The 72,089-nt window shown below is 40.1% G+C and overlaps 1 protein-coding gene across 1 annotated transcript; it reads right to left on the bottom strand.

Annotated features, from left to right (window-relative positions):
* Positions 1-25,590: 25,590 nt before the first annotated feature.
* Positions 25,591-46,257, bottom strand: LOC136877745 (uncharacterized). Its single transcript, XM_067151952.2, has 2 exons — positions 46,150-46,257; positions 25,591-27,041 (listed from the first exon to the last, which is right to left on the bottom strand). The coding sequence occupies exons 1-2, from the start codon at positions 46,171-46,173 to the stop codon at positions 25,863-25,865; spliced, it is 1,203 nt and encodes a 400-aa protein (XP_067008053.2). The 5' UTR covers positions 46,174-46,257; the 3' UTR covers positions 25,591-25,862.
* Positions 46,258-72,089: the final 25,832 nt, after the last annotated feature.

A 72,089-nucleotide genomic window follows, 5' to 3' on the forward strand; every position in this document is an offset into this window, starting at 1 on the left:
AGAATTTATTTAACTAGCTCACACGTTGGTAATGTAAATTTCTAAAAATCTGAAATACTTTAAGATTAATTTGAATAGAAATGAAATGCAAAGATTAAAGGTAGAAATTTGTCAGCCGCATGATTGCTTTGAAACATTGTGAAAATAAGTCATTAATAATTAATTAAAAATCATTACTCTGAAATGCTAATGATGAACATTAGGTAAATGATGCGGTGGAGAATTAATAAGAACACGATCGTGTGACAATGAAACAGGTTAATTGAATGATAAAATAATAATAATAATCAAGATAATAATTAATTAATTTTGAGAATTTTGGAAACAGTTCTTCTTTGCTACTGAAGTTCATGTTAGTGTCATTGATCAACATTAAATACTGTAAATGACTAATTCAGTTGTGTACATCGTAAAAAAAAACCACGTGTTGAGAATACTTTAAATTGGTGAAACTTTGAACACATGTTTATTTAATTCCTTCAGTCAAATGTTTGGTTTAAAAGGCAAGTGGCCTAATTACTTCTTTGGTTTCATTTACAGCACAGTAGAGCTGGAGATATGAACACGTGTCACTCTAAGTCGAGGAAGAAATCCGATATTATGAAAGCTCTGTTATGTAAAAAGGAAATATTAGCAAGAATATTTTGTTATTTGTCTGCTTATGTGAATAAATGTCAGAGTGTTGTTTTAATATTTCTTTTTATCCTGCTTGGTCATCAATCCTTAACAACCCTTAAATGCCTCTAGAAAGTGATAGCCAACGATCGAACGGTCCACCTTGGGATTCCTCGCTCGATAGCTGGGCTTAGCTCGGGAAAAATGGGGGCATTTAAGATGGCTTAATCCAAGCGTGGGGCTCGAGATTGGCTTATCCAAGCTCGAAAATGATCTTGTGCTGTCCAGTGTTTATGACATTGACAAGATCAGATGACCAAGTAAATTAGGCTGACTCTGACACACTTATTCGCCCAAATTCTTGTGGCTAACATAAGCACATGTTAAATGTAACTTGTATGAATATTGTTAAAAACAAATTCTTGCTGGTAATTAGAAATTTGAATTTGCTGCGATGATAATTAATTAAAGTTAGATTCATAATTGCGACCGATATTGGTGAAAATTTGGAACTTTCATGATATCGACAAATCGGTGCCTTCATAAATTTGATGGAGTTCGATTCCCAATATTTCAGTATTCCGATCAGAATCCTTCCAGTACCAGAATAGCCATTTAATGAATAATTGTAACTATGGAGGACTTAAGGCAGATGTTGTTGGCAATGGAGGAGAGGATCAATGCTAACTTAGAACAAAAACTTAGTGGAAATCAGACAAACTTAGAGAAAAAACTTAGTGAAAATCAGGCTCACTTAGAGGAAAAACTTAGTGAAAACCAGGTGAACTTAGAGAAAGGACTCTTTGAACTCAATAATAGTCAGGTGAACTTAGAAAAAAACTTAGAGAGGAAACTTAGTGACACTCAGGTACACTTAGAAAAAGGACTCAGTGATCTCAGTGACGCACAAATAAACCTCGAAAAATCTCTCGGGGAAGCTATTGAAGAAAAGTTGACGGACATTAAAAACCAAACTGAAGAAGGTTTAGGAAAAATATGTTCAGACATTAAACTTTTTAACGGCAAGCTAGCCTCAATGCAGAGCGAGCTCGTAATAGTCAAAAATGATTTCGCCACCATGAAAAAGGAGGTAAACGAAAACATTGCCAAGTCTATGGCGGGCATGTCCAATGAATTCAGTGAACGACTGGCGAACGTTCAGCAGGACATATTAACTGGAATCGACAAATATAAGGGCGAAGTTGAACAATCATTCCTGAATATTGAGGAAAAGATTGACACAAATGCAGAGGACCTTAAGGTTACGAAAACGGCTTGGGCGAAGAAATTCACTGGATTAAACGAAAAGCTACAACAAGTCGAAAAGGGCTTTCTCGACAAAATCGAGACATCCCAAGTCGATAGCTCAGAACGGATGGATTATATCCACGAGTCGCTTGAGGATAGTTGGGGCGAAATAAAAACGATCAAAACCACCCTGATGAATGCCATACACAAGGTCACGACCGAGTCAAAAACTGAAACCGAAGGGATTCGAAAGGAGTACACGGATGGAATTAAGGAGCTTGTACATGAAATGCATCTCCTGAAAATCCAGAACGAGAATACTAGCAAGGTCACCAACTCATTGTTAGAGAAGCAGGCGTTACTGGAGCAACGTGTAACCGGCACGTGTCAGACGTCAACTCCACTTGCAACTGCAGGGACAGGCGCTGCAAATACAATTGACATTTCTTCAGAGCCGACAGTAAACGCGTCTCAAATGAATACAACCGGCCAGACGCAAATAGTAAATATAATTCGTCTTCACGAAGACCAGCCCAAGAAATTCAATAACGTTAGAGGAAACGTGACTCCGAAAGGCTTTATTCGGGAACTGCAGGATTACTTCCGCGATGCGAAAATTCCACCAGAAAGGCAGATAAGAGTCACCGAAAAATTCCTGGAAGACTCAGTTCATACCTGGTTCGTCGCATTTCGATTTTCGTTTGACGATTTCGAAAGTTTCAAAAAAGCATTCCTGGAGAAGTACTGGAATAGCGACGTCCAATACAACCTTAGGACGGAGTTATACGCCAGGAAATATGCATCATCTACGCCCACGAGATATGCGGACTTCCTATCCAGTCAATTAAGAAAATTAAGGGAACTAGACTCACCACCATCAGAACCTGAGTTGGTTAAGTTGATCACACGACAGTTACCACCAGATGTGCAGAGGATCATGATAGCCTCAAATACACAATCTGCAATCCAGGCTGAGGCGTTATTAAGACAATTAGACATGACGTCCAAGGAACCAGTTCGTCAGGGACGAAACTCGGAACCTCAGATCCATCAGGTAACAACGAATAAGGAGGAAGAATCGAAATCAGTCAACCAAGGGAGAACGTGGAAACGTAACCCTGGAGGGCAAGATTCACCTCGTGATCGATCGCCCGTACGCAGAAACAGACCCACTAGAAACTGGGAATATTCCAGACGTAACGAGAGGAAGCGTCCATACTCAGATTACCGAAGGAGCTGGAAGCGAAACCAGGACTTCCGCCACTCAAGAGGAAGGAGAGACTGGCGAGAAGAAGAAAAGGAAAAATATCTAAAGGACCTTCAAAACTCGACGCAGGAAAACGAACGATGGCGGAGAGCAATCCAAACCCAGGATACCAACCCTGATATCGTGGGGGCGGAAAGCCTTCAATACCAAGAGGCCAAGGCTCGGGGAAGCCAACATAACAACTCGAGTCAGGAGCACAGCCAAGGTGCCATTAAGAAAAGACCTCATCTCCAATGAGAAGAGATAGAACGAATCCTGAAGGCAAAATCAGCAAACTTCAAGAAGGAAGTGCAATACAAAGTCTGGATAAATCTTACGAAGCTGTCCACAATGCCGCTAATTTAAGACTCTACCGAACACCTACACCACTAGCTGACACCGTGTAACCATTTGTTAAAAGGGAAAAATAAGTTACTGAAGATGGAAATAAAACTTGTGGAACACCCTGTATGGAGAGACTAGGCTACTGGATACCAGGAGCGGAACGAAGAACTCCGAGTCTCACACCTGTCGCGAGCTCAATTAAGTTATTACCAGGTGATTCAACAGCCAATTTTCCGGAACAATAGTAATGGACACTGTCATGTTATAATTTCATCTACAAACGAAATTATATTCCAACCAAGGGAGAGATGTCCCCGTGAAAATTGGCGATCTTACGAATATTTTAACAAGTGGAAAGCAAAAATTTTATTGTCTGCTTGAAGCCGCAACACATCACTTGGGAAGTCGTGGCGAGCCGAGAACGAGTTTTTTTTGTCATGCAGAGGGGTGCGATACGTCACCGGCAAGACTGTGCCAAGGTTATAGCAAACCACGTGACTGCCTTCGCACGCGCGACCCAGCTTGTTTCTGGAATAGTCTGCGCAAATTAAAGGAGATCATCAGCCAATTACCGTTCTCGCTGAAGAACACACCTCCCTGGGCTAATTAGATAAAAGGCTTTGCTTCGAGTGAATCGCTCTCTTAATGCTTAATGCTTAATGCTCTTTATGCTCTTCTTAATGCTTGTTCGCTGCGTGAGACATCACATTACCGGACCACGTGGAAGGAAAATTTTCAAGTCAAGTCGACGCCCGTTCTACCAGAATTTAGTCTGATAATTAGTGAATTCTGTGGAATAAAAACGCCTAGGAGCCAAGTTAAGTGTGACAGTGTAGACGAGCTGTTTATATTCTGCGTGTGCTTGTGTAAAATACTTAATTTTGTCATCTCAGTTACAGCTTGTGACCAGCAATCAACGGAAGACGTCTTGGAATTGGACATCTCAAGATGAAGAATTCCGCAATTACCAACATCATTTCATCGAGGGACATCCATCGCAGAGCCTCCATGGAGCTGTAAAAATGTAAGGCGTCTCTGGTAATGGGAAGGAGACTGGCCGGAGTATGCTGAAATAACTGACTGTCGACGGGAATCGAACTCTACAAAAACTTGAGTACCCTTCTAATTTAATTTATCTGTCTTATCTTTTGTACAACTAGAGGTCTTTCTTCTTAAGTCATAGATCTATCAGTTTGCTGTAGTTAGAAATGTTTCATTTTCCTACTTCTTAAGGTGTCATGGTAGACTAGGTACGTGTGAATGAAATTTTGGAATCTATTAGAGTAGACATGTAGGTTGTCTTTGAATGACTTCCCATGCTTAAGGAGCTTAAGTTTAATAATCACTGACCACACGATAAATCTACTTTCTTTGTAATATTGAAGGTTACCGGACGGAAAATTTGCGTGTACATTTTGAGTGAATAGGGTCGAACCTAGTGTCTTTTAAAATCACTTGTTGTTTTTATGATGAAGTCATCTAATTTTACGACATTCCAGGAGAATCAGTAGATGTAATAATCACTTAAATAATAATAATATTGACTAAAGATCGGGTAAAACAGATGTAAACGCTAGTGAGCCATAAAACTACTGTAGAGTTCCTAAATGTGAGATGGAATGTGCTCTGTTCATGAAGGGTCTGGAATATGGCCTATCCTGAGGGATATTTGTTGCATAATTGAGTAAATGATGAATTAGTGGTGATATTGATTTATTCTTGTGTACTTGGAGCGCAAGATAGATTATAATTTGTGGAGCACGTGTTTGCGAGTGTATTTCGCAGGTAGGAAGTAAAAATAATGCGAGTAAGGCTCACGCTTGCGGTAAATTCAACCTGTAGCCCACATGATGGTAGTGCTTATGGATTTTACTAGAATCTTCCATTATAATCTCATGAATTAGATGAACTTGCGCTGATATGTGAAATGTGTTTCTACCAAGTGATACTCATGACTTCGATCACTAGCCACCATAAATGTAAGAGAATTTCTGTACACGGATTATTTCTGCGAGACATTACGTGTCCCGACCATCGATGAAAAATCATAAATAAATTTGCCAAATCAGGATTCGATGTAAATAGTGTACATAAAAACGTGTTTCCCTAGTATGAATGTGTGTGTGTAAATGTGTATATTTCTCTTGTGCCATGTTGATTTCATTTAATTTTGATCTGGTCGCGCACTCGCTGTGACGCGGATCACATTCATCGTTGTGTGTTGCCTTAAGAAATAATTTCATGCCCTTAAGGGAAAGTTTAATTAAATTAAGTCAAGGAAGACTAGGAAGGAATTTAATTTATTTTTTTAATTAGCGAGATTTAAAAGGAAAGATCATCTCGTTACTTTGTGAAGGCACTCGATTTGTAAACAGAATTTATTTAACTAGCTCACACGTTGGTAATGTAAATTTCTAAAAATCTGAAATACTTTAAGATTAATTTGAATAGAAATGAAATGCAAAGATTAAAGGTAGAAATTTGTCAGCCGCATGATTGCTTTGAAACATTGTGAAAATAAGTCATTAATAATTAATTAAAAATCATTACTCTGAAATGCTAATGATGAACATTAGGTAAATGATGCGGTGGAGAATTAATAAGAACACGATCGTGTGACAATGAAACAGGTTAATTGAATGATAAAATAATAATAATAATCAAGATAATAATTAATTAATTTTGAGAATTTTGGAAACAGTTCTTCTTTGCTACTGAAGTTCATGTTAGTGTCATTGATCAACATTAAATACTGTAAATGACTAATTCAGTTGTGTACATCGTAAAAAAAAACCACGTGTTGAGAATACTTTAAATTGGTGAAACTTTGAACACATGTTTATTTAATTCCTTCAGTCAAATGTTTGGTTTAAAAGGCAAGTGGCCTAATTACTTCTTTGGTTTCATTTACAGCACAGTAGAGCTGGAGATATGAACACGTGTCACTCTAAGTCGAGGAAGAAATCCGATATTATGAAAGCTCTGTTATGTAAAAAGGAAATATTAGCAAGAATATTTTGTTATTTGTCTGCTTATGTGAATAAATGTCAGAGTGTTGTTTTAATATTTCTTTTTATCCTGCTTGGTCATCAATCCTTAACAACCCTTAAATGCCTCTAGAAAGTGATAGCCAACGATCGAACGGTCCACCTTGGGATTCCTCGCTCGATGGCTGGGCTTAGCTCGGGAAAAATGGGGGCAGTATGGCATTTAGTACCGGGAGTGTCCGAGGACATGTTCGGCTCGCCAGGTGAAGGTCTTTTTTATTTGACTCCCGTAGGAGACCTGCGCGTCTTGATGAGGATTGAATGATGATGACACAAACACCCAGCCCCATTGCCAGCGTAAGTAACCAATGATGGTTAAAATTCCCGACCCTACCAGAAATCGAACCCGGAACCCCTGTGACCAAAGACCAGCACGCTAGGCATTTAGCCATGGGGCCGGATGGTAAATTACTGTAAAGAACGGAATTAAAAATTAATTTGCAGTAAACTAAAAAGGATATAAACTGTCATAGAATGAAATTTTCAAGAAAGTAGAGTATTTGGGTATGAAATTAATTGTAAATGGTCAGATCAAATAAAAGGAGCTAAACTAAAGGGTGTATGTTCACTGTCAGCTATTAACCATTTTGGATAAAAAAAGATGCCTTACACTGTTTATGGTGTGTATAAAAAATTTTTTAATGCATTGGATATCCGCTTCCTTAGCGTAACTCTTAGTGTTATTGGCTGCCGTCCTTGGGGGCCCGAGTTCGATTCCCGGTACTGCCAGAAATTTAAGAATGGCAGAAGGACTGGTATGTGGTTAAAATGGCACATGGAGCTCACCTCCATTGCAGGTGTGCCTGAAAAGAGCTGCACCACCTCGGGATGAGGATACGAGATTACTTTAATGCATTTGATAAATCTAGAGTGTTATACGGAGCAGAAATCTGGTGAGTTGAAGGGAAGGATTGCACACTTGATGAAATTACGAGTAGATTTGCTAAAATAATTAATGTACGGCTAACTGTGGAGCGAGAATGATGTGCAATGATGTAAGTGTACAGGCATATATTGTTAAAAAAAGTTAATCAAATAGTGGATGAGACTAAAGTTGTGATCAGGTGGCGAAGTGTTACAGAATCCCAACAACACCAAATGAAATATCAGAACCAAGGATACTGTGTGAATGGGGTACGTAACATTTTGGAAACGATAGGAATGGGATATTACTGGGAAAGGGATTGTATAGAGCAGCTAAGAGTGTGTAAAACAAGTTCTAACAGTTAATAATATTGAAAAGAAACAAATTGCTTCACAGTGTAAAAATAAGAGGTCACTAGAGGAATTTTGTTATGTAAGTGGGAAAATGAGGAGCCTCCGTGGCTCAGACGGCAGCGCGTCGGCCTCTCACCACTGGATACCGTGGTTCAAATCCCGGTCACTCCATGTATGATTTGTGCTGCACAAAGCGGAGGCGGGACAGGTTTTTCTCCGGGAACTCCGGTTCTCCCTGTCATCTTTCATTCCAGCAACACTCTCAATTCTCATTTCATAGCATCCATCAGTCATTAATAAAATCACTTTGGGAGTGACGACCCCATCGTAGTAATAGCCTATATCTGCTTCATTCATTCCATCCCTGACCCGGTCAATGACTGGAAAACGGGTTGTAGGTTTTCAATTGGGAAAATGAGGATAACAAATAAGGAAATGAGGGGCATAATATGATTGTTAATGGAGGTACACAAAAATAAAATATACAGACAAAATAGAGATGAAAATAAATGTTTACAATATTTTGAAGAAATGGGATGGGCACATCTTATAAAATAATTTTAGAGACAAGAGAAATAAGGAAGAAATGTATAGATGAGGACGATATGAGAAAAATTGATAAAGAAAATCAGCTGTATACGATTGTAAAGTTATTAAACAGAGAGTGGATGCATCCGGGAAGAATTGCAAAATTATTCTCATCATTATTGGGACAATGTGAAGCAGTAAATTGGTGGAAGGAAAAGAAGTGATACATGCTAGTTAGTAAGAGTATTGTGCCTAAGGCAACCTAGAAAATGTAACACCGTTCAACTCTAAAGCAGATAGGTACGCAGATTATATAATTTAGTAGTTCTATTAGTTTGCATGTTTTTTGTTTTTCTTTCGATAGTCAATATAAATATTCATTTCAGGAGTGGGACATGATATGGAGGGACTGAGTATGACTGTTGTGTTGACCTCTTTGGAGGTCATGTTTCCGGGGTACCTGATGAACTTGGATAGCAAGTCCGAGAACTTTCATGTCTTACAATAATGTTTCTAACACACTTCTTAGACATTCTTTCTGTGTTCAATTTCTAAATCACCTACTAGTTTCAAATTTTGATTCATGATATTTTCCGGACACCTTATCCTTTATTTGTGTTTTTACTGCATGTGTTTCAGTTATGCTATATTCAATTTTGTAAACTGCATGTATCGAAAATTAAGATTGAAAATAATAATTAATACCCTCTCCCGGATCTCTGGTCTCCGAAATTATGAGAGATGGGTATTATTTCATCTTAAATCTCCTGCTACCGTTATGGTTGTGAGTTTTTCTATAACCCATCAGCTACGAGTAGTGCGGATAGTGTATACTGTATATATTTAGCCTTTGATATTTGATTGAATATTAAAGAATACTACAGTTAAGAACAGTGATGTTGAAATGAATTTATCGAATATCATAGGGATAGATAAAATTATCCATACATAGATTTTATGACCATCCATTGACACCAAAATTTACAATTGAAGCTCTTCACAGCAACTGAACATGCGCTTCTTCTGTCTTCTCAAGTAGTGGGTAGAACTTCTCCTAGATCCATCTGTCGCATCTGTAGTATGTGATAAATCCACCAAGAGCAGTAGCAGCAGCAGCAACAACACCTAGAGCAGAGAAAATCACTGAAGAATCATTTTACACAACACCTTTCAGCATATCAACCTGGAAGCTTTCAAAGAAAGGTACTCTGATATCCGTCTGCATTGTGAAGGTGGTACACGCCTTTACCCGTGGACCCACTCTTCTGTTACGTTAGCATACCACAGTACGAAGTTTGAGCCCAGTGCTATATACAATTATGCAAGCTTATTTTTCTTGAGGAACTACCTTTTTAAGGAACCCCTTATATCAGCCCATTATTACTGAAATTATGGCTACAATATCCTTGGACTACAGATATTAACTCAAAACGATTTCTAATGAAGAAATACGAGTAAAAAGGAACTCTTTGCCACTTGTACACATCATAAGACGACAAATACGTCGTAATTACCGACAAAGTGGAAATCGTACAATTTAAAATCATTTAACATTGAAGTTTAGATTTTTAATCTTTTTAATAACATGTCTTTCAAGTTGTAACTAGTAAAATGTAGTTAAATGACTATTAAGTCATACACTTGTAAATAACATTATTCATCTATTATATATACATTTCAAGTTAATTAGTATATTTTAACTATTTCAATAAAGGTCTAACATGTCAAATCACTTTATATGTCTTTATAAAACTCCCTATGGCTGATGATGGCAATTACTTTGCCGAAACTGGTACCATGAAATAAATGACTATGTGGTGATTTAAGAATCTCTCACACAATTTAGTATTGAATAGGTGGATCCTTTGCCTGCTGCCATTTCTTGATGGATACAGTACTTTTGTATCCATCTCTTGGCACAGGCCAGAGTAAAGTGTAGCTTTCACCGAAGTCCCAGTCTCATCCATGGCTGTGACAATATGGAAGCTGCTGGGGTATGGGTGGTGCTGAGTAATGACATTCAGAGCACGACTATTGCATCTGAGTGTTATGAAAGGTGTTGCTCATAGGGTCAGTCGTGCTGCAATAGCACTTTCTGACCCAGTGAGGAAAGCAATGGCAAACTACCTCGCTCCTCGTCTTGCCTAGTACGCCTCATTTTGGTGCTGCCATTAGTTTTTGTGGTTTCCTTATAACCGCATAACCTTTGGTGGTGCTATTTGATGATCCAACCAGCCCCTGGGCTGATGACCTAACAGACAGACAGGTGGATCCTTATTCCATTCCATTACTTTATGATCTCGAGATTCAGAGCAATCTTTACTTTTATTTTTTTTTTTGCCCCCAGAAAGTTTTCGAACGCCAATTTGGAAGTTAAGAGGAAGCTGGAAAATACCAGCGGTCTCGCAGCCAAAGGAAGTAGATTATGAAGACATAACCAATCAACCAAAGAGAATTCGTTGTCTTGACCTAATTGACTAATACAGCAAGTTGCAATGGTGGCTACCGTTCAGAGAGTATGACGTGGGGCTGGGGAGTGCGCTTTGTCTCCTTTCGGACACGCACAGTACCCAACACTTATTTGCTGATGCCGGCGAGGCTTCAGTCGTCTCCGCGACTCGGTCGCAGACGAATCCTCGAAACAGATAAACAGTCCTTGACCTCATCTGGAGTTCGGCTGCCACCCTAAGAACATCACCGAATACGATGAGGGTGTCTTTCTTCCTTGACATAAAGCAGGAAGTTTTCATAGAGGTGATGGCCCCTCCCCGCCATCACCCGTGGCGACCATCCAGTAAGTTCGATGCGCTTTGTCGCCCCCGGAATCCTTTCGGACGCGCATCTCATCCCACGTATTAGCTAATATCCCCGAAGTTTCAGTCGTTCCGGACACTCGGGACTGAATCCCCAAACAGAGAAGAAACCCTGTTCTGAGGAGCAGTGACCTCGTGTCGAATTCGGCTGTCACCCCGACGACATTAACAAGTACAGTGAGGGAGTACCAGCTGCGATCGCAGCAGGCTTCCCCGTAGTGATGGCTGCTCCCCGCCATCACCCGTGGCAACCATCCAGAGAGTCAGCACGCTTGATTGCCCCCAGAATCCTTACGGACGCGTGCTGGGTGAACGGGGAATTGCGAAAACCTTTCTTACCCTTCTTATATTAACTGAATGCGGACTGCACAGTAAGCGACCTGTTCAACAATAGTATGTTTCTGTCGTATCTTGGTGTTGACTGTTCACCGAATGTGTTCTGACTATAGAGCAGATGAAGGCTTCTCCCAATCCCATTATTTCCTACCAGATGTTAAAATTATGTTACACTAAGCAATAAGGACGTACGAAGAAGAAACTGAGTTTCACTCGCATATTACATTATTTCCTACCGGAGGATTGTTGAATTCGGCTGTGAAACTCCTGCTCTCAGATTCTATTCTGGACACATCTTTAAGGATATCAAATACTGTAGTAATGTTACTTCCTCAATCCTCTCAATCCTGTAGATGGTACATCACGCTCAATGAATAGTGATTACTGTGTATCGCGTGTATTACATGCTGCCATTTCCTCATACAGTAATACGTTTTGGTGGCAATAATAAGTTTGTACGTTTCCTTAGAAACAAGTCCGACATATCAAGCTTTCTAAAAATGGAACAGTAATATTATTTCCAGTTATTCAGAGCATTTCCTTCGTGATATACAGGCCGTATCGAGGCGTTCATCGACCCGAGAGTCAACATGCATGTCCCGTAAAATTTAAAATTCCCTTAAATACCCACCGTATATAAAATATTCCGCTTTCACTTTATTTGGGAAGCAATCATAAATGACATGTTCAGTTTAACGTAATTTTAACATAATATGTACAGTGTTGAGTTCTCGCTCATTATGTTTAGTTTCAATAGTCATTCAGTAGCCGTCAATTAATCCATTCCTTTCGGCAAAAGCCTGTGAAATTGTTATACAAGAACATGAAAGCCCCAGGAGCTCTGAAGTTGGGAGCGTGGGTTGGCTACCAAGGGGGCCCTTTTGTGTCCTGTCATTTTTTCCACTTGTGCCAGGCTCCTCACTATCATCTATCCTATCCGAACTCCCTTGGTCAACTCTTGATCACTTCCGACCCCAACGGTATTAGATTCCCAAGGCCTATGGAAACTTTCATTTTCACACCCGTCGTAGTCCTTGTCTTCCTTGGGCCGATATGTTCATTTTACGACGTGTCGGATCCCTTCCAATTTTTCTCTCTGATTAGAGTTATGTTGAGCATCGTTCTTTACTTGTACTTCCTCTTAAAACAATAGTCGGGGCTGATGACCTATATGTTAGGGCCCTTTAAACAACAAGCATTATCATCATCAAAATAATAGTCACCAGGACAAGAACATGAAAGTAATTAACGTCGTCACTTATTTGTTCCATTCCTTTGCTGGTAGACTTACAGCTATTCAAGATCTTCAGGAAAAGTTATATGTATGGTTGGTAACTTTTTTTTTTTTTGCTAGGGGCTTTACGTCGCACCGACACAGGTAGGTCTTATGGCGACGATGGGATAGGAAAGGCCTAGGAGTTGGAAGGAAGCGGCCGTGGCCTTAATTAAGGTACAGCCCCAGCATTTGCCTGGTGTGAAAATGGGAAACCACGGAAAACCATCTTCAGGGCTGCCGATAGTGGGATTCGAACCTACTATCTCCCGGATGCAAGCTCACAGCCGCGCGCCTCTACGCGCACGGCCAACTCGCCCGGTCGGCATTTTTTAGCGTTTATACATTTTTAATGAGCTTTCGATAGTGTTCTGGAGAAATAAAGAAAATGTGAGTTCGTTCATCAAAGGGTATAATATAAGCGTGAATTTAAAAATCGCATTTTTATAGAGCTAACAGTAAAATAGGAAAGAATAAAGTGTAGTAGAATTGTACAATCATTTTGAATTGATATAGACTAAAGCATAACACAGAAAAACAAATTTATAAATGACTAGCAAATGTACCCGTGTTTCGCTATGGTTTCTACATTGTATACGGATTTCTGAGTAAATTACTGTACACGCTGGGAGAAAGATTATATCAAACTGTATGTCTCTCAGTGTTATCCGTGAAAAACCACGACCGCATACGTTGCTTCCGATGTACTATGCGCGTTGGGAAATTGTGATTATAATGGCAGGCCACGTTTCCTACTGATTTTCGCAATCGATTTCGGGAATTTCTACTATAACAGCAGGCTTACTTGCCTAATAGCTGCCCCTGTGGATCAGCGGTAGAGTGTCGGCCTCCGGATCCCAAGATAGCGGGTTCAAACCGAGGTAGTCGGATTTTTGAAGGGCGGAAAAAAGTCCATTCGACACTCCATGTCGTACGATGTCGGCATGTAAAAAATCTCTGGTGACACATTTGGTGTTTACCCGACAAAATTAATTAAATCTCAGCCATAGACGCCCAAGAGAGTTTCGGTTTACTCGGTCTGCCATCTAGTGGGCCTAGAGTAAAACGGAACTTCGAAATTGACGAGCAGACAGCCAGATGGCGTCAAATCGAAATGTCTGCACACGGTAGCTGAGGCCATACGATTATTATTATTATTATTATTATTATTATTATTATTATTATTATTATTATTATTATTATTATTTGCCTAATGCCATTCACAATGGAGATGGGGAGTTTTCGTTATAAAGAGAGAAATACACCGCAGAATGGCATCTTGGCGTCTTCTCTTGATTTCTACCCAACGAAAAACCACGAGTTTACAGGAATGGCGACGAAAACGGCATTTCATTACTTCCCTGCTGGCAAGCAATCAGAGGTGTCGCCATGGTAACCGTTGTCGATCACTCAATGCCGACCATGAACCCCGCAGAAAATAATAATTTTCTCCGTCATTTGAAGAATAAGTGAAATTATGTACATAACAAAAGTAGTTTAAATCAAAGATTCGTTTCACATATATAGCCTACGAATTTTACATAAAATCAATAGTATAAGAGAAAACTGAAAAAAAATGTTCTGTTCTTCCTACCAACCCCACTCTGTGATATTTAAAACGTATGCATATTTAAACCTGCTCCTGGATGAGTATACTTCAAATATGAAATTTGGTTGAGATCTATCTACTCGTTTCATTATGATGGTAATACAGGCGGACAAACAGATGGACAGACACGAATGCAAAAAGCCACTGATACGGTCTTGAGTTGAACTAAAACGGATAAATATCTGAAAAATTGGCAGCATAAACGAAATTAGAGACAGCGGGTCCCCTACAATTTTATTTATATAGATAAGTATGGACACGTTTATAAGTTCAGACCTTCTTTTCGAGATGTACTGCTTTTAAACGGTACGTCATACCGACAAACTGATTACACCATCAGGCGCCACATTTAGTGTTCTACATGGCTGGTGCTACAACATTTTCGCGTACCCCCTATATTCATGAGCCAGATTGAGTTAGAAACATTGAATAGGGTGAAATTGGGGTACAGTTTTCACACACTCCTTTGTTTTTCGGTACTTAAGTGACTGATGGAATCATAACATTTGGCTAGCGGATGGCCACTAGTCGTGTCAGTTTGCGTGCCGAATTTGATTATTACTTTTTATAATTGTGTCACTCTATAAAATATGCATGAAACGTACAAAATTAATCTAAAATCGAGAAATTCAGCTCAATCTAACGTATAAGGGATAGAGATCCGACAAAAAGCCATAGGACCAAAGTTGTAGATCTCTCCAAATTGAACCGCGACTGCGCTATCTGTTTTGTGATACGACTTACCGTTGCCGTCGTGTTTCATCATAGACTCTTCAGGAACTCTCACAGGTTCTCACCGTTACGGGTGGGGGCGGTAGATTAACACCCACGGTATCCCCTGCCTATCGTAAGAGGCGACTGAGAAGGGCCCCAGGGGGTCTTAACTTTGGAGCGTGGTTTGGCGACCAGAGGACCCTTAACTGAGTCCTGGAATTCCTTCCACTTACTTGTACCAAGCTCCTCACTTCCATCTCTCCTATCCGACCTCCCTTAGTCAACTCTTGTTCTTTTGAGACCCAGACGCTATTAGGTTTGCGAGGGCTAGGGAGTCTTTCCTTTTGGCATGCCCTTCGTGGCCCTTGTCTTCCTTTGGCCGACATCTTCATTTTTCGAAGTGTCGGATCCCTTCCAAATTTTTCTCTCTGATTAGTGTTATATAGAGGATGGTTGCCTAGTTTGACTTCCCCCTAAAACAATAATCACCACCACCAATCACCTCACAGGTTCTCATTGAAGAATGTGAACAGATACCACACTTGTAGGTAGTATGCCACGTAGTTGTCAGGCTGTGATAGCATGCTTACGGAGGGCACATACGGTACTGAAGCTCCGAAACTCGGAAGAAAACCAGCCTGGCCATTCCATCAGTTGAATATGAAGCCATCTCAAGGTGTCCTCCGTGTCATCCGCTACATGCTTCCTGTCATTTTCATGCAAGAAAAGGATTTTAGAGCCAGCACCATATAAAGTATGCAGCAAACACCAAGATGTCCACTTGCTGTAGAATATTTGGCAAGTAACGCTCACCAGGGCCTCTCCACACACGTGCATGGCTATCACTTTGACTCAGGAGAAATATTGTAGTGACTCTCTTGTGAACAACACAGCTCTCCGATGGTGATTTTGCCAAATGACGTGGTTACGGGCGAAGAGAAGTCGAGCTGCTTGATGTTGCCTCCTTAAGTGAGGCACGCAAACAGGCCGTCTGTGTTGTATGTTCCTATCGTATAACCTGTTCCTTACACTCTAATCGCATATTATGACTACCGCGCCCTTCTGAGGTATTACTGAAATTCTTTGGCACTGGCGGTAAAACGCACAAATGACCAGATATTGGTCGCCATATTGGGGTGTGAACCCGCCTGGTGAACTGGTCCGTCTCATTGTATCAAATTCCGCTACCACGAATTGACAGACGGGAAGACATTGAAATTCTCGGCAACACGGCGAAGAGTCCAGCCTTCCTCGATGAAAGTGACTGCTCTTGCGACTTGCACATTGTAAAGATGTCTCATAGTACGAGATCGAAGGTATACGAACTGCGCAAATGATAACTTCGGTCGTTTCCCCCGCTATGACACACAGACACACTGGCATTCAATTTGTTTTGAGGGTCTCCAAGCACTGTTCTGCAGGGCTTATACTATAGAGATACTATGACTCAGATGTTTCCCGCTTTGAATGAACAAGGTCTCAGTCTATGCGCTAAGCCTATTGCTACCAACTGTCCCCTGAATGTTGCCATTTATTAAGGAACCAACTCCTGTATTTACAGACTGCCATTAAAACAAGGTAATGCATATCCAATTGTTTCTACACTTTGTTATTTAATAAAACCTCTAAAATATAATGTAAACAAATAAAAATGAACATATGGTTTTAGACCTGTTACTAGTGCGGTACTTCCGTGCTGTAAAGATGGTGTCTCAGGATCTTGGTGGAGCGTCGGAGGATGAGTGTCACGATTTCAGGGCTGCGCTTCATTGGAGATTTGAAGCGCTTTCACGTGGCGGTGAATTGGCGAGGTACGGTACCACGAGCTTCGGCCATTAACCCTATTACTTACATTTCCTGAAAGTGGCATTTAGATTTGTGGTCAGGGATAGTGAGTTCTTCTTTTCTCGTATTTTCTAGATTGACCTTCTCTGACTGACTGCTAGTTCACTGAAACCCGACAGTCGGATCTAAAATTAATTCCCGAAAACCATTTTCTTTAAAGGCTATGGTACCAGTTGTCTGCGAACGGCCGTGTCCTCTTCATGTACACAGAATTCCTTCTTTGTCAGTATTTCAGCGATGAAGGATCTGATCTGAGAGTGCAGCGAGTTCACTTGGACGGTACATTCACGTTCTCGTAGTTCTTGATGGATTTTCTTAAATATCGTACATTCTGTTCTGGGCGGTGATCTTTCGGGTATCTACATCTGCCAATTTGAGACGTTCTATACATTTCCTACTTCCCGTGTCGAAATCTCTCTAAGCAGAAGCGAGTCGTAAGTAAGATGTTGCAATCATTAATGCATAGTAGATAGACTTCCCATGATGTTTTGAAAAGAGTGAGCCCTTTGCACTTGAGGGGTTGCCGGCAAGAACCCTACTAGTCAAAAAAATCGAGAAACAAGTTATAGGCGCCGTCTTGTAGTGTTCAGCATTACGCACGTGATTACACAACCGATATCTGTCAAAAACACCTCGCTAAACATACGGTGATTCGGCAAAAAACCCACAAGTCTGGACTGTTGCTAGCGAGAGCACCACTACTCAGTGGTGCTTCAGGCAGGTGCTGCGAGAGCGGTCTGCTCACCTCCCGGTAAACCACTGATAAGCTACACTTTTGTTTACAACTGTCCGCGTTCCTCTAGGTTGTACTCCTGTTCTCCAAGGTTTTACGTTGATATAGACACAAATGGTCCAATGACGTTATATCAATGCTGCTAAATTTCATAAATAGCATTCCACACTCCGAGTTAACGGATGCGCTAGTTTTAATAAGTGACAGCTGTCCTGGGCAAAACATAAATAAAACAATGGTTTACTTCCTCTTCTGTGTAGTACACATTCTCAAAATTTTTAAAAGGGTTACATACTTTTTCCCCGTTTGTGGTCATAGCTACCTACCAAACGACCAGGAATTTCACTTATTTCTGCTCAACGCAGGAAGACTACCATCGCCGAACTTCCTGAAGACTGGGATGAAAGGATTCTGAAGGCCCGAACGCGTCCATCTCAATTTGGTTCGGAGATATTCACCCACCATGATTTCAAGGATTTTAAAAAGAACTGACAGTTTGTTTTGTAAAAAACCAAAGCCAGCATTCAAGCTTCAGTGTGTTCGATCTATGCGGTGTGACTTCAAATATAAAACATATTTGCGACAAACGTACCGTGGTCCTTGGAGCCGTCACATCATCACAGATCCGATGTTCAAAACTCCTGACACAATCAACTTACCAGGAGCTTTCCCATCCCCTCCTGAAGTGAAACCTGCGAAGGCTAAGGACATATTAAAACTTATCGAATACCTCGCAAATCCTGGAAGCAGAGTACTACTCAAGCCTCTTTGGCACAGCTGCATCAGTGGATGTACCTACAACCAGTTGTGACTATGTAACAGACAATTATGACAATAATGATGGATGTGAAGATTCATATTTTCAGTTGTCATTGTATGCTGTATATCACATTTTCTCCTCTTTATTTAATAAATAATCATTTACACTAATATGGTATATACATAGGATGTTATTAGGCATTATCTTAGTGGTGTTGCATTGAATTCTGCAAAAAACCCACTAGTCCAATCCAGTTTCCTTCTTCACGCCCGGAGAATATAATTTGGTATCACTCAATGAGTTCTGATAACATCCCTGATGCCTACAGAGTATTTAGACAAAACAAAATTATTAGCTATTTATGGGACGAAGATATGCAGTTTTTCTCGTGTTCCCCACAATTGTGATTTTCTGACTAGTGGGGTTCTTGCCGGCAACCCCTCATTTCTTTTCAGAGTACATCATGCCAACTGGAGTATCCGATGGCGGCTGTAATATCTCCTTTGTTGCACGTTTGATCATTTTATCGCTATCAGATAAGAATTGCATGTAAGGGACGGACATACGAGGGTGGGACACACTGAGGAATTCAGGACTGTAAGCGTTTGGTCTTCCTTAAGCAGTGGCGACGATGCCGGAAGTTGGAGTTTATGGAGAAGACCTTTCATAAACGCAGTCTCGTTGAACACTACTGTCTTCCCAAAGGTAGTTCCAAGATAACGAATTTGTTCGCTGTCTGCAATTACAGCAAATCAATCCCATAGTCTTCCTTCACGGTTAACGACCCTTCTTTCAACTCACCTCGGGTTACACACATCCCTGAACACTTCTGAGGATTGATATTAAGACCAATTTATTTAAACCTCCTGCAGGCTAGACAAGCAAGATCTAAGGCTGCTTCATTGTTTTTCCCAACGATGACGGTGTACTCAGTAAAGCCCATTGTGGTTATAAGTGGTAGGTCAAGTGTTAGAGATATCCAGTATTGTCGTGAGAGACCCTAACATACCACATGTTTTAAAAAACCTGTTCCGCTTATTCTTTCGGACAGTGTACTAATCTCTGTCAATCTGTTAGGTCATCAGCCCATGGGCTGGTTGGGTAATCATTAATAATAATAATAATAATAATAATAATAATAATAATAATAATAATAATAATAATAATAATAAGTGGCAGTACTGTCCTAGCCCTCCCCGGTGTTTCCTGGATGGGTGACCAATCCAGACCGGGGACCTCCCAGCCGGCCCGAGGACAGTCTGCGGCCTGTCCTCTATTGTTCTCTTCGTCTGGTTTCGTCGTGCGTCTTCTGGAAGGCTCAGCGAGAATGTTCCTTCCATAGCCGTGTCCCGAAGATACTAGTACTCCATCCTCAGGATAGAACAAGGAGGCTAGCGACGAAGAGTCTGTTCAGTAGTCGGATTGGGACAGCAGTAGTGCTGGTTGTCGCAGTGTCCCATCGGAGTTGGAGTATCGTCGTGTACTGAGTTGAGTACTGTCTGTGTACTGTCTTGGAGTGCTGTGTGTGTACTACCGTGGACTACAGACCGACTTGGAGTCTATGTGCAGAACAGTTGGTGTAAGTAGAGTGGTGCAGTTACGTTGTTGCGAGGAACATTGTAGTGTTGGTTAGCAGTGTTCCGTTGTTGCTGTGATGGGACCGTTGTTTTTAGTTGTTAGTGTTATGTAGTTCACTGTGTCCAGCGAGCACACGAATCGACTGTGTTGACTGGGTGAGTAGCAGACTTTATCTAGTCGGGCTAAGGAACAGTCGTCGTGTATTGTGGTGGTCAGAAGATCTGTCTTCGTATCTGTCAGCATGCAGGTGCTGTACGGGTTGACTGGACTGGCGAGACGAAGTGAAAGTAAGGCGAGCTGTCATTTTATTCTAATTAATTCATTCATTCATGTAGCCATTCAGTTACTCAGTTCATGCATAGTGTCTTTTGAATGTGGAGGGGAAGTCTATACAGACTTATGACAAATAAATATACTTTGCAGGCTGTCAGTCAAGATTTACAGAAGGTCACCCATTCCGATTAAGACTGCCCAGCTGGAGTCCTGCTGTGAGGGACTTGTAAATAGATAGCAATATTAGAGGCGTGTGGTCATTTAAGCCTGAATATAATTATTGTTGTTGTATCCACAAGGACGCACACAAAATGCTATCACTTGTGTACGCTGTTTTATTTACAAGTTATTTACATAAATTCACACGCATAAACTAATTACCTGCCACCATAAAACGAAACACTACCACGAAAGAATTAGAAGAGACTGCAACGTATGCATGACAACTACCAACCCAGCAAAACCAACTCACATACATGACTTAAAACACTCGTTAACACGACTTCCACACAAGTCTCATTAAAACAATTCAACTCCCACTCACAAGGCTGCCTCTTTATAGACGTTGCCTGGCCAAGCTTCTAGAAGAATATGACACAACATAATTACTTTCTCGTAGATTCGAAAGTCACCAATAGCCTACTTACAAATGTAAGGAAGTTTCTACTAAATCTAGTCACGCATTGCATTGTTCTGGACTTATTTTAGTGTGTTGCACAGCGTGACATTGGATTATACATCATATATACAGGTAATAATTAATTGTACATTAATTACGTGTTCGTACATTAAATAAACTCATATTATATATATATATATATATATATATATATATATATATATGCAGCAGATGTTCCATGGCATAACCTCACAAATAATATGATCGTGATTTATACGAAATAAAGTCCGGACATAACTACGTATATAATACTAATACTAAATGGATGCAAACACTTCATAGACATACCTCACAAGTAGTAATAATAATCATAAAAATAATATTAATACTGATTATAATCGGTATTTTCATTATTTACCCATGGGTTAAAACATATTGTTTCCAAGTTACATTAGTCCATCACACTTGCGTCATTGTGTATGTATGTATGATTGTATGTGAGTGTGTGTGAACTAATTGGGTCATTCTGAATTAAATTAAATCGATAAAACAGACAGTATTTTATTCGTAACAATAATAATAAAAATGAAGAATATTGTTTTTACACCCCATTAACTTCTCTTACTGTTTTGGAGACGCCGAGAGGCCGGAAATTTGACTCTCAGTTCTTTGACGTGCTGATAAATCTATCAGCATGCGGCTGACATATCTTTCCATCTTCAAAAGGTACCGGACTAAGTCAAATTGAACTTACCTCCTTGAGCTCAGGAGGTCAGCACTTTACAGCCTGAGCTATTCAGCCCTGCGGTTGGATAGTCAGATAGCACCTCCAAATGTTATGTAGTTGTACAGTAACCGCTAAAACCTATGGTTGCGCCAAATGAGACAAGGCGTGATGAGAATACTAGTTTGCCATTGCTTTCCTCACTGAGCCAGAATGTGCTGTTGCACCAAGACTGGCCCTATGAGCAACGCTTATCTTAAGACTAAGACGTGCTAATTATGTTTCGAATTTCATTAAGCAGCACCACTTTCACCTGTCCTATCCGAACCCCCTTGGTCAAATCTTATTTTCTTCGACTTCGACGGTATTATGTTTGAGTGGCTCTTTTCTTTCTTTTCCCAATATTAACTTTCTTCGAAGTGTCAAACCCCTTTTCCTCCTAATTAACGGTAATGGAGGATGCTTGCTGAGTTTCACTTCCTCTTAAAACAATAATCACCACCACCTCAGCAGTCTCCATACTGCCACTTTTTCTCTGGCCTGTACCAAAAGACAGATAACGAAATATTGCATCCATAACAAAATAGCAAAATATGGCATTAATGTCAGTTTAACAGTGTAATGTAGCTGAGCCCTTAGAAATCCATCAAGTCCAGAACCGCATGCATAAACGTAGGAAATCATACGGTTAAAAATTCAGTCGTTCAGGTATACATTCCGGAATGTTATTAGCGCTTTGGCTTAGCTGCTTCCTTTTCACCCAGGTGACTGATATTCGACTACCATTGTATCCTTGGGTGTAATTTTCATTCGAAACGTCACTTCCTATCAGGAAAGGCATCTGACCTTAAAATTCTCGACAAAACCAAAATAAATACAGGTTAATTGCAGCAAACCCGAATATAACTGAGAAAAGCTCAGAAATTATAACCACTTCAAATTAAATGCTTACCAGATTTCAGTAATTCGAGATATATGTTTCTTAACAATTATTTGTAGAATCCAAGATATCACTTGTCGTTACTGGAAAACCATTTATTCAGCTATTCCCCTTGAGTGTTAATTCTTGCAGTTTTGTAATAATTGAAATAATTTCCCTAGATTTGCAGATAATATGAGTTAAGAATAAAAGAAACAGAAGTGAGGGATTATTGATTAGAAGTATATATTTATTATGATATTATTATGATTGGTCACTTTTAATTCAATAAATTAAAACTAGGTATAAAAAGGAAAGTTTTAAACGGACACTGTATTTAACAATCGTAGATACATGCAAGCTCACATAAATGATTTTTAAATCATAATAAACATGTTGGATACAAATGACTGATCTACTCTTCACAAAGCGAAATATCCATAATGGAATAGAAAGAAATAATAACATATCTAATGGATTACACATAACACATTACACAATATTTGATAGCGTAATAACTAGTCCTTGTCTATTGACTATTGTCACAATCTGAACAGTGTAACCACGTTCATTAGAAATCGATTAACTCTAATTTTAGCCATCTATAAGTAACCCAATTCACATTCTTTGGCAATGTAATAATGCTCACTAGGGAATCATCATGCCATAAAGTAAATAGTGGAACCATGTCCATTCAAAACTCATTAATCCAGATATTTGCTTAATACAGATATACTTTTCAAAAGAAATATTATTTTAAGAAAATGGCCACGTCTTGCTCGAATATGTATAAATCGATTAAATTAAATGATAGTGTCCTTCTGGGAACTTAATTTTTGATGTATAAATATGATTCATCTATTTTTTAGTGTTTTTTGAAGCATTTGCGTGCAGCATTCAGTGCTGGGTGAACTTTCAGTGTTAACAACAATCAATTTAGTCCACCAATGCTTGGTATAGAGTAGCTACATCATACAATTTTACTCTCTTTCTTGATATTACTAGTTAGGTAATTCTAACTTCGAACATGCTACGGAAGCCCTTGTGGGATTGGAAAGTAAGGTTTCCCAATATCCGAAACATCGTGTTACAGAGCTTTTTCGGCCGCCATATTCTAAGAAGTGTAAGGTAATCATTATTTACGGTACGACATTTTATCTACTGTGATGGGAAAAGGATTTAAACTAAATTTGATTAGGTTTGAGTGTCACCGGTACTCTTCGTCAACCAATATGGCCGCTTTGCATTCTTTCATTCATTCAGGTTTGGGTTTGTTTTCCGATAGTTCTTTTCATAATTGCGATATCTTGGTTACTTAAATTGATAGTGTTGTAAAGTAAATCCATGACTCTAAGATAGGTAATAGTTATTTACGCAACAGCCAAGGAAAATTAGCTTTTGCATTACGCGTGAGATGTATTATAAATTAAATTAATTTAATTATAAGTAATTCTGATTTGTCGCGACACAGATTGGCCATGCTTGTTCCATGCATTGACGTTTTCTTGTTATGTTCGTGCCTTTCTATGAAAGTTATAAGAGGTGTGTACATTTGGTTATGTTGTAATAAAACATAAAAACATGTTGAAGCAGTGAAGAGTCCACAAAGCTACAGAGTCGGAAACATGGTCCTCTGGTCCTGGAAACCTATACCAAGACCAACTACAATAGCTGGTGTTGCCTATACATTAGTCAGTATTGTGATGGCGGGAGATTACTTGAGCTAGGAATGCAGAGATGCCATTTTTATGTAGATGAGTATGAAACCACAAGGCTGCAATCAGGTGGAGAAACAATTCAACAAGGTTAAGTTTGGTATTCCTTGATTCATGATCTCTTTGACTCTCCGTGTTAACGTTACTCTGAAGCGGAGTTCAACCATTCTGAGACTATTTGTAATACGAAAAGTAATTACAGTATGGTAAAGTGTCATTTTTCGTACTCTTATGAGTAAGGGAGGAAGGCAATTATACTATAGTATGAAATAAAACCGTACTGTAATTACTTTCTACACTGTTTTATTGGAAGTCGTCTTTGATTGGTTGAACTCCAATTCACAGTAATGTAAACACGGATAGTCAGAGAGATTATATATCAGAGAATACCTAACATAACCTTGTTGAATTGTTTTTTCCGCCTGATTGCAGTATTGTGGTTCCATATCAATCTACTGTGCAGCAAAAATGGCGTCTTTGCATTCCCAGCTCAAGTAACGTGCCGCCATCGCCTTTCTGACGAATGTATAGGTTAATCCATTTCCTACAGATAAATACCTCATATATTGCAGTATATCATAAATTTCGTATTACCTTCATTAATCCAGGAACGGATGACCATGCTTATGACTCTAGTAGCTTAGTAGGGCTGTTCACTGCTTCATGTAACATCAATTTTGATGTTTTATTACCACATAACTCCATATTCAGACCTCTTATCTTTATTAGCAACATGCAACGAAACAAAAATGTGACCGCATGAGTCAAACGTGGATGATTTGTTTGGTGCGATGTCCAAATTATTTATAATTAAATATTGAATTTAATAGAAGTAAATTCACCATAGTATGAAATAAAATATTGTACGCTACAGCTACTAGAGTGATAACCTTACGTTGCTCATTTCAAAATTCGAAACATCTCACTCTTAACCTATAAAATCTCTTCCCGTGACTGTTACGTAAATAGTTACTAAGTGATTACATAAATTCTGGAAATGCATTATTTACTTTTAATTTCGCATACCATGTTTTCAAAGCAAACACCTCGATGAAAGTGTAGTTTTATTGAAAATCGAATTTAGAGAAGTAGGTTTCACTTCGTTTTTCGTCGTTCTGTTTGTTATTCACTCAGCACTGTCCATTGTCATCTGCTGAGAGTGCGACTAGGACAAGAAAAATCTATTTCAGACGCCCTGAAATGCTACTTTATCGAAAAGATATTATCTAAGTGTCGCTAAAATGTAAAAGTGATCCTGTTAACGCAGTCTGTTCGTAGAATAAACGTTTGTCGAAAGAGTTATGACATACGAGCACAACAGGAGATCGTACAGTCGGCGACGCAAGGATGGGAGAAGGATAGGAATTGGAAGGTAGCAGCCGTGACCTTAATCAAAATACAGCCCCCAACATTTGCCTGGTTTTGAAAATAGATCTTCAGGGCTGCCGACTGTGAAATTCGAACTCAGCATCTCGCGAATCCCAATTCGCACCTATGCAACCCTAACCGCACAGCCAACTCGCTGTGTCAACATAGGTTTAATGAACGGTTTGGATTATCTGATTTTTCAGCAATCTGGACTGTGACTTGCCTGGTTTGAGATAGATAAACGGGATTCCACTGTAACAGTGAATCTTTATAAGAACGTGACAACAATGTTCCTAGACGTTGCTACTCGGAAGTACTCTGCATTGTTGAACGCACTCATCTGCTCTCTGAAGAGTCACTTTCGTTACTCTCGTCGCTCTCTTCGCTCTCATTGCTCTCCTGCGATTGAGAGTCTTCATCTGAACTCGCTTTGGCAGACCGAAATCCATTCTTCAGACAGTCCGATAGAATTCGTGGCAAGCATACACGCCAGCGTCGACTGAACTCGAAACCTTTCCAGCAAGAGCGGATGTAATGCCTCTCAATTGGGCCAATGCGTATACAAATATGATATTCGGTGCAGCTAGGTGGCGCTGGGAAAAGTCCAGCACCAGGACATGTAAAGTTGCCCAAATCGAAAGAAGTGCGGGAAGCAGCATATTTTGAAGGTTCTATATGAACAAGCTTTGGTTCAGAACGATGAGGGAACTTCTGCTTAAGGAATCCAGAAGCTGAAGATATACCTGACTGAAAATGGTAAGCCAATGGAAACTGAGGTACAAATCCTAGGTCAGCCTCTTCAAACTGAACTAATTCGGGAATTTCCGCTTGCTGGATATTGAATGGTTCGATTGCTTGAGCAAGATCCATTTGTTCACTTGGACTCTGTTGTTGTTGCTGTTGTTCAAGTTGCTGTTGCTGTTGCTGTTCCTGTTCATTCTGTTGCGACTGTTCTTCTTGTTGTTTTTGTTGTTGTTGCTGTTGTTCAAGTTGCTGCTGCTGTTCTTGTTCATTCTGTTGCGACTGTTGTTGTTGTTGTTGTTGTTCAAGTTGCTGCTGCTGCTGCTGCTGTTCCTGTTCATTCTGTTGCGACTGTTCTTCTTGTTGTTGTTGTTGTTCAAGTTGCTGCTGCTGCTGCTGGCGATTCATATCATGAACACCTTCGGCAATATTTTGGTTTTCCTCTCCATTACCGAAAACTTCTTGTGTAGATTGTATATTCTGGGTTATTGGTAGAGTAGTACGGTCCACTAATATGGTTGTTTGGTAAGGTTCTGTTTCCGTAGTTCCCTGTGTTTCTTCCGTCAAAACATCTGAGCAAATAGAGAGTGAATCCGTAACGCACATCAGACCCATAGGACAAGCTTGTAACTCTCCAGATCGCAACATAATTCCAGAGGCTTCCTGAATGCACATCTCAAAATGAGTTTCGTTGAAGCACGTGTAGCCGAACGATCCACATCCATTGGTGCTCGCTCTCGGAAAAGAGGCCAAAGCAGCCAGTAGCACCAGAACCTGTGGAGAAGAATTGTTAGTGTTAGAGCAAAACTTAGTCCTTGAATTATGTTGATGATGATGATGATGATGATGCACACTGATGACAATTCATGAACAATGGTGAGGTATTCTTAATCTTATCTACAGTAGTATTCATTTATTAAATACAAACAATATTACTCATTAGAGTGGTTTCTGGCGTGAGTACAACCATCATAAGCAGCGGACACTTAACCCTTTTCTATCACGGACCACTGAACATAAGCATATGAACACAAGGATGCAGGCAATTAATATACTTTATGTAAAATTGATTGACTCATACAGTATGCAACAAACACAAAGTATAATAAAGTAAGTCATCTTAACCTAATATCATGTGTTTAGTGTTATACAAAATTTAGTGACTGCTCCAAACACAAACGAAATATAAGCATCAAGTCCAAATTGAATAAAACAGAAGAAATGTTTAATTCAGCTTTAAACTTAATATACCCTTTCAGACCTGAAAGAAAACTGGAGGTGTGAATTTTTGTTTGTACGTCAAGAACTGACTAAAATGCTCCTCAATACACATATTAATAGTTTATTTTACAAAATAAAAACTAACATCCGAAAAACAGGACCCACACAATTGTGTGTATCAAAATTCAAAACCTCGTTGTATCACGTACGATGGTGTAGCTTCAAAATTTACGTTCACTAACCAATGTACACACTTCATTGAATATATTCCGGTATTCAGTAAAGCTTCTAGATTAATATAAACGCACTAAATAAATACTTACTTTCGGCACTACTGCTTCCTGCCATCTCGCCGATGAACTGTGCTTTTTAAACTCTTCTTCCTTCGCCCTGGCGGTCAAGCGCATACTAAAATCAATTGAAATACACGCCACGTGTCCTGCACAATCACTGCAGTCCGGTGTAGCGCCGAAAAAACATCAAATACGGTCAGGGATAACTAAAATACGAACCCGCACAATTGTGCGTACTCGGTCTGAAAGGGATATAAATGAGAACATTATTGTTGTTGGGTTCTTTTTTTGGTTGTTTGATATCAATAACTAGATCATACTATGCAGTGTTCCTTGACAAGGCAACACGCATATCACCTTAAAATATTTAATCCATTTTACTTGTTATTTTGATAGAAAAAAAGTGCTGAAACCCAGCCTAACGAAAGTATTTATTTACAAACGGGATCACCACTTACACAACTGTGATGCTTTATTATTATTATTATTATTATTATTATTATTATTATTATTATTATTATTATTATTATTATTATTATTACGCATTGTTAAAAAATCTCAGATACTCTTCCACTATTGAAGTTAAAACTATAGTAAATACATATGTTAATTGTTTAATGGACTGCCATGGGCCTCCTGAAGCCAATCCACAAACCCTTAATGCGTCCATCAACCCCAAGTTAATAACCCTGCCCTAGAGAAATGACCAATAACAAGGGAACTATTCAAGGTTGGACCAGACCGATAGCAAAGGAACTTAATGAGGTGATCAATTAAGACATCAAATGAAATGGCGTATGGCTTTTAGTGCCGGGATGTGTCAGAGGACTTCGGCTCGCCGGGTGCAGGTCTTTCGATTTCACAACCGTAGGCAATTTTGATAGAAGGCAATATTTAATGAACTAACAAGTAGAGTTGCATTACATTCCTTTAAGGGAACTATTCAAGGTTGGACCAGACCGATAGCAAAGGAACTTAATGAGGTGATCAATTAAGACATCAAATGAAATGGCGTATGGCTTTTAGTGCCGGGATGTGTCAGAGGACTTCGGTTCGCCAGGTGCAGGTCTTTCGATTTGACGCCCGTAGGCAATTTTGATAGAAGGCAATACTTAATGAACTAAAAAGTACAGTTGTATTACATTCCTTTAATGTAGTTATACGCAAAGTCTATTACCTCTTGTCAAATGTCGGGAAGCAGTTGGGGACCGTTAGCAAGGCGTCTCTGTTGATGACAGCAATGGAACGCCCTACTGCGTGAAGTACACATGTCTCTACGGACAATTCCCGGACAGTCCATCGATGGTCTTCGGAAACGAGACAGCTTACGATGTGAATCTGATCTTGTGCAAAGGATGGCCGACCTGTGCAGTGTAAATCCACAGTTTCATTCCGTCCCGCACGAAACTCCTTGACCCATCGTGCAACCGTCCTACACGGTAATGCATTGTCATCACAGGCTTCACGTAATCCTCGATAACATCCTGATACATTTTTGCCATGGACAACCTCTAATTTAATCCACGAACGTTGATCACCTTCTGAAAACATGCTTTCGAACGGTGAAATGGATACTCTTCACTTCAACGCCACACAGCGAAAACACTCCCAACTGGATGGCCGTCACATGCACACTACACACCCATATCCTATTTGCGCATGCCCGATCTCCTCTGGACTACGTTGCCACTACCTGATGTACAGCCCTCGTATTGATAGCATTCATGCTTATATGTAGGTGACCAAGATTTCATACTACCCTATACAACATTTTAGTTTCCATTACGAACTGTACGGAAATATTAAAAGCTCTAATATTTTGGCATAATCAAATGCCGCACATGTCAATAAAATAGGATTATAAAGTCTGAAATTCTCTCCCTGTTGTGAAAATCTCACCTTTGATACGAAATTTTAAAATCGTACTACCTATACATTTCTGAAATACACACACAAGGTCAAACATTATGTCATCATCAGGTAACGGCTCCGAACCACCAACCTGCTTTTCATCAATTTATTATTACACTGCCACTTTTCACGGCAAACTATTGTCACTATTAATTTTAGGACACATTGCTTGTTCACTCACCCAAATTCCATTTGAATATGTCAAGTCCAACCCAAACAGTCTGCTTGCAAAATTCATGGAGTCTATCTTATTGTACGAGTCAGTTGGTAAGGATGGCAGAAAACATCCCCTTGAGGTAAATTGTTTGCCTAGTGTAGAAGAATTGTAATAAGTTCGGCGATTGCTGAAATATCCGCATGTTTTAGTACTTCATGTACGTCTTACCGATAGCAACGAATGGGCTAGAGAAGAGCTAGGACTGGGAAGAAAGCGACCCTGTCCTTAATTAATGTGTGAGAATCGGAAACCACGGAAAATCACCTCCAGGGCTGCCGACAATGGGATTCGAACCCACTATCTCCCGAATACAAGTTGACAGCTAACTGAACCAAACCGTGTAGTCACTCACTCAGTAACTACCTGTTTAAGTGCTAGGACTAGGAAGACAGCAGTCATGGGCTTAGTTAAGGGAGAGCCTCGGCATGTACTTGGTGTGAAATGGGAAAACATGGAAAATCCCCAGGGCTGAAAATGGTGAGGTTTTAACGCACAATCTCCCGAATACCAGCCTAGAAATGCACGCAGGTAATTTGTTTAGGTGAGAAATTTAAGTGCACATGCTGATGCTGCTGCTGCTGCTGCTGCTGCTGCTGCTGATTATGATGATGGTGATGATGACTGTAGTTGCGTCAAGCAACCTATTTGTTTGCTTATGTGTAGAATGTTAATACACTTATATCGTCAGGAGTGGGGAGATTTTTCCCTTAAACAAACGGAGAGTCTCGACTTACTGGCCATCTAAACAGAAAAGCTACTGCCGCAGATGCTCGCTCTTCTTCAGAAGGGGGACTCTTAATCCAAATATGTCAATTTACTATTGCCACAAAGTGAGGACATAAACGTGAGGTGTGTGTCTGTGACATTATTATTATTATTATTATTATTATTATTATTATTATTATTATTATTATTATTATTATTATTATTATTATTATTCCTACCACATTCGATGACATAAGATACGTAGTTGAAAGAACTGGTAGTTAAGCAATCACCGGATTAATAAAAATTTTGAGAGCCAAACAGTTTTCCTCAAATTAATGTTTTCTGTCATCCTTACCAAATAATAATAATAATAATAATAATAATAATAATAATAATAATAGTCCGCCTCTGTGGTGTAGTGGTTAGCGTGATTAGCTGCCACCCCCGGAGGCCCGGGTTCGATTCCCGGCTCTGCCACGAAATTTGAAAAGTGGTACGAGGGCTGGAACGGGGTCCACTCAGCCTCGGGAGGTCAACTGAGTAGAGGTGGGTTCGATTCCCACCTCAGCCATCCTGGAAGTGGTTTTCCGTGGTTTCCCACTTCTCCTCCAGGCGAATGCCGGGATGGTACCTAACTTAAGGCCACGGCCGCTTCCTTCCCTCTTCCTTGCCTATCCCTTCCAATCTTCCCATCCCTCCACAAGGCCCCTGTTCAGCATAGCAGGTGAGGCCGCCTGGGCGAGGTACTGGTCATACTCCCCAGTTGTATCCCTCGACCAAGAGTCTGAAGCTCCAGGACACTGCCCTTGAGGCGGTAGAGGTGGGATCCCTCGCTAAGTCCGAGGGAAAAACCGAACCTGGAGGGTAAGCAGATGATGTTGATGATAATAATAATAATAATAATAATAATAATAATAATAATAATAATAATAATAATAATAATAATAATAATCGTTTTATGTCCCACAAAATAATTTTACAATTTTTAGACACGCCATGATGTCGCAATTCGTCTCACAGGAGATCTTTTGCGTACCAGTAAATCTACAGACACGAGGTTGTATTGGAGCACCTTCATGCACCACTGGAAAGAGCCGGGATCGAGCCTGGCTGCATGGGCTCAGAAGGCCAACGCTTTACCGTCTGAGCCAATCAGCCTGGCTATTTATACAGAATTCCGTGGAAGGCGTGTATATTATTTATATGTAATAAATTTCGTTATCGGTCCCCCATTGACTTGACTATAAAGATAATTGTTAAAATGAATCACAAATAACAAATTTCACTTATTCATTACAAAGTTGTTACCATTTCAAATAGTTTGTCTAAAACATTGCATTATAAAACGGCATGTCTCGACCTTACTAGAGGTCATCTTCAGTTTAAAGATTACTAGGAAACAAATTTACGTATAAAACAGTGGTATTCAGGGTGAAGCGAAATTCGCGCACTCGGGCGTCGCAGCGCGACTCCTCACATGCCAGCAATAAAAAAATGTCTCTCACAAAAGATCGTCCTGCGAGTATATCCGGCAGAAAAAGAACGTTGAAGAGTGGCAATCTGGCAACACAGTAACCACATGTAGGGTAACTACCTCTGTCAGCACTTATTAGCCGTGCTGTACAGTTGGTGCAGTGGATAGAGTTTTCAGTTAGCATGCAAGAGGTCGAGGGTTCGATCTTGGGTTGAGGCGCTTTTTTATTTGCTAATTTCCATCGGACATTAATACTGTAATACAGTAAGACACCGTTTCTTAGGTCACGTGTATCCTACATTTACAAAATTTAGTAACGCTGAACACGTTGTAACGCATCTAGTAGATGAAGTGGTGGAAAGGGCGTCTTTCAAAGCTGACCAATGAAAACGATTGTTCGTCCATTTCTAGGATCGTAGTATGTCAGTGCAAATGGTTTCTAGAGGACCCGCTGCAATCGCTGTTGACGATTAAGATGCTAGATACCATACCACCTGGACTATATTTACGAAATAAAAAACATACGCCTCAACCCATCGACCCCTCGACCTTCTGCACGCCAGCCTAAAACTCTATCCCCTGCACCAACTGCACAGTACGACGAATATGTGCTGACAGAGGTAATTACCTTACATGTGGTTACATTGTTGCCAGATTGCCACTCTTCAATGACTTTTTTCTCCCGGATATACTCCCAGGACGAATCTTTGTGAGAGACAGTTTTTTATTGCTGGCATGTGAGGAATCGCGCTGCGATGCCCGAGCGCGCGAATTTCGCTTCACCCTGTATAAATAACAAGATAACAGATACTGTAAAGCGTAATGTTTTAAAACGTTCGTCTTTCTTCAATCTTGTTGTCATGAGGATTGCAAAACTTGTTTGAACAAAGTGGGTACATGTTACGACGAAAAATAGATTAACTGGAAGAGTTCCTTCTAAAATTGTTTGGCTGTATTCATTAAATAGTCAAATGTTTCCTGTTGTTTTCAACTCCGGAACAGAGTACAAATTTTAGACTCCATGATTTCTTTATGAAGAGTGACAATGTTAACCAGGAATTTGAAGTGAAAATCAGAAAGTCGAGCGTGAGAACGAAAATATTTTCATGAATAAACAAGTTTAGTGGATTAAAATTAAGAAAAATCACTCAGTCTTTATTCCACCCCCGTGCTTCTATGGTTCAACACGAGTTGATGTTGGCCTTAGTACTGACTGGGACTGCTCAGAGACTGCGTTCGCTAGGGATAGCGCGGATGTGGGAAGGGGTAGTGAGTTGAAGGATAGGAAACCGAACCTGTATTGCGTATAGCAGTACGCTTGTTTGTTTGTTGATTCTGATCTGTTTCAGTTACTGAATCGATTAGAATGTTTTCTTTTGAATTTCATTAATATTATGAATGAGATTAAGTTTCTGATCGAGGTTTATATGAATATTTTCTATAATGTTTTATAAGGTTCCCTTTTTGACTACGTGCAGGATATCTAAATCTTTATTGATGAAATACAATGAGTGATTATAATCATTCATGTGTTCACGCATAGCGGTATATTTCTTATTTGGTTGCATCATTAAGGTGTTCTTTGCAACGGATTAGGAATTTCCTCCCGGTCTGTCCGATATAACTGTCGTCACATTGATGGTAGAACTTTATTTCGTAACGCCAATGATCGAGGGTAACCGCAGTGCCCACTCAAACGGAAATGTCATCAGGAACAGATTCTGACTGCATCTGAAGTCCAGGTTTTCCCACACCACAACCTTACCTCACTCTTGAGACGTCAACAATCGACAGTACGGAGTCAACAACTTTGCTCAATTCAGTATAACTTTACAAAGAAATCAAATAAAATGTGAGTCTCACACTCACTGCCCGAGCAACGGAAGGTTAATTTCAGTAACGTGTAATTTATTTATTTCAGATGAACTAAGGAACGTTTCGCAAGATGTAGGAGAAAATGTATGAACCCGTCAAATCCGACTGCAGTGGACCCACAATCATTGACGAAGAATTTCAGAAATTAATTTGTGATGATGGGTACGTTTTGATGTCGAATCCCTCTGATTAGAGTGGTAATCCTCAGTCATCATTTCTTGAGAAGATTAGCTACAGTACTGTATTTGTGGAATAGGTATGTGCATTCCCTATTGAGACAGTTGGTTCTAGAGGACAAAATCTGGCATTGTCTTTTGCTTCATAATGTGTCAAAAGAATTTTGAAAAAAAATCCATAAGGTAATGCCTGACATTTTATAAATTGTCTTAAGAATTGGCCATTAAAAAGAATACATCAGGAGTATATATTTTTCTACAACTGGCTTTACAACGCATCGACACAGATAGCTCTTATGGCGACGATGGAATAGAAAAGGGCTAGGAGTGGGAAGGAAGCAGCGGTGGCCTTATCTAAGGTACTGCCCCAGCATTTTCCTGGTGTGAATATGGGAAACCACAGAAAACCATCTTCAGGGCTGCCGATATTGGGGTTTTAACCCACCATCTCCCGAATGCAAGATGACAACTACGTACCATAAACTACGCGACCATTTAGCACAAGATTGAGCAGCGCACCTGTTGGTCATGGTCGTTAGCGCGTCACGTCCATCACGGCCGACTTGATGCGTCGCTGTAGCTAGCAAGGGAGCGCAGCGAGGGATCCAGTCGGCCGTGCGTCAAAGCACCGCCGTCTCGATCCTCTTATACTGCCTGCTCTATGTCACTAGTATAACATAAGAAGGCGCGAATAACAATATTTCTTCAAGTCACCGTAAGAGTGCAGTCGTAAACGCACAATCATTTGTGTTATCGATGCATGCATGTGTGTGAAAAGCTGAGTTACTTTGTACATTGAGTAAACTTGTCTGTTCACTTCCGCTGGTACAAGTGGTATTTTGTACAGAACTGTAAAATAAATTAATCATGTTATGCTTATAGGTGTTTTAAAAGTTATTTTTAGTGTAGTTGTTCTCTTCGGTTTGTGCAAGGATTTTCTTCTTTTTTTAAAATTGAAATCGGAGCTTTCCCCGAAATATTTAACTGTTGTGTACCATTTTGCTCATTTCTGCAACTTGGTTCGCAGCCAGAAGAGATATGATTCCATGAAATAACGTCTAGAAAGGAATTAATAGAAAAGTGACTGTCGGCTATATCCAGGCAAGGTCCTAATAAAGGATATCCTGAATTACTCTCCCATCTGTAGCTTTTACACCTTTACACCTTATTTCAGAAGATTATTAAAGCCGTGGAGGATAGTGTGTTCCTTGTGATAAGAATTGTGACGGACCATCACAAAACGAACGTCCTCATGTTTAGACATTTTGTGCAACTATAAATATTTAAATGATGTTTCATTCAATCTAGAAACGCAAAATCAAGTCCTAATTTGCGGGTATTTGGTTCATGTTGGAAGAGAGGATGGAGTGTGATATTTGCATCAGCAAAATATCACTGCCTAGAGCTTTTACACCACCAAAAGGAAATGATTATGCATCACGGCAGAGAAGGACTTTGATACCCAAAACCTTGTTTTGTTACTCCGATGAAGCATCTGCAGGAGTTTGTTGAAGCTGCTATGCCCTACTGTCGGAAGTTCTTCAAAGTAATACGAGGACTTGCTGCTTCTTCCCTTCCAGAATGTGTTCTGTTACAGTGTGAGCTCAAAGTATATCAGCAAACTGTTAGTTATATTATCCTAACTGATTTCGTAAGACCTCTGTTAACTGATATTGTTTTGGCAAGAACACAAAATTGTAGCCACCCGATGTATCACTTCAAGTCGTTGTCCAAGATAATCTTTAAATTATAACTTGAAGAGGCCAACTATGACTTCATACAGGTAATATTATCGATATTTAATTTTCTGATATAATTTACGAGCTTCAGAGAACATATGACTATACTTCATAGTAAAATGCCGCATGGCTGTGAGTGCCGGAAAATCCCAGGACGGGTTCGGCCCGCCAGATGCAGGTCTTTTGATTTGACCCCGTAGGCGACCTGCGCGTCGTGATGAGAATGAATTGATGATGAATACAACACATACACTCAGCCCCCGTGCCAGGGAAATTAACCAATGACGGTTAAAATTCCTGATCCTGCCGGGAATCGAACCCGGGACCACTGTGACCAAAGGCCAGCACGCCAACCATTTAGCCATGGAGCCGGACATACTTCATAGTGTTTTGTAGGCTCTCGTCATAATAACGCATTAAGAACTTTGTGCGTCTATGCCTGCCATCTAGCGGAGAATTTCATAGTATTGTGTAGGCTGTCGTCATAACAACGCGTTCGGAACTTTGTGCATCTATGCTTGCCATCTAGCGGAGAAATTTTGTCGCAGCCTATTCGCATAGAAGGATCGAGACGACGGTGCATCTACGTGATCTGACGCCGTGGTTGTCCGGTTCGAGACCCATTCGTTGAAAATATTTTAACCATCGGAATATTGGCCGGCAGGGTAGGGGAGGCGGTGGTATACAATTTCTAATCACTAGATTGCGTGCCAAAAGCCTGTATTAAGTTCCAAACCTCTCCGCAGTGCTCATATGGAGTGACGGCATCTGACGCTGTTGATAGGGATTCGTTTTGGACAGTTGTATGTAGCTTTCTCAAGAGTGCACAGATCCATAGACGTCCAAGTACAACTGCCCTAAAAATACTACAATACCAGTTTTGATTCCATTCGAACGCCGTATGAAACCTGAAAAATGTATACTTTTATTCATAAGACATATTAAAAGTCCATTTCAAATTTCCAATTACTTTACAGATAGTAATTTCGAAGACAGGCGTAGGTACTAGTTAAATATAATTTTACAGTGAAATATTTTCATTCATGGGAATTAAACTGCTTTGAAGACGTATCATTTGTGTGCGTATGTAAATAACTCATTAAGTACCTCATGAAGGTGAAGAAGATACATGTCATTAAGGAATCCAGGTCATCGGAGCAGTAATTCCTAAATTAATTTCGCTTGACTGCCATTAAAACAGTTTACGATACTAGAGTACACCTGTACTTGGTTACAATTTATCAGCTCCAGTACTTGGGTAAGCGCTCCCCTTTTCAAAGTCGCTCACCTATAAAGACGGCTCATCAATCTTGTATTCACTGAACATGATATCTTCTCAGTGTTCACAAGAACTCGCCCGAGTTTCATCTGTCTTCCTGGGGCGAAGTATCGCTAATGCTCTTTATGTTTTAAGCTACAACACGTGTTAATCAGATTAGAGCTTCGTCTTGGAATATTAGTACTGCCCGACGGAAAATATTTACAACGTGATTCAAAGGAACTATTCAAAAGCTATCTGATAGACTTTCCATCCTGAAACCAAGGAGGAAGTTCAGTAACCAGCCAACGAATTTCAGATGATTTACGAACGATGTCCGTTTCCTATTCACGCACTATGCGCTACTCTTCGTTGTTGTTGCATGTGGTACCTCAGTCACACGATGTTCATGTGCGTGCGATGACTTTCTCATAACGTGTGTCGCTGTGGTCTCTATATTCCTTACACCGTGCAGTCGACTGGAAGTAAAATTCTAGTTGTTCTAATCAGGTGATCTAAGTTATCATGCTGTTAGTTTCTTGTGTCCAAAATCGGTATTGCTGGTTTATTCAACGTGAAAAATTCCATAGTTCACCACCTAAAGAACACACCAGGCATTCATTCAAAGACCTGACCGACTGCGTGGAATGACACGTTACTTACATCGGTCAGTTCGTGGTACGGTCAATTCATAGAAGGTACACTGACCGGTTACGTGTCCAAACTCACGAGTTTCAAAACTCACGGGCTAAAATTAGTTACAAATAGTATCAAAACTCACGACTACAAACTGGTAGCTAAAGTAAACATTCTAATGAGTCTCAAAATTCACGACTCCGGACAGCAGGTGCTTGCGATGACCGCATGAGGCATGAGGTGCGCGGCGACTCACGCTTCCCTTACGACAGACAGGGGATACTGTGGATGTCATTCTGCCACACCAACACACAAGGGAAAAATAATGACTGGTGAATCAAAGGGACCGAGGTGTATTATTATTATTATTATTATTAAAATATTTTGAAGTTGTCTTAAAGCTAATATAATGCATATTTTACCTTTCACATAAATTTATAAAAATGACATGCGGCCTCCGGGGAGGTCTGGTGCAGGTCTTTAGAGTTGATGTTGTATAGGTGACCTGCACGTCTGTAAGGATGAGGCCCTACCTAAGATAAAGTCTAATGCTGAAGACGGCACGAAGACCCAGTCCTCCAGCCATAGGAATTAACTAATAAATCAAAGAGACCGAGGTGTATTATTATTATTATTATTATTATTTTGCTATTGGCTTTACGTCGCACCGACACAGATATGTCTTATGGCGACGATGGGACAGGAAAGGGCTAGGACTGGGAAGGAAGCGACTGGAAATCGAACCCGGGACCCCCTGGACCCCTTGGACCAAAGGCCAGCATGCTAGCAATTTATGCATACAGCCTAACGACATAAAATTGAAGTAGGTATATTGCCCGCTGCTAGTTAAAAGAAAATGTCAGTTGGTAGTACTGGGGCTTAGTTCCATTATACAGCCAGGAGGCGGCATTTACTTGAATAAGGAATTTTATTTAGAGATATTAAAGATCAAGATAGTTAATACAGTATTTACTGTAGTTTCAACACTTGGAGATTCATTTGGAAGAAAAACGTATATCTATTTTCCGTAAGAGTTCATCTGTTTGTTTATTTCAAAAGATTGTCTACCCGACACACTTAAACCGAAAAAAAAAGTTACTCGGGACACATCTGATTATTCTGTGCGATATAACTGAATTATATTTGAAACTCATTTATTATTTAAATAGTTGGATGGAAGTTATTCGATTATTAAAGTATTCCATTATCCCATCACTAATAGGGTGGACATTTGTCCATTCAAACAAAAACTATCCCTGCTCGTGAGTTTTAAGACTGGCCCAGGTAAAGAAACCTGTTCTTACTAATCCTCTTCCTGGAATTCGTGAGTTTTGAGACGACACGCACTGACCGGTCAACAATAAATCATTCTTGGGTTTATCCGTGGTACCACATATCGGGGGTTCATGGGACGATCAACCGCTGAGTTGCGGAATGAGTTAATGGATCTATTCAATAAACCAATCAGGTACGCGCAAGCATTTGGCTAAAGCAAAGTAAAATCGTGTCCACATCCCGGAGGTGATGCAGCTCTTTTCAGGCACACCCCGTTGGAGGTGAGCTGCATGTACCATTTCAACCACATACCAGCCCTCCTGCCATTCTTAAATTTCTGGCAGTACCGGGAATCGAACCCGAGCCCCCGAGGACGGCAGCTAATGACTCTAACCGTTACGCTACAGAGGCGGACGAAGCATTTGGCTGTGACGCATAGTTTCATTTTATTACGCGATTAAAGGATAATATTTCCTCATCTGCTAGGTGCAAGTGGTCCGCAATGGGGTTTCGTGAAACTGCGAAGGCCAAGTCGTGGTGTAAAGGCCTAAACGGGGTTATGGGCACCGCAAACATAGAGTAAATAAAGCAGGTTAAGTGACATATGGAATGGTCCAGCGTGGTCCAATGTCAGTACGGTTACAATCTTGGAAAATGAAGTGTTGAAGGATACCTGTCACCAGTGTGCGTTAAACAAAGCTGCTTCTGATGTGATGAAAGTGAAGTCTATTGCAAGTAAGTGAGTTAGATAGTAAGACGACGTTCAATACCTCAGGTATTTACATTATACGTTTTAAATGACTTAGAACTATTTTCAATAATATGGACACTGATTTATGATTGCGGTGTACAGATATATAAAGAAGAGTTCAATCGCTGCGAAGTAAAGGCTATGAGTTCATTGCACCTCTTCAAATCAAATCAAATCAAAATCTCTTTATTTGCAAATGAGGTGTCTACCTCGGTGGCAAATGGTACACTAAAATACATTATTGTCAAGCACTAAATTTTAAATTAACAGGAGACGAAGAAAATTTTCCTAGAATACAATATTATACAATTTACGCAAATAATTTTTTCTATTAAACACACACATCATCCTTAATAAATTTATATTGTTTACAAAATTCTACTTATAATATCTTACAAACATAGTCAACTCATATACAGTACGGTATGTGAAATTACTTCTAATAATACTATACAACTGGTTTAAGATTAAAATTAACATTGAATTTATTTACATATTTATATTTTACCCATTTTGGAACCTAAGTAGCATAACGACCTGCTGCGTCTTCCGACATCCTGAAATGTCAAGAACACTGTCACCATAGATATGTGGCCTAAAGAACACAAGTGGAACCAAAGCAACCAGAGGAGGTGACTTTGAATGAGGAAAATCTCCGTATGTATTACGGTAGCAGTTATTTTTTAGCGAATAACGGTGCTCAAGACAAAATATCTGTAGGCCTATTTGCTGCAAATAATGGAAAAGAAATGTTGGAGGGTAAAAATCATTTCGTCATGGACTTAATATTTACAGTAACAGTTCTGGCCATTGTTTCAAACATCTATTTAGTATTGATGCAGATTTAAACACTAACAAACCGGGCGAGTTGGCCGTGCGTGTAGAGGCGCGCGGCTGTGAGCTTGCACCCGGGAGATAGTAGGTTCGAATCCCACTATCGGCAGCCCTGAAAATGGTTTTCCGTGGTTTCCCATTTTCACACCAGGCAAATGCTGGGGCTGTACCTTAATTAAGGCCACGGCCGCTTCCTTCCAACTCCTAGGCCTTTCCTATCCCATCGTCGCCATAAGACCTATCTGTGTCGGTGCGACGTAAAGCCCATAGCAAAAAAAAAACACTAACAACGAAGAATCTAACATAGTACCAGTTGCTTTTTCACTTCTTCCAGATGAAAAGACAGAAACATTTTGTAAGATTTTTGAAAGTCATCGTTCAGGAAATACCACATTGAAAGCCAGAGAAAGTGGATGTCGATTCTGAACACTATAATCACTTATATCAGGCAGGTGTTTGCTGCTGTGAACATCATTGGTTGGTTCATTTATTTGTCACAATGGCTGTGGAGTAAGGTTCAAGATATTTGTCTCACCACGTTGTACAATGCGGACGAAGCGGTCAGATTTCTGTTCGGAATTGTGCTGTGCTTGCTTTTCTAAAGCAAGATGATGTGAAAGTAGGGTGGATGTATATTCACGACGATGACACCAGAAAATGAAGAAGTTACAGTTTTCTGGTTATTTGTTGATCAGTAGTTAGAAAACCTAAGCCTATCATTAGAGATGTGGAATTGCTACCAACGCAGACAGAGACTAATGTGCTAATCGGAAGATACCTACCAAGAAGTGTCTGAAATCAGGACCGGAGAAAGTAGATTTAATGATATCAAGAATCGATTTGAACCTTGATGGGGTTAATGAAACGAAAAAATACAAATGACTGGGAGAAATAATAAGAAAATCAAGACAAAATACATTAAAATGGTGATGTTAAGCAATTTTCGAAATTTATGTCATTTGTTAGGACTCATCTGAACTATCATGACAAAGCTGTTAAGATAAAACAATGTTTCTTTTATTTATTATGAATAGATGAGAAAATAATACAAATATGGCAAGGCAGTTAAAAACTGCTGATAGGTTTAAGCCGGAAATTAAGATGGAGTACGGTTATCCGCGTGGTTCCGTGGCATCCATGGATTTTAAAACCTTATCGTGAATAGCGGTACGAAAGTGCATGATGGAGCTGCCCCACGAAAATTCAGGTGCCTGACTTTTAAAAGGGATAAAGTCCTGGATGGCGCTAAGTATGGACCTTTTCAGAATGTTTTTAAAATTCTTCCATCTGATTTGATGGACCTTGCCCAATCGACCGGTGGGTGAACTAGCCCTTAGGTGTGACTATTCCGAGGTAGCCCTTTGCGTAGTACATGGAAATATTGACAAACACGGATTTCATTCGGAATTTTTCCACACTTTTTCACTGTATATTCACTGTAAAATTCTATATTCTTTAAAGGATTGTAGATGATAACAACGAAGATAAATTTTCAAAGTAAAAAAAAATAGTGTGAAGTAAATTATAATTACAATCATTTATGTGATCATCGGTCGGGGGAAGCACGAGGATAAAGTGAATATCGTCCAATTTTAAATGACACAACACCAAGTGCAAAAAGCGGCAAGCGGACGTTCGTATTTTTATCCTTATGCAGAGCTCAAGCATGACTTAATTTCCTGAGCAGTCCAAACACGCAGCTCTTGCTAGAATATTAAACAGGTTGACGATGATACGAGCGGAAGACTAAACAAGATACTCTTCATTATAACTATGGAGTTTGTGACTTGATCTTCAGTATCTAAATAATAGAACGTTCGTTTAAAAAAACATAGGTGGATATAAAAGTTGATCACTGAGACAAATAACCTTTAAAATTTTAAATGCGTGCGTGATTCATTGAAAATCCACAGCCTGTTTCCAGTTATTAGACTTGGTCAGGAATGGAATGAATGAAGCCCTTAAGTAGTGGCGAGGATGGGAATTGTGTCAGCTGCCGAAGCCTGTTGTACTCCTCTGGGGCGGTGATTAATGACTGATAGGTGAAATAAAATGATACCGGAGAGTGTTGCTGGAATGAAAGATGACAGGGAAAAGCGGAATACCCGGAGAAAAACAGCCTCAGGTTTATTCAGCACAAATCTCACATAGACTGACCCGGATTAGAGGCACGGAACCCAGCTGTGAGAGGCCGGCGCGCTGCCACCTGAGCCACGGAGGCTTCGCGTATTTCATTTTTTATTTCAAATGTTGCCGGTCTAAATGGCTCAGACGGTTGTAGCTCAGACCTTCTGACCCTAAATTGGTGGGCTCAGTCCGGTGTACTTCTGTGGTTCAGGGTGACAGAATACATCCACAGTTCCCCTGCCTGTCCTAAGAGGAGACTAAAAGGGGACCTTAGAGGCTTTCATGTTGGAAGCCTTGTTTGATGACCACAAGACCTCCTATCTGAATCCGGAATTGCTTCCACTTGGTTGTGCCAGTCTCCTCGCCTTTATCGTTCCTATTCGATCTTCCTTGGTCAACTCTTTTCTCTTCCGACCCCAACGCTAATAGGTATGTGAGGCCTGACCTTGTAGGTAAACTGTTTGGGAGTAGGAAAATCAGCAATCTTACGTACGCTGATGATACATGCACCCGTTTTGTACTAAATATGCTCAGGTATTGTCATATATCACCCTGTTTTGAACAGCTGTCGTGGTTATATATTGGCGGAAACAAACCTTCACTCGGTTTGGGGTTGACAAGTATTTAAGATCCGTTCTCAGATAACTTGGTGTGTCTGTATGGAGGACGTTGTCGACAAACAGATTACCAACCAACCACGTTTTACAATAAATAGAAATAAAGATTCCACCTAATCAACACATTGCATAATTGCATACGAAACCAACGACGTGTGAGGGAGATAACTGGTTTCGAGGTCATCCAGAAATTTATCCACTTGGACTCCGTGATTTCTAGTAAAGGAGGGCGTCTTGATGAAAACATGACAGCCAGTATCCTGTAATCGGGAGGTAGTGGGTTAGAAACCCGCTGTCAGCAACGCTGAAGATGGTTTTCCGTGGTTTCCCACTTTCACAACGGGCTGTACCTTAATTCAGTCCACGGCCGACATCTTCTCACTCCTAAGCCTTTCCTGTCCCATCGTCGCCATAAGACCTATCTGTATCGGTGCGACGTAAAGCGACTTATTAAAAAGAAAAGAATGATGAACGGCCATGGCCAGGGCAACTAGCTCATTCCCTCGTATTCCCTATTGCCAACTATACAGCTGAGACCTGAACAATCAAACAGGTAGATATAAAGGGAACATGGAGAGCTTCGAGATGTGGGTTTACCGACGCATACTACGAATTTCTTGGATCGAACACCGAACTAATGCATGAGTGCTGGAAGAATTAGGCATCCAGATTAAGCTTCTCGAGTGGATCAGCCAGGCTTACCTTCGGTACTTCGGACACATCGCCAGAAGAACAGGCATGGAGAAACTTGTGTTCGAGGAAAGATTAATGGTAAGAGACCGCTAGGAAGACATCCAATCAGATGGGTGGACCAGCTACAGCCTCTGGTGGGGGAATTTTTTACGAGGCTACCCTTATAGCCAGACATGGAGTAAGAAAATCAGTACTAAACAGTAAAATCATGAACGCCGTCATGCCCTGTCAAGAGTAGACGATTGAGGAGGAGGAGTAAAGATATACTGCGGGAAAAATTCTGGCACATCGGCGTCATCGAAACCCATAAAATTCTCTATTTCAAATAATTTTTCATCGCAAAAGTAACGCATAAACATCAGAAAAATGTTTCTTTAATATTTGTCACTTGAGAATCAACATATGAGTTTTGAATGTTCTGCATATATGCAAGTCTGTGCAATTAGGTACAGATGCAGTATCCCATTTCAAACTTAGTTCATGCTCATGAGTGTAACGTGATTTTATTTTCATTATTTAATGTTTGCACGTCACTCAAGTTAGCGTGAGAAGTTTTGAAAGAAAACGTTGTTAATTACTGCTACACTTGCGACTGCTAGAGAGTTCATCTATAAGGTAGAAACAAATGCAAACTTGCAAAGGTAGAAATAACACTCAGCTGTCTAAGAGAACGGACAGCAAGAAAGTAAATTCTCCTTAGCAGATATGGAATGGTGTGCATGTAAAAGTTTGAGGTTGTAAGAGTATTACACCACTTACTGATCACTCATCAGTTCAGGTATGAAGGAATATGAATTAATGATAGGGAACCCGAATTTCGCTTCTACATTGTTGTCGAACATTTGTTCATTGCGGTTGTAATTGAAATAAATGTACCCTAATAATTAAGATTAGATTTGTTTAGGAGCATAATATCTAAACGATTCTTAGGACATGCGAACAATAATTCTTTATTCACTGCTCTTATATTTTAAAATATTTAGAGAATGATCATTGCTTGAATTTTGGAACAACTGTTTTTTAAATAAAATTTTAGTCGTCTCACCTTTGAGGCTAACTGCTCTTGGAAACTAATAGCGTGCAGTACTGCTCTTCACACTCAGAGGATCAGAGAAACAGAGAAAGGCTAATATGAACCCTTTGGATGGGGTGTAAATAAGCAATATTGGCATCTTCCTGCCTGTAGAAAAGGACGCCAGAATGGTAAACTCTCCAGAGGCACCCTCAAATTGAGAGCGTGGGTTGGAGACCATAGGGACTGTAGCTGAGCCTGATATTGTTTCTACTTACTTGTGTCAGGCTCTATCCTTTCATCTTTACTATCTGACATCACTTGATCGACTCGTGATTTATTCCAACTCCGACAGCACAAAATTTGTGAGGCTGACGGAATCTTTCATTTTCACGCCCTTCATGTCCCTTCCCGTCTTTTTTTGATACCGTCTTGCATGAAATGGTCGGATCTCTTTCACTTTGTCCTCAGGTTAGTGTTAAAAGGATGATTGCTCGGTTGTACTTCCTCTTAAAACAACAATCACTACCACGACCACCATCAGGTGGCGATTAATAAACGCAACTTTTTATGATTTAAAGGTAGGAACCGTGGAACTACACTTGGCCATAGAACTAGTAGTTTTGTTGTAATCATACATGTGATAGTCCATAGTATTTTCGAAACCCGACAATTGTATAAACCGGACTGAGTGGCTCAGTCGGTAAGAGCACAGGCTGTCTGAGCTCATGTAAATTGGTTCCATCCTGGCTCAGTACGCTGGTATATGAAAGTGCTCAAAAATGCCAGCCTCGTGTCGGTAAATATATTGGAGCGAAAAGGAACAATTCCAGCAGTTGTACATTTCCGTAGACCGTAGAAATAGTTAACGAGAAGCATAAACAAACAACTTTACAATAGTGTGATTCCTAGTTTCTTTATATTTGAATTTGAAAAGTTAACGCAGGCTATCGTATCGTAATTGGTGCATTCTGCCACTAGAGTAGGCGTGTGATTACTTCACTAATGCAGAATATAACGCCTATTCAGCTTAAAAATTTGACAAATATTCCCAGATATACTTGCCCATTGTGATGACTGTCTCTCCATTGTGCACAGTGTGGGGACTTCACAAGCACTACTTCTTTCCCTTACCTCCCGGTAGCCTTATTAACACATTCATTCCTGTTGCTTATCTGCAAGCAAACAACATACTTTATGATGTGGTGTAAATTACATGTGTCCTACATTCGTGGAAAAGAACACTTTCATCATCGCCTGGTATATGCGTCATAACGATATGAAGAATAAGAATTATTATGTTTAATTTCCTTCAAGCTTATAGCTCCAATTTTCCAAGAAAATTCTTTGCCTATCTGCTTCATCACGAAATACCACGTGAGGTATATGACAGAATGGGTTCTCTCATACTTCCACGAAAGAAAGCTATACTTCAATTTATCAAGATTTCTCCTACATCATCATAATAATAATAATAATAATAATAATAATAATAATAATAATAATAATAATAATAATAATAATAATAATAATAATAACAATCATTTATTTATTTATTTAATTTATATTTTATTTATTTATTTATTTATTTATTTATTTATTTATTTATTTATTTATTTATTTATTTATTTATTTATTTATCCGTGTCCGAAATTACTACAATATATTTACAACTCTATTTACAGCTTGTTTTTCCAGTATTCAACTGTCGAGATGGCACATTCATTGGCTTCCACCAAATCCTTCTTACTACATGGTTTAGGCAGATTTCTACAGATGGGAAGGTGTCCATGATCATGCATTTCACAACACTCACACAGATCTTGATCACCGTACCCCCGCCTTTTCAGGTTGGTTTTACATCGTGTCACTCCTGATTAAATCTGTTAAGCGTCTTCCAATGCCCATATTGAAGATGATGTCCTGCAGCTGGCTTCTTTTTCACTCCCCATAATCCTACAGGCGACTTCCTTCGCCAGAGTTCCCTTCGCCGAGATTCGGCTGATGATGAGATTGACGTTGTCGTTTGTAGGAAGCTCTTCCTCGATTTGAATCTTGATGGGTGGGCATGAAGTCCAAACATTGGATGTCTTGGATCAGTTTCTTGCTTTTTCTTCTCAATCTCTGTTGCAGCTTGTCTCCTAACATCTGGAGGTACTACTCCCGTAAGTGGAAATATCTTAACAGGAGTTGATCGTAAGGAGCCTGCAACAATGCGACCTGTCTCGTGGAGGGCAAACATCCACTTGGTTTGTATGAGCGGAATTCCTCCAGACTGGAGCAGCATACCCTGCAGCAGAGAAACACAGGGCAAGGGCAGATGTACGGAGGACACTAGGCTGTGCTCCCCATGTGTGTGAGTTCAGGAAGAAGATAATTCGTGCTTCATATCTTCTGTTTGGTATCTGTACATTGTTGTTTATAAGTTAGGGCACGGTCCAACTTTACCCCTAGATATTTGGGTTGATCGCAATGGTTTAATTTGTGTCCTTTCCGGGTTAAGTTCAACTCCTTTCTTGCTTCTTTATTGCGCACATGGAGGTTTTTCCGGATTGGGTTTCAGGTGATTCTCGTCATAGTAGACAGCTAGCTATTCAAGAGCAGATGTCAGTTTTAATTCTACTTCTTCAAATGTCATTCTTTGAGCAGCAAGAGCTGTGTCATCTGCGTAGATGAAAGCCCTAGTTCCGGTGTAAAGTGGCTGATCGTTGGTATAGATGTATGTAATATTGGAGCCAACACACTTCCTCGGGAGAGGACATTCTTTTGACAACTCCATCGACTTTTCTTGTCCTTCAGAGTGACAAAAATGTCTGTTCTGGAGCAGGCATTTAGTAAACTGTGTCGGTCGTTAGTCTTTGGTTGTTGAATACAACTTCCTTCTCATTCTCTTATGATTCACAGTATCATAAGCAGCCGTGAGATCAATAAAAGCAACTCCTGCTATTTGTTTCCTCTCATATCCATCCTCAATATTCTGGGTTATATTAAATATCTGAACAGAACATGACTTCCCCGCTCTGACACCTGACTGTTCCTTTATAATCTTTCTATCGATAGAATCCGAACTACAATTCAATATCAGCCTCTCCAGAATTTTGAAAAGATGATAGAGATACGGGTCTGAAATTTTTGGGGTCATTTGGCTATTTTCCTGGTTTAAGCAAGGCCACAACTTTCGCTTTGCGTCAGATCTTTGGAATCAACATTCTAGTCACACACGTGTTCATCAGTTTCAAAACCCAGTTGATAGTTATGGGGCCAAAATGTTTTTTTGCTCTGATCTTATATCATCCAAGCCGGCAGCTTTGTTATTTTTCATACATTTGATAGTAGTTCTCAGTTTTTCTTCCGTGAATGGTGTGCCAAGGTGGTCATTTTCCTCTTCATACGGTTGGATTTTTATTTATCTGGATCTTTTCGTGGTTTTGCCATTCAGCAATAGGTTGATGGGCTATTTGATCAGGAATAACCTTACTCAACTCCCAGGGCGAGACTGTAGACTGTAGGATCACCGTTAAGAGTTTTTTAGTAATTCCAGGCTTGTCGACTCGAGCGTTTCATACCAAACCTTTCGAGAAGGTTACACCATTTTTCTTGATGCTGATAAAGCTTCGAGGAGGTGTCCTCCTGTTTGTATTTAATTCTCTGCGAAGGGATCAATTTCAAATAGCTGTTCATATTTATTAAGGAGGTATTTTGAGTCCTTATCAAATCCAGGTATGTACATTGTTCTACAACCCCTAGGGATGTGTTCACGGGAGATGCTTTTTGCTAATTCCACAAAATATGGGTAATATACTGGATCAGGCTTGATTTTTGCTACTTCATCGTCCAGATTTTGAGAGAAAGTATTCCATTGAGCTTTTTGAAGTTGAGCTGTCTTTCAAAAATAACTTTTTCTGGTTTAACAACGGCCTGTACGGTACATATACGAGCTCGATGCTGTGTTCTTGAAAATGGATTTGCAATATTTGTTTCTTGGTTTGTTGAACAATATGTTCGGTGACAAAAATGTTGTCTGGGTTGTAACCCCTCCTCCATCGAGCACTGTTCAAGGAATGGGGTAACTTTGGGTCATGTATTAGTTTAAGACCCAAGCATTCGGCCCATTCTTCTAACTTTTGGCCATTTGTGTCACTCTCTTTGTATCCGCAAGACCTACTATGACAACTGAAGTCACCGATGACTAGCTTTGTTGATTGAGAATGGAAATTGCAAGTTTCTGTAAATTTATATTCCGTATTTGGTGGCTTATAGACAGATATAATAGTGCAGGATTGAATTTCAACGGTCAGGATTTCAGTGTCATCTACACAGGTCAAGTCTGCAGATAGACTGTTGGTACCCTTTTTAATGAAAACGGCACTCCCATATTGTTCATTAGGTCTTTCCAGGACAAGTTTCATTCCGTTCACCTTTGGTCTGCGATCATTTGATCCTCCATGTGTCTCCTGAACCAGTAGGATATCAGAGTTCTTTTTCTTGTCAATATTACTTTCCATGTAAAACTCCAAACTTGGTGGCCCCGTTCGTTCGACACTCGAACTCCATACACTCTTCATCTCTCTGTCTTAATTTCATTCTGATCGATCTCTTTCTCCTGGGGCCGGTTAACTGCGTAACCAGTTGATTAATGAGCCTGCTTCCTATCTCTAAGGTTGCAGGATCAAATCCCAGCGCAATCTTTCGCCATTTAAGACTTGTGTCAAGTGCTTTTCAGGACGACACTCCGGCATATGTTAAAAACAGTGAACTGAAGTGAAGTCAAATTATTAAACTTTTTGTCTTAGGTATATGTTTCGTGTTTAATATTTAATTTTAAAGTATCCTTTATAAAAGATATATCCTCATAATTAAACACATTTCTTCATTGTTTCAGGTAAGATCCTGCTTGAGAAACTGGCTGTTTAATGGTGAACCAGGAAATTCTTCTTTCAGGCAAGTGGAATAATACATGTTGTTTATCTTTGAGTGGAAAGGAATATTCACTGATTGTTACCGATTAATAAGGAATATTACTTCAATATAACCAATCATAGTAATCATTTTTAATCTGACAACATTAACGCTGCCTGCGTGTCATTCTCAACGGTCCGTTATACTCCATTCGAGTGCAGAATAAATCAGACTTCTCGTGGGTGATTTATGGCCACCAGAGATATCTTAAATGCCGACAGAGTACGCCATAGTGTGTCGAATGGATTTGTTTTTCGTCCTTCAAAAATCAAACTATTTCTGTGGGTTTGAACACGTGATCCTAGTATACAGAGGCCGACAGTCGACCACTGATCCATAAATGAAGCTGTAGCACTAATGGGTCCATCTGTTACCCGACGTCGAGTGTAAAGATTTTAATTCTGGATCTGGGCTGCCTGCAGATGGTATAGGGAGAGTCAGTCACTGCTCCCACATTGGAAACTGTGATTTGGGTGTTTCAGACGTGTTTCATGAAAACTATCCCCATGAAATATCTGGAAATTCCGGTGCATTGGTGATGGAAATAATATGGAACTCGCATTCCGAATTTTTAAGCTCGAATTTTCAGGGAGGTGGGAGGGGAGAAGCGAGATATACGCGAGTAAATACGGTATTAACGGAAAGAAAGAGCAAAATCGTGCAAAATCTATATATATAAAATAAGAGTTTTGTCTGTACATTGCTCAGAATTTGAAAATAATGGTATTTCTGTACCGGTCATGTCCATAGTAACAAGAAAATGTACTTTTTACTTTTCCGTAATGTCTGTCTGTCTGTCTGTCTGTCTGTCTGTCTGTCTGTCTGTCTGTCTGTCTGTCTGTCTGTCTGTCTGTCTGTCTGTCTGTCTGTCTGTCTGTCTGTCTGTCTGTCTGTCTGTCTGTCTGTCTGTCTGTCTGTCTGTCTGTCTGTCTGTCTGTCTGTCTGTCTGTCTGTCTGTCTGTCTGTCTGTCTGTCTGTCTGTCTGTCTGTCTGTACACGCATCACGAGAAAACAGTTGAAGAGAATTTAATGAAAATCGGTATGTGAAGTCGGGGGATGAGCCTCTACAATCTAGGCTATAAATTATTTTACTCACGCTGAGTGAAATGGTAGTTTAGGGGAAGGCCTAAAATTGAATTCTCAACTATTTATGTTATTAGTGGTCTAATGAAAATCGGTATGTGAAGTCGGGGGATGAGCCGCTACAATCTAGGCTATAAATCATTTTACTCACGCTGATTGAAATGGTAGTTTAGGGGAAGGCCTAAAATTGAATTCTCAACTATTTATGTTATTAGTGGTCGTATTTTAAAGAAAATGGGTATGCAAAGTTGGGGAATAAATTGCTACAATCTAGGCTATCAATAATTGTATTCACGCTGAGAAAAATGGTGGTTTAGGGGAAGGCCTAAAATTTAATTCTCAAATATTGTTATTAGTAGTCCTATCTTGATGAAAATCGGTATGCAAAGTCAGGAAATAAGTCGTTATGGTCTAGGCTGTAAATTATTTTATTCACGCTGAGTGAAATGGTAGTTTTGAGGAAGGCCTAAAGTGTAATTCTCAAATATTTCTTATTAGAAGTGTAGTCGATGAATGCTAGATAACTAAGATTATATAGTATTAAATTTCCTATTATTCATATCTTGTACATTGTTACCGTACTGACTATGATCACCAAGATATTCATGAATTTGGATTTTTGTTACTAAGTCCATATCAGCGCCGAGTAACGAGAAAATCGGTAAACAGTATTTAATGAAAATCTGTATGTAAAGTCAGAGAATAAGAAACTACAGTTTACGGTATAAAATATTTTACAAATCACAGAGTCGAAAGAAAACTAAATGAGAAGGCCTACAATGTAGAAAGCTCATAATATTGATCAACAATAACATTACATTAACCATTGTTTGTCGTGATGTGCTTTGTGTCTTCTGTTGCCACTCATCTCCGGTAGATAGGATTACTGCTGATACCGAGTATTTTTTATTTGATTTCCGTCACACCGACATAGATAGGTTTTATGGCGACGATGGGATAGGGAAGGGCTAGGAGTGCCTTAGGCCTTAATTAAGGTACAGGCCCAGCATTTGACTGGTGTGAAAGTGGGAAGCCACGGAATAACATCTTCAGCGCTGCCGACAATGGGGTTCGAATCCACTATCTCTCGAATGCAAGCTCTCAGCTGCGCACCGCTAACCACACGGTTAACTCGCCCAGTCGGACAGAGTGTAACAGCCTGCCTGAATATTGATGGGAAGTAGCTGGGGAGTTAGATAACTTTCTTCTTTAGCATGCTATTCCCCTGGTTTATAAATTTTCTGATACTACTGGTACGTAACACACTGGATCATCATAGCATTCGGGCTATTCTATCCCTACTCTGAGGCACTGATTGGAATGAACAGTGTGCATATTTAGCGGAATAATGACAGATGAGTGTTCATGGTAATCTGCGGCCTGGTCATCCCTGCTCTGGAACTTTGGACTATTAGATTGGCACCGCAATCTAACCGCAGCACTGTTCGTTAAAAGTGATAAAACGTGCGGCTTTCCATTTGATCGAGTATTTTATATGATAGCATTGCTTTTAATCGCTACATTCATACTTACGTTTTTGTAATGACCTATGTTGATTTCAGTTAGGAAAACCACAAAGTCAGTCTTTCTGAGAATCCCGTAGAGAAGCACGGGTACATCAGCTAGTTTAGAATAAATCTTCTGGACTGGGTAGCTGACCTGATCTTTTGGCTTGCAGCCTCTCGGCTAAATGGTTTTGAGTCTTTAAGAAATTTCCTTTTTTGTTTTCTCTTTGGGTAAACTAACTCTATAGAATATATAACGTGTTATGACCAATAAAACCTGCAGTCGTCATAAAACTTCACATATGAAGTGAACTTCACACCTGCCGAGTGAGTTGGTCGTGCGGTTAGGATCACGTGTGACCCTGCATTCGGTAGATGGTGATTCTCACTACGCTGAAAACCTTCGATGTGTTAGTGCGACTTTAGACAGCAAAACAAAAATGTAAGGCACAATCATAAAGGGGATTATTACCACAAGCTATGTTATCGATGTATTGTGTGCTTTCCGATGACTCTTCAAAGTCTGCTTTTCGTACTTATTTCGGGAAATTGTTTGACTGTTGCTATAAATTATGCTCTTTTATAGACTACTTATACTGTAAGAACTTTCCTCTCTCTCTCTCTCTCTCTCTCGCTCTCACTCCCTCTCCTGCATTAATATTTCTATGAGTGTACTTTTTGTTGTAAGATCAATGCTCTACGTTAGTCCTGCCGACTTAAAAGAATCGTTGCTTCCGAACTGTAACGATATTCTATCTATGGCCGCTGTTTCTTATATCCTACGTTTTGGCTTCAAATAATATTCATAGAATACCAACGATAGTAGATACTTAAAAGTAGGTTTCCATTGAAGTAATACTGATCATTCGATCACCTCTTCGCCGTCAACGTAATGGACACGTTTTTATGAAGGTAAACAACGTCGGTTAGTATTGTACACTTGCTTATAACATATACTGGTACATCCTAAGCAGTTCGAAATATCGCGTTAACCTGTTGGTCCTGTGACTTTTATGACTCTAATATTATAAAAAATATTTTCCAGTTATTTCTTATCCTCCGCAAAATCCGATAATTCAACTCAGATGAGACCGAAAACTTAATGTAATCTACGACGAGAAAAGTCTTTGGCAAAATGAAGGAGGAGGAGATATATGGCGAAATACAGCTAATGAAGAAGTTAAGGCCTTGTACAAAGATGTAGGTTTAGTTGTTATCATAAGAACGTTGCAATGACTGGAACATGTTCAACAAATTGAGTGTGTGAAGAATCCGAAGAAACGTTGGTAGGAATCTAGGTGGAAGGAAAGTGATGATGATGCTTGTTGTTTAAAGGGGCCTAACATCGAGGTCATCGGCCCCAGATGGAAGGAAAGTGGAATGAGGTGGCTGGAGGACGTTGTAACAGATCTGAAGTTCGAGAGGTGGTGAGGCGGTGGGGGGGGAGTTGAAGGCATGCAATACATATAGCCTAGCTAAACAAGGCCAGAATTATCAGAGCAATGAAATGCTTCCATGATGAAAGAGCAGAAAACTTGACCATGATCGAGAGGTGGTCAGGATGTTACCAATTATCCCTGGACTGAGAACATACAAGACTAAAGTATTTTACAATACTCACGGTGCTCTCTGTCCTCCAATACCCGAAACTATTACTTTTAACTGAGTAATCATTTAATCTGAAACCTACTGGGTAGCGATATAAACCCCACCTAGCACCGACGTATAGAAATGTACAGGTTGACCAGAACCCTAAAGTAATTAAATTTATTTATTTATTTATTTATTTATTTATTTATTTATTTATTTATTTATTTATTTATTTATTTATTTATTTATTTATTTATTTATTTATTTATTTATTTATTTATTTATTTATTTATTTATTTATTTAATATTCTCAAAGCACAAGATACGGTTATACTGATCACTTCTCACTTACACTGTTAACAGAGGATTTAACGAACATACGTATAAATAACAAGTGTCAAAATAAAAAAAATCGAGAATGTCCATGACCATAGCCAAGTCATCGTAGGTCCGGGGACCGAGCGAGTGGCTGCGCGGTTTGGGTCTCGTCATGTCAGCTTACATTCAGGAGATATTAGGTTCGAATCTAACTGTCGGCAACCCTGAAGATGGTCTTCCGTTATTTCCCATTTTCACTCCAGGCAAATACAGGCGCTATACCTCAATTAAGGCCACTGACGCTTCCTTCCTACTGCTGGCCCTTTTCCATCCCGTGGTCGTCTAAGACCTGTCATTGTCGCTGTGACGTAAAAAAACGTAGGTCCATGACTATGATAAATGGAGTGTTACGAAAAGGAAACTAATATACCCCACAGGAATTTTCTCTGTTTTTCCCACCACAAGTTTCACAGACAGTCAACAAGACTTGAACTTTACAGTAAATGCAGTGGTGAAAGAGCGGTTTCTAACTTCCAGAGACACAGATAGGTTTGAAAAACAGAAGAAAGCAAGAGCCAGCAAGTTTGTAGATTTATGGGACTGTTAACATCGTGATCATGATCACGATATCTTCATTTTGATGAGGAATCTGAATCACAAGAATGTGACTTTTGATTTCAAAATTTCCATATGTATTGGTCGGTATTCGGTATTCTAACCGCAGAATCCTTTAAATCAGGGCCTCTCAGGGTGCATACGCCTGGTGCATGCACAGTGCACGGTGCAAAAGACGACTTCGCTTGGTTGCCCAGAGTGCAGACCCCACTGCTCGATTTTAGCAGTAGCGCTGTCTCTCTCTTTCCCCACGCCTGTCTCGCTCGCTCCCCCTGTCTCCCTCTTCCTCACTCGCTCCGTAGCACTCCAAATCTGAGCCGAGTTGAGCCGAGCTTAGCCGAGTAGCCCAGAGACGAAGCGTTGGTCCGAGCCGAGTAGAACCGATGCGCAGTGCACGGAGCTCTTGCGCCTCGATTTGCACGCGTGAGATTTTGGGCGTTTGAGAGGCCCTGCTTGAAATGAAGCCAAGGACGTTGCCAGTCGCAAATAACACGCCCTGCAGTGGTACAATTTAAAAAATATACTTGCCCCTCAAATCAAATATTTGGGGCATTTATTTATTCGTTCATAATTCCCCATCCTCTCTCTCTCTCTCTCTCTCTCTCTCTCTGTCTTACTTCACACAAATATGAGAACCGCAGATCGAACACCCGCTCTGTGACCTGGACGTTGTGTTAGAGTAAGCGACGCGACCCGACGCCAAGACGGATAGACTGGGAAGACGCTGCGGAAAGTAAATGGTGGGCTTTAAACTTGGCCGAGACAAGGAGAAAGTGCGCTTGTGTTTTATTGTACAGCAGTTTACAAGAAACTTTACTGCTCATTCCCCAGCAGCTGCAACAGAAGCTCCCTCTAGTGCACGAGTCATCTTCACACTCTCCTCCATCACTCACACGCGAAGGAACTGCCATCCCAATCTGCCCTTATCTTACAAAGCAATAAAATATAATATCTACTGCCGGATAAATTACAGCTTATATATTTCATCAATATTGTTTGAATAAATGATAAGAAGAAGAAGAATTAGTGCCTGGATTTGAAATACATGATTTTCCCTGTATGTTTAAAACATACGGTATTATATATAGGCCTAACATTTATAACTGATCTGCATTAAGAGCTGTCATCCAGGTAACAGATTCTCTATCAGTTGTTTACCTAGTAATGGAATGACGTAGGGCTTTTAGTGCCGGGAGTGTCGGAGGACAAGTTCGGCTCGCCAGGTGCAGGTCTTTTGACTTGACGCACGTAGGCGACCTACGCGTCGTGATGAGGATGAAATGATTATGAAGACGACACATACACCCAGCCCCGTGCCAGCGAAATTAACCATGATTGTTAAAATTTCCGACCCTGCCGGGAATCAAACCCGGGACCCCAGTGACCAAAAGCCAGCACGCTAACCATTTAGCCATGGAGCCGGACGTTTACCTACTGTTAAATAATTTCAAAGAAGTCTGAATTTATGGAACATCTCCTTTGGTAAATTATTCTAATTCTTGGTTCCCCTTCTTATGAAACCAATACTTCCCCAATAAGTCCTCTTGAATTCTAGTTTTTATATATTGATCTTGTGAACTTCCCTACATTTAAAATCTCCACCGAAGCTTATTCTGTAGATTTACTGGCACGTAAAAGTACTCATGCAGGATAAAATTCTGGCACCTCGACGTCTCCCCAAACCGCCAAAATGTAGTTAGTGGGACGTAAAAACAATAGCATTGTTATTTGGAGCTGATTCGTATAATGATGTAATTTCACACCATCTCTTCGCTTACAGCCAAAACATAGTGCTTGGTCGAGCAGCTCCTCCCCTTACTCACAAATATTTGCAGCCCAAGATCAAAGATTTTCGTAACATTACTCGTTTGTCTGAAGTCACCCATGACAAATGGTGCCGCTTTCCTTTGGATCTCTACCAAATGTCGAATTAAGTAGACTAATCCTAGTGACGGTCCCATGCCAGTTACGCATACGCACTATCCTTTACACCGTACATAACCTCATAACCAAATAAAGAGATCTGTAACCCTTTTTTACAATCTCCTTAATGAAATAGAGCTTTCCTTGCAATAACATCTAGGAACTTGCAGCAGTCCCCAATGAGGTACGTTCACTCCATCAACACAGTAATTAAAACTTAAGAGAGACCGGGCGAGTTGGCCGCGCGCGTAGAGGCGCGCGGCTGTGAGCTTGCATCCGGGAGATAGTAGGTTCGAATCCCACTATCGGCAGCCCTGAAAATGGTTTTCCGTGGTTTCCCATTTTCACACCAGGCAAATGCTGGGGCTGTACCTTAATTAAGGCCACGGCCGCTTCCTTCCAACTCCTAGGCCTTTCCTATCCCATCGTCGCCATAAGACCTATCTGTGTCGGTGCGACGTAAAGCCCATAGCAAAAAAAAAAAAAAACTTAAGAGACTTTTCCTCTTGGTAACTTATAACCTGACTTTTCACCCCGTTTATCACCAACATTTCTGCCGTCCATCTCACAATTTCGTCGAGGTCTGTTTGGTGTTGCTTACAATGCTGTGATTTATTACTCTAAATAGTATTCTATAACATCATCCGCAAAAAGAAAGAAAAGTTATACCTTCACAGAAAATTTGACCGTTTCTAATGACGCATATGCACGCATGTTCCAGAGGAAAATGCGTATTTTAATTAATGTTTAATGCAATATGCATATTGTAGTTCGACTCGTTGGCTGATTTCTCAGCGTACTGCCCTTCGGTTCAGAGGGTCCCGGGTTCGATTCCCAGCCGGGTCGGGGATTTTCATCGCTTCTGATTAATTCTTCTGGATGGTTTTCCGTGGTTTCCCATTTTCACACCAGGCAAATGCTGGGGCTGTACCTTAATTAAGGCCACGGCCGCTTCCTTCCAACTCCTAGGCCTTTCCTATTCTATCGTCCCCATAAGACCTGTGTCGGTGCGACGTAAAAGCAAATTGTAATGAAAAAATAATAATTCTTCTGGCTCAGGTACTGGTTGTTTGTGTCTGTCCCATCACTTTTCTCTTCATATTTCGACAACACACCACACTACCAACCACCACAGAAACACGCAATGGTGATTACATACCTCCATATACGGTTGGCATCAGGAAGGGCATCCAGCCGTAAAATAGGGCCAAATCCACATATGTGACGCAGTTCGCACGCGCGTCTCCACAGGAGTGGGAAAATAGGTAGAAGATGAAGAAGAATATTTTACTCATGACTATCGTATGAAATTCTTGTTCCATTTCTGTCATCTGCTAAGTACCATTAACTACAGTAATTAATTCCCTGCAATCAATTGTGTGTAAAATATTAACAATAATTAGCGTGTGAAAGTCCATGCTTGTTGTGAAACAATGTCAAAGCACGGTTAATATTAGGAGCAAAACTAGAGAATCTCTACGATGTACCATATAACTAAAGTAAATCTAATTATTGCCTCAGTCTGTGTCAAAAGGGATGCGGTTGCCGTTACGGTCGTTTTGATTAAGTAAGAATGTTTTGGTCTGGCGCAAGTGATATTTAGCGTACTGAAGTTTACGTGGTGCGCAGTTCGATGAGTGGGTAGGAAAACGGAACAACGTAACAGCCACTTAATTAAACAATCTACATAGCCTCTCCATTTAACACAGACTAACAACCATGCCATCACGTGGTGTGCTGTTTCCCCATGTTCCGTAATCCTCACACTAGGAATATCAGTTCAGTTTGTTACATCATCATTGTATAAAATAATTCTGACTGACAAGCATAGGAGCTTCACAAGAAAATCCCAGGAAAACTTTCCTATACGTCTATTTCGAGAGTGTGTTTATTTATTTATTTATTTATTTATTTATTTATTTATTTATTTATTTATTTATTTTATGGCTTAACGTCGTACTAATGCATGGAATGTTTTCAGCGACGCAAGGATGGAAAAGGAAACAGCCATGACCTTAATTTCCAGACGCAGCACTTGCCTGGTTTGAAAATGGGAAACCACGGAAAGCCCACTATCTTTCGAATGTAAGCTCAAAGCTACGTGACTGGAACAGCGTAGCTAACATGCTCCGTTTTTCATTTAATCTACTAGATAGCAGAGAACAGGAACTGTATTGGGTGACCTGTGGTTGAGTTAAAATTAATTTTTGTCGAGTAAACACCAAATATGCCACCAGAGGCATTTAAAATGTAGCACCTCATGAAATATTTTTTCGCCCCTTAAGATCCTGACTACTTCCTCCGAATTTGAACACGTTATCTTGGGATACAGAGGCCGAAATTCTACCATTGATCTATGTAAAGCAATTCAAATATTTGGGGGAAACAATCCAAGAAAATGGCAAGGAAAAATCTGCTATAGGAGCAAGGATACACAAAATGGAAAGAGCATACGGTATAACAAAAAATATATACAAACAAAAATGTTTATCTAAAAATCTTAAAATAGTGTACTACAACACAGTTGTGAAACCAGAATGCTTATATGCCAGTGAATGTTTAGTACTCAATTATAAACTTGAAAGGTTGGAAGTACTAGAAAGAAGAATTATTAGAAAAATATTAAGCCCTCTAACAACTACAGAATTTTTGAAATTAAGAAGTAATAACGAAATTTATCAGAACATAGAAAACATATCTATAACAGTACGGAAGAGGAGACTGCAATTTTTTGGACATATTTACAGAATGGACAATAGACTAAGCAAAATGATCTTCACATATCTTTGGAAGAAAAAGTCAACAACCATCCGAATTCAAGAGATCAAAAATGACTTGGAAATAAACAACATCAGAGAAGAAGGAGTAATGGAAAGAGAAATGTTCAGGAAGAAAGTTTTAAAGATGGAAGGATTCCAAAGGAGGGAGGCAAAGAAAACCGGCACAAAGTGGTCTGAAGAAAGAGAAAAGAAACATAGTGAAACAATGAAGGAATATTGGAAGAAAAGGAAGGATCAACAACAAAGGATGAAGAATTGAAATTGGAACGTGGTCCCTAGTAGGCCCTAACGCAATAATAATAATAATAATAATAATAATAATAATAATAATAATACCATATCGGCTTCACACATTTTGTGCTCTCATATGCATGTTGATTAATTAGTAACTTCGTGGTATATATTCTAAATTTTTGCATACGAAATCCTAATTTATTTTTTTCACATCCCAGCAATATGTACAATATTGCTAAAACACGGCCGAATTGATGCATCGCTCTAGTTAATTCCTTTACCAGCCTTGACAAACAGGTCCCAGCACTGCAATCAGAGTAGTTCCATAGCTTGACACGTGTCGCTGGTTACCAATCGTTGTGCGGTAGAAATGAATACTTCTCTGTTGAAAATGTATTGACTTTGATTGGCAATTTATCTTAATTTAGGAGTAGAGAGATTGTTCCTTAGGTTAATAAAATGTATTCATCCTGAAGCCTGCTTTAGTTGATATTTGGCAAAACAATGTGAGAAATTACTAAGTCATGGAGCAGTTCAGCTGAAATTCAGTAACTACGGGTAATAATAGCATCAACGAGTATTATCTACAGTATTTAGATACATAGAAGAACTTACCACTAAGATATTGTAATACGTTTGTCTTCAGACGTTATGAAAGTCATGAGATTAAACGTTGTTGTTCCGTTAGAGTTTTATATTCTTCAAGTGCTGCAATCAAGAAGTAGGCGTGGTCGAAAAATGAAATTCCTACTTTTTCGTAAATATTCAGCGGATCTTCATGAACAAAACGGTGTGTGGATGGCAGAGATGTGTCAACTGAAACTTGTTAAAATTATAATTTTAATATATGGTAGTTGCACTTTAAATTTCATTCATACTTTTTACCAACGTTTGTACCCGTTCTTCGCACGAGAATTTGTAATGGATTGCATGTTTCCTTCATTAATACTTGCGAAGTTACAAGCCTGTATTCAAACGTTTAATACGGCATGTTAACTTATATTTTTCTACAAATGCACGTGGCAGTAACGTGAAGTACGATAAAGATCAACAAAGTCGAGATAGAATTAGGACGATTGGAGTGTGTGTTCCAGGACCGAAGTCGTGCGAAATTCTCCGTACTACTCGGTAACACATAGTTTCCCTGACCACTGAAGTGGCGCTGTAGCTGTAGACTCGTGAAACACATCGTTGATGGTAACCTCCCTTATAGTCTGTTCTACCGAAAAGAGTAAAATTGCTCTTTAGTTCATCCCGTCAACCCACCTCGAAGTGAAATGCTTCAAGAGTTCCATGGGATTGGACTGAATATCCATTTTTCGTAAGCATCTCCGTTATTTACCGTCGTACAATAAATACGTATCCGGCATAAAATAACGGAAATAACACATTCTTAAACGTTCGTTATATACAGTCTGTTGATAGACCTACATTAACGAATGTATATTGGCAATACATTTTTTTATAAAAATTAACTCCAAGTAATAACTTGAATGATCCTGATAACACAATCGTGAACGAGTAGATTGCAAATTACACCCACTTTTGGGCTAAGTCCGCTAGGACTTAGACAGCAAAATCGTCCGTTAATGATATCTCCCTTATTAATTCTCCTATCGAAGTGATGCATATGGGGAAAAGTTTTAGACATTAATTTCCATTAGGCAGGTAGATTTCCTATATATTGTTGGAGTGCAAAAGCACTTTCATTTCGTATAAACCACCAGTCAGTTCTAGTGTTGGCTACTGAATGCATGATTCCAAGCAGTGTATCGATTCATTCAAGTGTCCGAGTGAATCGATTCACAGGAACGGCGAGCTCACGGCACACGATTCAGCTTACTCCCAGCGGACAGTGCTGAGTGGCGCACTCACTGGACGTTGACGGGAAGCCGAGCTTCCGCTGCAGCGAGACATACAGTGAGCCATGCTACACTGAAAGAATCGTATGCTATAACGGATTCTCGAGCTCAGCTCATTTGAAAATAATACCCACTTGCATTCACTGTCCTTTTCTTACACGGAGGCTTAAACAATAGATGGTTTTATTTGCAGTGTTAAAAAAGTAGTCAAAACATAATTCTGAAGTAGCTAGTAAGTAGGTAGGCTATTAGGTTATACTATTTATTAGTTTAATGAATCTTAGTATTATAACTTAGTTGACATTTTACAATTAATTAACTCGACTCTAGCCTGCCGTATGACTATGAGTCATGTTCTTGACCACTCAAAAGTACCTGTTTTATATTGGAAAGAACGGCTCAGTATTCTCTCAGTTCATATGTCACGTCGTTGCACAAGACTTCAATCATATGTGGACAGACGCACTAACTTAACCAACAGTATGTTGAATCAGAAAACCAGCGGACTACTGTACATCTCGGGCACCCTATACAAAATATGACGATTTAAAAAATCCTCTGCTGATACAAAAATACATATTTTCAAAAATGACTGAGCGAGTTGGACGTGCGGTTAGTATCGCGTAGCTATGCGCTTGCGTTCGGGGGATGGTGGGTTCGAATCCCACCGTCGGCAGCCGTTAAGATGGTTTTCCGTAGTTTCCCTATTTTCACATCAGGAAATGCTGGGACTGTACCTTAATTCAGGCCATAGCTGCTACCTTCCTAATCCTAGACCTTTCCCATCCTGCGTCGCCGGAAACCTTCTATATATTAGACTGACTAGCATTTTTTTCTAAGAAAGGAGTTCATAGTATGAAGACCAGATGGCAGCTGCGAGCACTGAATGCTGTTGCAGCTGTCTTACCAGCACATACTACACAGATGCAGTAGGAGCGGTGACTAATGTGCCGTGAATCGGATCACTGTATCGATACAGTAACGTGAACGGAATCAAATGAATCGATTCAGTAAAATGAATCGAATGTCCCATCACTAGTCAGTTCTGTCTTCAGAAGAAAATCTTGACTGTTCACAAGGTATACTTCTCCAAGAATGAAGTTTGAATTTAGACGTTAACAATAGAAGTGGAAGTGGTTCGTTCATTCGTCACCAGATGGCTCACCGTACGCGGTACAGCGCTAGCAGTCAAAGCGGAAGCTGACGGAACCATCGGAATCAGTCTGAAAGGGAGTCACATAACAGGTGTACATACATACAGCCTGGAATGAATCTTCTGGTGATGAGGAACGTACGAACTTGGAAAACACCGAAACGAAATAATAATAGTGAAGGCACAGGGAAGGGAACTACTGTACCTACGTAAATTCCCTGCGAAACGTAAAGAATTTCACCTTATTTTATTGACACGGCATAAGCTCAAAAGCCTATATTATGTCTATTTCATCAAAAATGTCACTCTGCAGACACACGGTCATTACGAGTTTTATTTATACGCGTAAGAAACCTGCTCCACCTGCAACACATTTTTGGGCAATGTCCGCTGCGACTTGGCTTGTTGAACCGTCCGTTAATGAAATCTTCCTCAGTAGTCGTTCTATCGAATAGGTGCATATAAAATTAAGTTTCAGAAATAGATTTCCATTAAGGTTGGTAGATTGTCATTCAGGTTGGGCTTGTGTGTGTTTTGTGAAAGAGTAAAATCACTGTTTCAGTTCCCTATAAACCCAAAGTCACTTCCGGGAATTTGAAATTGTATGGACCTTAAACCCTACCTTTGGACAGGTGAATGGTAAATATGAAGTTTGGTTAAAATATCTTCAGTAGTCTTAAAGTTATACACTTTACCCGTACCCGCTTTTGAGTTAAGTTCGCCGGGACTTTTACTGAAAACGGTTCGTTAGTGATACCTACCTTATTATTCTCCTATCGAAATGATGCACATGAGAAAAAAAGTTTTGGAAATTGATTTCCATTAAATCTGGATGTGTATATTTTGTGGGATTGCAAAATCACGATTTCGGTACCGTACAAACCACCAGTCATTTCCGAGAATTTGAAATATTATGGACTTGAGCACCTACCTATGGACAGCCGGATGCTAAATATGAAGTATGGTTAAAATATCTCCAGTATTTTTCCACTTATAAGAAGTGGCCCGTAAGGTGTCAACTCGAAAGATCTCCTACATCAGGCATCACGCCATTATTATTATTATTATTATTATTATTATTATTATTATTATTATTATTATTATTATTATTATTATTATTATTATTATTATTATTATTATTATTATTATTATTATTGGTTCGAATGGGCCTACTTTAGACCTTGCTTGTTCAACTGAGGCAGGATCGGATGGCATTCCAGCTGATATGTGGAAGGTACTATGAGCGCAAGATTCATAGTTACTAACAGATCTGTTCAACAATATCATTGAGGAAAATGTAGTACCACCCAGTTGGCTATATAACATAAGCGTCCAAATGTGGAAAGGTGAAGGCGATGTCTGTGACCGTTCAATCCGTCGACCGATTTGCCTGCTATGTCACACAATGAAGGTTTTTCAGTTTTTACTGGACGCGTATATCCGCGACATCGCTCAAATTTCACCAGACTAATGTGGCTTCGTAAAGGGAAAAGCAACAACCGATATAAATGCTAATAAAACGTCATCACAAGAAGAAGAAGAAAACTATTCACGTGGCGTTTCCTAGATCCAGTAAACTTTTGACCGAGTACCCCATGACCTCATCCGGCGCGCGCTGAGATTACATCGTGTACCGAACTTTACTTTCATTGGATCCAGCTATAGATAAACCTCATCAGCTCCGTCCGATGCGCCGTATTTGCATCAGAACCATTGATATGATGATGACTCAGTTGCGAACAAAGCATTAGATATTATCCTCCCGGGAAGCCGACCGCGAGGAAGACCCAAGAACTATGGCTAGACACGCTGTGAGGAGACATGAAAACTATACAGGCCATCCCAAACGACGCGGCCGATCGCTCGAAATGGGGAGGTGTATAAGAAAGCGCAATCTGCACTAAAGTGAGTTAGACGAAGAATAATAAAAAGTGCTTGAATATACCAAATACTAGTTTTTGTCCTTTATCCAGTTATTCATTGGTCGCACTTATTGAACAAAGCATTTGGAAGAAGTTTCAAGTTTCACTTTCGGACATAGCGATATGATCGTCTATATAAATCGTCCTTGCTGCACTGCCGTGCTTTGTCTATTTGCTTAACCTGATGGCGTTGCATCACCCCTGAGTTTTCCCGCTTGCCCTGTGTGTGTTGGGATGGAATTTAAGCTTGCCATGACTATTGTAGACTTCCAGCACGTTAATTAAGTACGGTGGAAAAAATCGGACACCCTGGTGCCTTTTTAAAATATGTAGTAATTCAAAGGATATTAAACGCGTAAATTATTACAAAAATAGAAAACTGACTTAGTGAAAATCGAGGGCATGGAAGGACATAATTGTTTATTTCTCGTAAATGATTTTGTGTACCGTTCCTTCATTTCTAGGCGTAACTATGCAGTCCGCCCTGCAATGTAAGTAACACGAGCGAGGCCGACGAGAAAGGCCGTGACGCGTACGTCACACATTGAACGTCACGTGACTTTCCCAGTCTGCCTAGACCTAGAGAATACATCCCGAGGCTGAAGTGAGAGACTATAGTAGTGTGGTAAATATAATATATTTCAGTGCATTTCAACCTACGAAAGGGCCGATGACCTAGATGTTAGGCTCCTAAAAACAACAAGCAAGCAAGCAACCTACGAAAGGTACACTATTCAATTACGGATCAAATGAAACATAGTGTCTCATACTATCCTTGGTTAAACAAAAACTAAAAATCTTACTGCAATAAAGAAATGAACACTCATAGAAAGCAAATATTGCTAATGTAACTGGTTAATGTACAAGTATATTTACAATAAGAATCATGTTAGAAATCTTATTCAATCCAGAGTTAAAGGTATTGTAAGCTACATAAAACTATTTCTAAATTACATGTTTAGACTTAGGCTACATATGTTCCACTCCATATCTGGCTTCAACATCATACATAATTCGTAAGTTTTCTACCTTTCTGGAAGTCCTTGGAACAACACGATTTATCATTCGACTTCTCAAAATTATTGAGTAGAATTTTATGTCCACAGAGAGACGCCATTTCAAGTTCGTTTAAGAGTGCATTGTTAAGAGAAAACTTACGTTCAGCATTATTTAAGTATGATTTCTCTCATTTTGACATGCTTATCTTTTGAGCAACAAAGAACTGTTTTCCACATGACATGAAATTCTGTGTGGAATCTTTCACAAGTAAAGAGACTGTATGCCACACCAATCCAACTGTAAATAAAACTCAGGTGGCAACGTTAATTTACTCCTATCCAGTTCCTTAACAAAATCGTATGATTAATCCACCTTAACTTCTTTACTTAGGTAAATATATAAAATAATACATCACACTCATATTTAGACTTTTCTAAAACCTTTCTAGTTTACTAGTTAATAATTATAAATGAGTTTCTGTAAGGTACGAGGATGCGGTAAAAATATTAAATCACATTTCCGAAGAGCGGTGTACGTGAGGACACATCAAACATATAAACAATATGCTACTACCATGGTTCCGTTGCCATAAGGTCTGTTATTCTTTTTAGGCCTGCGACACATTATGTTGTTCAACAATAAACAACAATGAATTGTTCATTCTCATTATAACTAGGAAGAGTTTGTAAAATTTGGATAGCACTCAACCATATCCCTAATAGTAGGCACTATTTCTCCTTTTTCCACCTTTGAATACTTTCTAAAACCTATATAGAGTTCAACGTCTTAATGTGTTTTAAGGGCGAATTTACACTGAAGTCATTTCCGGTCTTTATGTTTACAAGAATAGTGATAAAGGAAGTAACACAAGCCATTCCCGTCACAAATACCAGGACACAAATAAGTAATTCTTCTCATACTTAATCATTACAGTCCGCTCTTTCAAATAAACTTGTCGGGTTCCTAGAAACAAACCAATGTTATTTAGACACTTCACGGAATCCTCTGCAATGTATATTTTATTGGATTCGATACTATTCTGAATAGCTGTTCGACGTCTTACTTTAGGAGTTGACTTCGAACAATATGAAGGTGTATTCGAAATATAGTTAGCACAGCATTTTCGGTAAGTTTCGGAATTATTCTAGTGAACACTTTCAATTCTCCCTTAACCGTACCCCTATCTACTCGAATTTTGTACGACTCATCAAAATGTTTTATGCGTACTGTACGTTACTAATGGGTTTTTCAGTTTAGAAAAATCCGTCAATATGTGACGAAGTCATAGATTACGGCGGCTTTCATCCGTCGGTAAATAAATGGTCCCCGATTTTCCAGTTTCTGTGTTATAATTCGACTGATAGTCGATACTGCCGCGACCAGGCATTTTCAAGTTTTCACATATCTGTAAATAAATGGGATATTAATATATCTCTAAATTCATAGCACTGAAGTAGTAATTCATCCAACTCTTTAGATACTCGTGTATTGCAGCTTAACATTGCTGAATGAAGAGAACGTTGAAGTTACACACACATTTTTGTTGATAAATATTTACTTACACTTCCATACACAATACCGGTACTGCCAATGTAAGGAACTGTCGCACAACACCTATATATTCCGCATAAACACAAAATCTCCGTAACTTACTACCATAATTCACAATAAGCAAGCAACAACACCGGCTTTACTCCGCTAGGCCTCGGACTGGTCTAATCACGTGACTTTACCGAACCATGGCCTGTCTTTCTCGTAGGCCACTATATGGCACACGCGGAATGACTGTCCTTTGTTTAATACTTAGATGTCCACTAGTAGCGCTGAGGTAAGTAGAGGTGAGTAGAATTGCACGACTGCCAACTGTTGGTTGTAGGCTTGATATGGCTATTTTTTTCTTGCCGTGTGGACTTGTTCTCGCGACAGATATTGCCCTGAATGTACAAAGATAGGTTACAACTAATAAATTACCTTTTTTTCTTGCCGTGTGGACAATATGCGCCGCGGCCATAGAATAAGCCTCTCGAAGGGAGTGTGGCCATTCCCATGACAGAGATTGGCTTGGATTTGAAAAAATACGTTCAAGCTAATACATGGACTTTTTTTCCTTGCCGTAAGCCCCGAGATAAAAGGAAGAATTGAGAAAGTGTAAGGTTACCGTCCGACGACATGACACTTTTCAACTTCGCGGGCTTCTTTAGTCTTTTTTTCTTTTGCAGTGATTGGTAACGTCGACCAATGCCCGTGATCCTTGGCAGAAGCAATGGATAACGGCGACCGGACCACTACTTTAGGTTATAAAACTAAATATACTTCTAGGGGTGGGTAAGTTGTGCCTTGGCAGGCGTAATGAACACATCTCTCCATAGAACCATTTCTATGTAAGGATAGCAGCATTGAAACTAGCATATTATGTTATAATCCTTGCAGGGCGGACTGTATATTTCTACCTATTCCTATTCAAAGGGGAAAAATAGTATTCAATGAAAATTAAAACTAGAAAAATGTATTTAGGATATGTAGCTAGGGATGGCAACGTTATATCGGTTTTTGAGAAATACCGATATTTTCCTTTCGATTTATCGATATATCGATACCGAAATTTGTATTCAATTTATCGCATAATATATCGGTTTTTCCATAAATGTATCGTTTTTCTTTAAATTATTATTTTCATTAACAACATCCGCACTAGAGAACGCCGATAATTCTTCAAGAGATGGTGCTAGTGAAGGTGGAATTGCAACCTGGAAATATCCAGTTTAATCAATATCTTGCTCTGAGCCTCTAATAGGCTGGACTATAATTCGAATACAAACGGTGGAATATGTAACACCGTTGCATACGTGATTAGTAATAAGGCCTCCGCATGGCGCGAAATACGTTCTAGTTCCAGAGTCGCCGCTAGATTTCGTGTTAGCCCTCCATTGTTTAACAACACAGACGTACAAGGAACCTGTGAAGCAAAAATGTAAGTTAGTTATTTTTTAGGTGAGATAAGCCTTAAAAGTAATTATAAGAGGCTTTGATTTGTGTATTCAGCTTGGGGTGAGTACATAGTTTATATTTAAACGTAAGATTAAGAAAATAGAAGCCTCCGTGACTCAGATGGCAGCGCGCTAGCCTCTCACCGCTGGGTTTTGTGGTTCAAATCTCGGTCACTCCATGTGAGATTTGTGCTGGCCAAAGCGGAGGCAGGACAGGTTTTTCTCCGGGTTCTCCGGTTTTTCCTGTCATCTTTCATTCCAGCAACACTCTCCACTATCATTTCATTTCATCTGTCAGTCATTAATCATTGTCCCAGACAAGTGCGACAGGCTTCGGCAGCCGGCACAGTTCCCTTCCTCGCCGCTAGATGGGGCTTCATTCGTTCCATTCCTGACCCGGTCAAATGACTACATTAAGAAAATGTTTTGTGTATATTGATAAATATACAAGACTCAAGAGCCGAGTCTTATATTCACAGGATGTTTATTGCGCATGATAAACAATGGTTTATTGCTGGTTACCATTCTGCCAAAGTAAACTTCAGAAAGGTAGTGGCATTTCTTTCCACGAGCAAATGTAGAACTACGAGAAAAATGGTTCGAAATTATATCATGTCGGGGTGACGAGAAGAATACCATGTGGCAACCTTCCTCGAAGTCTATAGTATGTAGTGAACATTTTGAAAGCACATGCTTTAGCATTTCTACTAAAACTAGCCGCAATCAATGAAAACTCTGTTTTCGGGGTATCCATCATATTTGTATGGCAAGACTAGGCTATGTACTCCTACTAAAATGTTCTCATTCCTCACTTGAAGGAGGAGGCGGGCCTCTTAGACGGTGACGCCGTCTCTCAGGCCGGGAGATTTGTCACGTTGAAAGAGATGCTCGGAGAAGGTGAGGGGGTTGGTGGCCGTGGCCTATAGTAGGAATTGTTCCGGCATTCGCCTTAGTGCAGGAGAATGGAAAACCACGGGAAACCATTCTCAGGACAGTCGACAGTGGGGACCAGCCGTGAGGTCCAGCCCTGTCCCGTCTTCCGAATACAGAGGTGAAGAGCCACGATAGAGCCGTGGCCACCCCTCCTCTGTACGGTTGGCCGGTCGGAGTGCAGAGCTGTGGGACCACGGACCAGCCGTGGCCACTGGTGGACCGAGATCCACTATGCATTCATCAACGTAGGTTATATGAATACTGCAGTGTTATAAAATATACTATGGAGTATTTTCATTTTTATTAGGATGTGAACTTTCCGGTTGCAATGATACTACCTGATTCGTGTGAGCTCATCTTGAATTACTGGATGATACGTTTGTCTTCATTTAACGTCATAGAAATATCAATTTCCTACTCAAAACACTTAAGAAAATGGAAATTGCAACACCATGAAGGCATTGGTCGTTTGTGTTGATTTTCATATTTTCATATGGAACGATGCCATGTAGGTATGTAAACGATCAAAGTTTCAGACCCATTGGATTGTTGCTACAGGTCTCCCCACGTGATTGGTCGCGGAGGAATCAACTCCAGTATACGGACTCTGGTGTAGCGTAGTTGACTTGCAGTCTGTGCAGTGAAGTGTACCCCGTCAAACATGCCTCGACGATAGAGAAGAGCACGCTATCAACAACTGTCGGCGTTTGAGAGGACTCGGATAATTGGGCTGTGTGAGGCTGGATTATCGCTAAGGACTGTCGCTGCACGTGTTGGCCGACAGGCATCTACGGTACAACGTGTATGGCAGCAGTGGTCAAATGAAGATACACACACTCGTAGACCTGGCACAGGCCCAGCGCGACGGACAACTGTGAGAGAGGGTCGCCGCATCATTCGGATGGCCCGGATGGAACCCTATGCAACAGCAGCGCAAATTCGAGCAGGTGTGGCACCCCACGTTACACAACAAACAGTTAGTAATCGCCTGCGTGCAGCTGGCTTACGAGCCCGTGTTCCTGCAGAAGGTGTTCCATTGACCTCACAACAGCGACGTGTAAGGCTGGTCTGGTGTCGAGAAAGATCGACGTGGGTCGAAGAATGGCATAGGGTCGTCTTTAGTGATGAATCGCGCTTCTGTCTTGCCCGCAGTGATCACCGGAATCGTGTGCGCTGACGTACCGGGGAGAGGGGCCGCCCAGATCTTATTGTCCAGAGGCACACAGGGCCAACACCAAGCATTATTGTCTGGGGAGCTATTGGCTTTAATGTGAAATCACAATTAGTGCTTGTTGAGGGCACTATGACTGCTCGGCAGTACGTTGAGAGGGTACTCAATCCAGTGGTTGTCCCTATGATGGCGAACATTGCTAATGGGATGTTTCAGCAGGACAATGCCCGGGTTCACACTGCACGCATCTCCAGAGAAGCTCTCCACGACATCACAACCTTAGAATGGCCCGCCAGATCCCCGGACTTCGGTCCTATTAAGTATGTGTGGGACATGATTGGTCGACAACTGGCCACCGTCCTCAGCCACCCACAACTCTGTAACAACTGACCCGTGCAGTGCAGCAAGCATGGGCCACAATTCCTCAGGAAGCGATCCAGGGCCTTATTGACTCCATGCCTCGACAAATTCATCAATGTATTGCAGCTCGTTGTGGGCACATCCTGTGTTGATTGTTGTCCAAACTTGCAGTTAGAGGGACCTGAAAGTGTAATCATCGAATCACAACCGAAGACCCGTCCTGCATGTTCAGTTGCACCAATGTAGCACCACTCCTTCTGGGTGTTGCAATTTCCATTTTCTTCAGTGTATTTGTAATGTGCTTTCATGTGCAAGTTATTCTCGTAATGCCTACTGGAATCGTGCTGAGGAATGGAGGGAAAACCTGACATCCAGCTGCTGCTGCTACTCTGTCAATTTAGTACTTGAAGAGACCGAGCATGCAGAGGCCTTTACTTATCTCGTGGGCAACGATAACACCTAGGGACGTTCCGATATGCCGTACTAAAATATCGATATTTCCTTCGATATCGACATGCCGATTTTTATCCTACTATCGAAACAAAATATTGATAGGCCTATATCTCGATATCATTTTTTTTCGAAATACAACGATTTGAAATTATATTTAA

This window comes from Anabrus simplex, chromosome 7 (genome assembly GCF_040414725.1).
Source record: "Anabrus simplex isolate iqAnaSimp1 chromosome 7, ASM4041472v1, whole genome shotgun sequence".
Taxonomy (NCBI): domain Eukaryota; kingdom Metazoa; phylum Arthropoda; class Insecta; order Orthoptera; family Tettigoniidae; genus Anabrus; species Anabrus simplex.

Bases quoted from the DNA above. Each gene is read 5' to 3' on its own strand.
- LOC136877745 (XM_067151952.2), bottom strand. From the start codon at position 46,173: ATGGAGAGACAGTCATCACAATGG. The intron at 27,042-46,149 runs GCAAGTATATCT...TCTTCTCCACAG, and splicing joins AGAGACAGTCATCACAATGG to GTTCTGGTGCTACTGGCTGC.